This window comes from Nelumbo nucifera, chromosome 6, assembly GCF_055504915.1.
Source record: "Nelumbo nucifera cultivar China Antique chromosome 6, China Antique-T2T, whole genome shotgun sequence".
Taxonomy (NCBI): Eukaryota; Viridiplantae; Streptophyta; class Magnoliopsida; order Proteales; family Nelumbonaceae; genus Nelumbo; species Nelumbo nucifera.
In genome coordinates, this window is record NC_142654.1 from 34,467,901 (window position 1) to 34,530,661 (window position 62,761).

The 62,761-nt window shown below is 39.8% G+C and overlaps 2 protein-coding genes, 1 long non-coding RNA gene and 1 pseudogene across 4 annotated transcripts; 2 read left to right on the forward strand and 2 right to left on the reverse strand.

Annotated features, from left to right (window-relative positions):
• Positions 1-2,701: 2,701 nt before the first annotated feature.
• On the forward strand, positions 2,702-33,521 carry LOC104606454 (ubiquitin family protein). Of its 2 annotated transcripts, XM_010271672.3 has the most exons (8): positions 2,702-2,932; positions 12,647-12,779; positions 17,025-17,192; positions 17,703-17,785; positions 17,886-17,964; positions 18,049-18,158; positions 25,284-25,348; positions 33,186-33,521. In XM_010271672.3, exons 1-8 carry the CDS (start codon positions 2,825-2,827, stop codon positions 33,277-33,279), a joined length of 840 nt encoding a protein of 279 aa, XP_010269974.1. In that variant the 5' UTR covers positions 2,702-2,824; the 3' UTR covers positions 33,280-33,521. The 2 variants fall into 2 exon arrangements, with proteins under 2 accessions (XP_010269974.1, XP_010269975.1); XM_010271673.3 differs by lacking the exon at positions 17,025-17,192 and having other exon boundaries at positions 2,713-2,932.
• Positions 33,522-37,985: 4,464 nt separating this feature from the next.
• On the forward strand, positions 37,986-49,048 carry PLL1 (poltergeist like 1). Its single transcript, XM_010271674.3, has 4 exons — positions 37,986-40,191; positions 41,277-41,390; positions 41,983-42,247; positions 48,314-49,048. Exons 1-4 carry the CDS (start codon positions 38,224-38,226, stop codon positions 48,436-48,438), a joined length of 2,472 nt encoding a protein of 823 aa, XP_010269976.1. The 5' UTR covers positions 37,986-38,223; the 3' UTR covers positions 48,439-49,048.
• Positions 45,787-48,417, reverse strand: LOC148790756 (uncharacterized). The gene is made up of 2 exons (XR_016077848.1): positions 48,284-48,417; positions 45,787-47,765 (listed from the first exon to the last, which is right to left on the reverse strand). It is a non-coding gene; the product is annotated as an uncharacterized LOC148790756 (long non-coding RNA).
• A 129-nt stretch (positions 49,049-49,177) lies between the features above and the next one.
• Positions 49,178-49,311, reverse strand: LOC148790757 (U6atac minor spliceosomal RNA; annotated as a pseudogene).
• Positions 49,312-62,761: the final 13,450 nt, after the last annotated feature.

Below are 62,761 nucleotides of genomic sequence, written 5' to 3' on the forward strand. Positions count from 1 at the left end.
TTTTTGAATATTAAAGACAATTCAGTGTACTTTTAGAAAATTGCCATGTGGTTGATACTCAATATATCCTTTTGATCATTTCTATCATCAAATTGAATATTGGGTTGGCGGGGATAGTGTTCTCAAAACTGGACCAAACCAGATGGTTAGAATGAAAAATTGGGAACTGGACACCGTTTCTCCTCAAAACCTCTTTTTGTCCAAAAACCGTTTATTTGGTTAGCGAACCGCTGACCTGGGCGGTCAAACCGTAAACCCGGACAACAATTTTTGGCCTTTTTTTGTTTTTCTAATTTTTAATTTTTTTGTTAGAGCGGGTCATCCGTTTGACAAATAGACCGTTTGACCCCAGAACGGTTCCCTATCCGGTCCAATTTTAAAAACCTTGGATGGGGAGTGGGGGCCTTGCCTTGAGATTGGCTTGGTGTGTGGCATGGCCTGGCCCATGGACTAGCCCGACCCATGGCATGGCATGGGCCTGTGCAGGCTCGAGCCATGGGCATGCCAAACCGACCCCCAAATTATCCTAGAGGAGGGAGGCACGGCCCGGGATGCCTTGTGGGCTAGCACGACACGACTCGCACTTTGTGCGAGCCACATGTGGGTCATGTCTACGGACCTAGCACGACCCAATACTGGGGACGGGGCAGGGAAATTCAAAGATTCTCCATCCTTGATGAGGATTGCGGTGCCTTGCCCCTGAACTCGCTTGACATTGAGGAGTGGTTACCTTGCCCTGAACTCGCTCAACATTGGGGTGCCCTACCCTGAATCCACCCCATTGTCATTCCTATATAACTGTTAATTATTAGTGGAATTAATAAAAATGTTAGATTTTCTAATTATTTTTATTTATTTTGAAAGTAATCAAAATTTCATTTAAAAATAATAAAAAGAATAAAATTATTAAAATTACTACAAATTATTAATAAAACTAACTTTATTGAAAAATATTTATTCATATTCAATTAACAATTATTATTTTTTATAAATCAACATTAAATAAAAAATAAAAAAATTAAATCTTTTTAGATTTTTCTCGTGCATTGCACGGGTCCCTACTAGTTAACGTTTTAAAAACCGACCCAATGACTAGGTTGCATGGATCAATGGTTGAACTGTAATAGTTTCTAACTAAACAAAAGGATTTCAAAAAACTAGATTCGTAATTACATTGAGTCAACACGGGTTGAAAACACTGTTATTTATGGTCCGTAGACCTGTTCATGGGCCGGACCGGGCTTTCACTCTGCATTAACAGATTTTTCTAAGGCCCGAGCTTGGGCTCGGCCCGACCATCGTGCTTACAACTTGGGCCCAAGCTCGAAATCTAGCTCATGTCGCTGCTATTGCTGAAGCAGCTGAAGAGAGAGAGAGAGAGAGAGATTATAAAGAAAAAAAATAAAAAAGGTATATATATTAAATTATTAATATATATATTCTAATAAATATTATATAAAATACATATTATATATTTTATAAAATATATAATGCTAAGTCAGGCCGGGTTTTTTTGACAAATTCCGAGCCCGGCCCAAAACACAGTCAGTCTTACTGTTTTGGGCCCGAGATCAGGCCCGCGGGCCTAATTACATGTCCAAGCCCGACCGGGGTGCGGGCCGGGCTGTCGGACTACCCGGCCCATGAACATGAACAGGTCTAATCGTCCGTAAGAAAACGACTGTGACATGTTTGAATGGAAGTGAAAAAAATTCTACAGATCCGGAGATCCCAATAGTGTTGGGGTGCCATGTGTACAGAATACAGACGTGTTTATTCACGATTGGTTACGTAGCCGGTTAAACACGTTTCTGTTAACAGTCAGTCTTACTGTTTTGGGCCCGAGATCAGGCCCGCGGGCCTAATTACATGTCCAAGCCCGACCGGGGTGCGGGCCGGGCTGTCGGACTACCCGGCCCATGAACATGAACAGGTCTAATCGTCCGTAAGAAAACGACTGTGACATGTTTGAATGGAAGTGAAAAAAATTCTGCAGATCCGGAGATCCCAATAGTGTTGGGGTGCCATGTGTACAGAATACAGACGTGTTTATTCACGATTGGTTACGTAGCCGGTTAAACACGTTTCTGTTAACAGTCAGTCTTACTGTTTTGGGCCCGAGATCAGGCCTGCGGGCCTAATTACATGTCCAAGCCCGACCGGGGTGCGGGCCGGGCTGTCGGACTACCCGGCCCATGAACATGAACAGGTCTAATCGTCCGTAAGAAAACGACTGTGACATGTTTGAATGGAAGTGAAAAAAATTCTGCAGATCCGGAGATCCCAATAGTGTTGGGGTGCCATGTGTACAGAATACAGACGTGTTTATTCACGATTGGTTACGTAGCCGGTTAAACACGTTTCTGTTAACAGTCAGTCTTACTGTTTTGGGCCCGAGATCAGGCCCGCGGGCCTAATTACATGTCCAAGCCCGACCGGGGTGCGGGCCGGGCTGTCGGACTACCCGGCCCATGAACATGAACAGGTCTAATCGTCCGTAAGAAAACGACTGTGACATGTTTGAATGGAAGTGAAAAAAATTCTGCAGATCCGGAGATCCCAATAGTGTTGGGGTGCCATGTGTACAGAATACAGACGTGTTTATTCACGATTGGTTACGTAGCCGGTTAAACACGTTTCTGTTAACAGTAGATTCGGAGACAGCTAAAAGATTAGAAAGCTGCACCAACGTTGTTAATAGCAATCTTCCATTCTTTTCTTAGTTCTTTTACCAAGGGCGAACGGGCAGCGGCAGCTGTGGCCGCGGTGGAGAAAGATACAGAAATCCCAGGCGAATAGGCGATGGTGAATTAAGTAAAGTGGCATGGCAGAGAATTCTGAGAAAACTGATAGTAGAGACGAGGTTGAGATCGTTCTTAAAACCGTTGGACCCGCCCGTCCCTCTCGCATCAAAGTCCCGTCTTCCATAAAAGTAAGCATTCACTCTCATCTTCTTAATTTGTTCTGTCATTAGATTAGTAAATCATAATTTCAGATTGGTAGTGAATGAGGAATCTACTTTTATGTAAGATGGGTATTTAGGTTGAGTCCTGTGAATGTCACTACCTGATGCAATTTCCGTCTAATGATCTAATCCAACGTTTCAATTGTTGAATTTGGTCTCGCGAAAATTTGAAAGACTCGAAGCCAGACATTCCTGTAACTTCTAATTCATTAAAAAAAAAGTAGAGTACATGAGATATGTTTAACAGAACCAACCAGAAAACACCAAAATAACTACATATATAGAAGGAGATCTGTTACCATACAAGTCTCTGTGGACACCAGCTTTAGCTAAATCATCAGCCACTGAGTTTAACTCCCTAGGGATCTAGCTAATAACTACACTCATCGAAGCCGTAATGTCTCCTGCTTCAGCCAAATAGTGAGCCAACCTCCACGCCACCATCTTTTCTCCTAGCCATTTTATAGTATTTGCTGAATCGCCTTCAGTGGCTAGGCGAATTATACCCAGAGCTCTTGCTATTCTAAGCCTTTGTTCAGTCATTAGACCCAATTGGGCCAGTAAAGGTCCAACAAATGTTTCCATCTCTTTCTTGGATTACACTTCCAATCCCCCCATTCACCCAGATTACCTGTAGAACTTCCTTTGAAGCTTAACTTCTCCACCTCTTCCCGTGTGGTAAGGACCTGGAGGGAGATTGGTGTCAAAGGAGAGGAATACAGAAACTCAGACACATTCCTTTGCAAATCACTCACCAAAACTCCTTTGATGTCCATAGAGTTCGTCACCCATAAGTTACACAAGTAAGTTAAATGAGAAAGCAAGTATTCAAAGGATCTGGATTTGTTTTCAAATATTTGATTATTTCTTTCTTCGCACACCCCCACATCACAACATGTACAATAGTACAGCAATAAGTTTTTCCTCTTCTTCCAAGGCCTCTACCCTGCCACTGTCAAAGAATGTACACCCTGTGCTTGGGATGTACCCAGCTGTATCTCACAAGACTCATAAAAAATGCCAAATTTTCCTTGTTTCTGGATAGTGAAGAAGGATGTGCCTAGTTGATTCACTGTCCCAAAGGCACAAAATGCACACATGAGGGAATTATGCCTCTGTTCTTCCTTTGAATGAGGTCACAAGTGTTAATTCTCGTCAAGCTCACTTCCCACACACACAAAAAAAAAAAAAAGAAATTATGGAAGAAAAATGAGAACACCAAATCTGTTTGAAAGGGAACTTGGAGTCATCCTGACCTGGAACAAAAGCCCTGAAAAAGGATTTGGTTGAGAACTTACCGGCAGGGTGTGAAATCCAAACACAAAGGTTAATGGCCCGAAGGAAGATATAAACCTCACGTTTGGAATTCTATCCCAACAGTTTAATTTATGGCCAAGGCTTTCACTAAATTTCATGGTCATCTACCAAATGCAATTCAACTTAACAAGACCATATGAGGTTGGTTACATCCTTTTCACCATTCCACTCTATGTAGGGCCATTTCCATGGTTAAATCGTGGTCTCTTATATCATTTTTTACAACCTCAACCCATGCTGTGTTTTTTTGCCTGTCCCTATCTCTTGATAAGATACCAAGTGAAAAATTATTTTTAGTGCTCATGTTTGTACAATACAAAAGTAATCAAAGAAGGATTAAGGTAGGGGTGTACAATTGGTCAGTTCAGTTAGAACTAAGACCTAATCGACTATTCAGGTTAACCATTATCATCAACCGAACTAGATCTCAAAATTGAACTGAACCAAACCAAACTGAATCCTGTTTGGTTTTCAGTTGGGTTGGGCCTATTAATGAGTTGCCAAAGCAATGGAATACCAATTACCAAGGCAAAAGATAACTGTTCCTATACTAAAGCAGTCAGCTTTTCCTCTGTAGTGTTTACTCTTCAGTCTTCAACGTGAGTATGCGATAGTGTCTTTGTCTCCTCCACTTCCAATTTCCAACTTCCTAATTGATTAGATTTTCTTTTTGAGAATTTGAATGGGACACGACATGCACATAGGGTGGGGTGAGGTGGTGGGGATATGGGAATGGGGATTTAAAATTTAGTTGGGGGTATTTAGGGGTTATGAACTTAGGTTTAAGATATAAATATATATATTTATATAACATATTAGTATGTATATTATATTAATTCAGTTTCCGGTTTGGCTTGGTTGAAAATTTTCACCAAACCGAACTGAAACCAAAAACCGAAATTTTAGGAAAATGTAAACCGACTTGACCAATATCCAAATTAACCGAACCCAACTATCTTATTCACTTCGGTTTAGTTTGGTTTTTGGTTAATCATCCAAATTTGAACACCCCTAGATTAAGGTGTAAATTGAGTAAATGGGGGGGGGGGGAGGGAATGCAAGGACTCATTGGTCCATAGTCAGTATTGAGGATCGACAAATGCTGGATTTAGTCCTAGGACATTGGTTTCATTCTTCACCCACACTTTACCAACTAAGCTAACCAGCACATAATGATATCCCGCTTATAATTAATTTAGAGAATTAAGAGGTAACAGTCTTTAGGAGCTCCTTTATGGTGAATGATGTGGAGGTGATAGGGAATAGAAATAAAAGATCAACTATCTCATGCAAGGAAGATAAATGGTTGTGAATTGGAGATAGTGGCACTGTTATTTGCTTGTTTTAAGGATGTTATTTTTCATAAATGGGATAAAAGGACAATTATGTTCCAAACATGTGGAGCTTTTGAATTATTCCACTCTGTTAGACTTCACAGAACAAGGGTATTTTGGTCATTTGGGTGTATCTGTGTGAGAGTGAAAGGTCTGTTTTATTCAGGTCTAAGTTGTGTGTCCCATCACTTATGAGGGCAATATAGTCTTTCTTGTAACCAAACTTGTTTTGAGATAAATACAAGTGGGTTGACTAGAGAGGACTGATTTTCCTCATCTGGCCGAACCCTTCTTCTTCTTCTCCTTCTTCTTCTTCGTCTTCTTCTTCTCTTCTTCTTCTCTTCTTCTTCTTTACTTTAACCTAGAATCAAATAGGGATTTTACATGGTATTAGAGCGATAAAACCTAGTTCTCTTTTCCCTTTTTCTCTTCTTTCCTCATTATTTGTCTTCTTCCTGGGTTCACCGCCAACCATTTCAGCTTTCTTCGATTTTCTTCTAGCCTGAGTGGAAGCTCGACAAAAGGCCAAAAAGGAGTGGTCATTTTGTGGTTTTGGAGGTGAGTATGCTTCCAGTTACTATGGTGGTGGTTGTTGAGGTGGTGTACTAGATGCCCTCTATTCTGTGATACGAAGAGGGTTGTTTGTGGACAGGTATGAACAGTTTTGTTTTTCACCCAAGTAGTGGACTGTAAATGCTGTGTTTTGGTTCAAAATATTTTGTTGTGGTGGTGTGAAGTGATTAATATGCATATCAGCCTTGTTCTCCTTTGTTTTTACCTCGTATGTGTGCTGAAAGTAGGGTTTTTCGGCTGCTGAAGTTCATGACAGTAGTGGTGTGGTGGTGGTTGTATTGTGTTGAATGGTGTGTGGATGATTCTGAATAGTTGAAAGTAAAACCTTGTGTCGTGTGGTGGTGTTCATACTGATTTCTGTGGTGGTGTTCATACTTCCTTGTGAGGTGAGCAGATTTAGTTGAAAATGTCGTCAACCGGAGATGGTAGTGACAACAAAACTGGGGTTATGATCTCTCTAGATTATCTGAATGTTCAAATGACATCCATTAAGCTGAATGGTGGAAACTATGTGCCTTGGGCCAAGTCGGTGGAGGTGTTCTTAAAGGCCAAGAAGAAGGTGAAGCATGTGAGAGAGGAAAAACCTTCCTCTGACTCTCTAGGGTTTAGTGATTGGGAGCAGGAGGATGCTCAAATTATGACATGGTTGTGGAATAGCATGGAGCCAAAAATCAGTATGAACTTTATGTTCCTAGATACAACTAAAGAGATCTAGGGTCATGCTAAGAAACTGTATTCTGGGCAAGACAATACAACTAGGGTGTATCAGTTGTACCAAGAGTACTTCAATCTGAAGCAAGGCAGCCAGAGCTTGGAAGAATACTATGCAAGTTTGAGGAATATCCGAAATGAGCTTAACGTGTATCATCCTCTGACACCGGATGTTCAGGTTAAGCTACAACAACGTGAGCAACTTGATGTGACGAGGTTTCTGGTGGGTTTGAAGGCTGAATATGAACCTGTCCGTGCACAAATACTGGGGGGGGACTACCCTTCCCTCACTTGAAGAAGTGTTTGCCCGTCTTAGGAGGACATCTATTGAGTCTACAGAGTATTATTCTCTCTCAGACAGATCTGGTTTAGTGGTGGCTAGGGGTGGAGGCCGTGGAAATAGAGGTGGTGGTGGTGGTGGTGGTTGTGGACTTCCAAGAAACCGAGATGGTCCCATGTTTAACCGTGCTGGTGGCCGGAGTGGAAGTCGTAGTAAAGGAAGAAGTAATGGTCATAGGAAGTGTACATACTGTGGATTAGAGGGGCACACTGTTAATTTTTGCTATGATTTACATGGTCCACCCAACACTTGGGCTAACCATGCTGTGACTAAGGGCAGTGGTACAGTTAGTGAAAATCAGCAAACGGATTAGATTCCCTCCACATCTATTGGTGCTTCTGGGTAGGAGATGGTTAGTGTACCTCGTGCAGTTTATGAGCAGTTCCTTCAGACATCTTCTCAGCAGAACACAACTACCCTTGCCCATTCAGGTATGACTTGCTTGGCTTCCAAACCTTCACACTGGATCATTGACTCCGGAGCCTTGAACCATATGTTTGGGAATCTAAATGTATTCTCTTCTCTTTCTCAGTCCTCCACTTCTCAAACAGTTACTCTTGCTAATGGTTCTACATCTCCCATTTGTGGTGTTGGTGATGTTGATCTCTCATTATCCTTATCATCTGTTTTATATGTTCCCTATTTCCCTTTTAACCTTGTGTCTGTTAGTAGATTAACAAAGTCACTTAATTGTTCCATAACCTTTTATCCCTCTTCTTGTGTGTTTTAGGATCTCAAGACGGGGATGAAGATTGGTGGAGGGCATGAGGCAGGTGGATTGTATTACCTTGATGGTGGTGGCCCTCTAGTTGCCTTTCAGTTGTCTCTTACTCCTCTTCAATGGCACTGCAGACTTGGTCATCCTTTTCTCAAAACTTTGAAGTTGCTGGTTCCTTATTTGAGTCATCTTTCATCGTTGGATTGTGAATCGTGTCAACTTGGGAAACATCATAGAGTCTCTTTCAGTCAAAGAGTTGATAGTCGTGTTTTAGTCATTTTTCTTTAGTTCATTCTGATGTTTGGGGTCCAATCAAAGTGATTTCACACAATGGCTATAAGTATTTTGTAATTTTTGTTGATGACTTTTCAAGAATGACATGGATTTATCTTATGAAAGAGTGAATTGTTCTCCATTTTTCAGACATTTTATGCTAAAATACGTACACAGTTTGGTGTTCATATTAAAATTCTTCGCTCTAGTAATGCAAAAGAGTACATCTCAACACCATTTCAGCAATACTTAGAGCATCATGGGATAATTCATCAAACCTCATGTTCCTACACCCCACAACAGAACAGTGTAGTTGAATGCAAAAATCAACATCTCTTTGAAACTGCTCGGTCTATGATGCTTAATATGAATGTTCCAAAGCGTTTTTGGAGTGATGCTGTCCTCACATCATGTTTTCTCATCAATCGGATGCCCATGTCCATCTTTGGAAGTCAATCCCCCTTCTCCGTGTTGTTTCCCACCTTGTCCCCGTTTCCTCTTACCCCGAGAGTCTTTGGGTGTGTTTGCTTTGTTCAAAATTTGGGTCTTGGTTTAGACAAATTAGATGCACGAGCTATTAAGTGTATCTTCCTTGGATACTCCAGGACTCAGAAAGGGTATAAGTGCTATAACCCTAACTCCCATAAGTCATTTGTGTGCTCCGATGTCACCTTCTTTGAATTGTTTTTTTTTTCTCGGACATTGTGGTTCCTTCTCCTTCCCCCGTAGTTCCTCTTCCTGTCCCTGTTGAGGATCCTCTTCCCGTGGTTCCCATTCTAGTTGCAGTTCCCCTTGTAGTTCCTCCTCCCATGCCAGTTACTACTGAGAGGCCACCAATTAGACAAGTGTATACACACGGAAGCGCACCGGCTCCTCCTCCAATCCAGCCCTCGTTGACAGATCCTGTGGTTGCTTCTTCTCCCTCGGACCTTGATCTTCCCATTGCCTTGCGGAAAAGTAAACGCACTTGTACTTCTCATCCTATTTCCCACTATGTTTCCGTTGCTCACCTTTCTGCTTCTCATCGCAACTTTATATCATTGCTATCATCTGTTTCCATTCCCAAGACTGTCTAGGAAGCCCTTACCTCCCCAGGGTGGCGGCAAGCAATAGAAGAGGAATTATCTGCTCTACAACACAACCACACGTGGGAACTCACTGCTCTTCCTCCTGGTAAGCATGTTGTTGGGTGTAAGTGGGTCTACACAGTGAAGTATCTCCTAAATGGCAGTGTGGAACAATTGAAGGCCAGGTTAGTGGCCAAGGGCTATTCTCAGTTGTATAGTGTGGACTATATGGAGATATTTTCTCTTGTGGCTAAAATTGGTTTAGTTTGGGTGCTGATTTCCTTAGCTACTATGTATGGTTGGCCTCTTTTGCAACTAGATAGTAAAAATGCCTTTCTGCATGGTGATCTCATTGAGGAGGTGTATATGGAGCAACCACCAAGTTTGTTTCTCAGGGGGAGGATGGTAAGGTTTGTAGACTCAAAAAGGCAATTTATGGATTGAAACAATCTCCACAAGCGTGGTTTGGCCGGTTTAGTGAAGTAGTGAAAAACTTTGGGATGAAATAGTGTCTGGTAGAAAATTGTGTTTAGCCATGACTCAAAAGATGGGAAAATCTTTCTAGTGGTGTATGTGGATGATGTTGTCACAACCGGGAGTGACAGTAATGGGATTGACAGGTTGAAGAAATTTCTACAAGACCACTTCAATATGAAAATCTTGTTAGGTGCTAAACCAGTAGAGACTTCTATGGAACTGAATGTCAAGTTGAGTGTTGATGCAGGTGAGGAGTTTGATGATCCTAGAAGATACAGGAGGTTGGTGGGAAAGTTGAATTATCTGACCATTATTCGTCCAAATATATCATTTGTTGTGAGTATGGTGAGTCAGTTTATGCAACATCCTCGGATTCCTCATTGGGAAGCAGTTCTAAGGATTGTTAGGTACTTGAAGGGTGCTCTAGGCCGTGGTTTGCTATATAAAAGTGGAGGGCCCCTTGAGATAGTAGGGTATACAGACGCTGATTGGGCTAGTTTTGTATCAGACAGGAGATCAACTACAAGGTATTGTACCTTCCTTGGTGGCAATCTTGTAACTTGGAAGAGCAAGAAACAAGCAGTGGTGGCAAGAAGTAGTGTAGAAGCTGAGTACAGAGCTATGGCTCATACCACATGTGAACTGGTATGGTTGAAGAACTTGCTACAAGAGATGGGGTTCTCAGTTGACAAACCCATGAGACTATACTGTGATAACCAAGCAGCTGTTCACATCTTTTCCAATCCAGTATTCCATGAGAGAACCAAGCATATTGAGGTTGATTGTCACTTTGTAAGAGAGAAAGTGATCAGTAAAGTGATAACCACATCTCATGTGAGCTCGGGATATCAGAGGGCAGATCTCTTTACAAAGGGATTGTTTTGAGGCAAAGTAGATTATATTTGCGACAAGCCGAGACTATATGACATATACTCTCCAGATTGAGGGGGAGTGTTAGAGTTCACAAAACAGGGGTATTTTGGTCATTTGAGTGTATCTGTGTGAGAGTGAAAGGTCTATTTTATTCAGGTCTAAGTTGTGTGTCCCATCACTTATGAGGGGCAATATAGTCTTTCTTGTAACCAAACTTATTTTGAGATAAATACAAGTGGGTCGACTAGAGAGGACTGATTTTCCTCATTTGACCGAACCCTTCTCCTCCTTCTTCTTCTTCTTCTTCTTCTTCTTCTTCTTCTCTTCTTCTTTCTCTTCTTTTTCTCTACTTTAACCTAGAATCAAATAGAAATTTTACACACTCCAACATTCAGTTCAGTCTTATGTTTCTCCTCTGCTCTATAATATGGCCATTATGGTTCTCTATGATAGCTAGGGGTGCAACCGAACCGTGAGCATATTTTTGAAACTGGATTGTTCGTATCAGTTTCTTAAGAATTCAAATTGTAACTGAACCGAATCAATTGGTTAGCTGGCTGACCAGTTTGGTTTTTATTTTTGTGATATATATTCTATATGTATACTGGTTATTTTTATTAGCTGCAGTTTTTTTTAATAAGTTAACCAACCAAACTGATTGGTTCAGTTAACTGGATTTTTCAGTTCAGATTTTCCAGTTTCTGTTCAGTTTTCCGATTTTTCATGAGCACCCCTATTAATAGCCATAGCTTTCAGGACTGAATTAATCAAGGTTTATGGTATCAGTAGTGTCTCATCATAATCAAGTCCCAGTTCTGTGTCATGTGAGCAATGCTTTGTTCTTTTATGCAACTATACACTGAACAGAGATTAGGCTTCTTGCTTCCCTTTAAGCAAAGGCTCTGCCCTTAGGTTATATTAATTGTGTTATGCCACTCTGTCTTGTTCAATGCCATATTGTTTAAGACTTGTCCGAACAATATGTAGTCGTCTGCATGAATCTTGTTTTGCCATTCCATCTAAGCCTTATCCCATATGGGGTTGGCTACATTAATTCTCTTTCACCATTCAGTGTGTTCAGTATCATATCCATTGTTAAATTATGAGCACTTAAATAATTTAGTTCTTTCTACTTTCTAGTCAATACTTTCTATAATTAAGAATAATAACATATGAGGGCCTGATAGGTAGATGAAAGAGATAAGAGGGGGAAGAAAGAAAGAGAGAATCAGCTATGTCATTGACTAATCTATGCATCCATGTAAATCTTGCATTCATCTCCCTTGCCAGAGTTCTTATCTCGCTCATGTTTTGTTCCTTATCCAATGGAAGTTCTTTGTGAAGTTATTACACCTGTTCTTTGCACTTTATTACATGCATAGAAAATTTAAGTATCTTAGCATATGGTTAAATTGCGCACATAAATATCATGCAATTGCTTCAAGTAACTTTTTGGTGTGGGTAGAATCTTTCAGCTACTTTGGCATGCTTGTTAAATTAGAACATGGAAAGTTCATGTTAAATGTGCACTGAAAATTTATTGGCTGTTGAAACAAATAAATTGAAATGTTTTCTGATGTTTTGTGCACCTCCTTAATTTGGAAAAGAATCTAAATACCTTGTAGTTTACTTAGGCTGTTTTTGTTGAGAGATTCACTTATGGTTTTTCTTTTTTTATCTTTTCTTTTGAACATGTCTATAAGTGTTTTGAATGACATAAATGCAATCCTAAAACCTTTTTAATTAACTAGCAATATTTTTGTAACTTGATTAAGGTATTTCCCTATAAACTTTATTGAATTTGTCTTGTGTAAAATGTTTAATGCAAAAGTACAGGATCCAATAAATAAGTTATCCACAACCATCTTTAGTTAGTTTTGTAGGACATTAAATTTTTCTGAGAACTGTCAAGAAACTTCTATCTAGTTCTTGTGTTTGATTAGATGATATTCACGATATTTAACATTGCAAAACCATGTTCATTTGTACCATGATCAGGTCCAGGATTTAAGAAATTTGATTGCAAAAGATGGCCATTTACCGGTTGATCATTTGAAGCTTATTTTGCGTGGTGAGACATTGCATGACAAGAAAAATGGAGATGATGTGCAACTTCAGCTTAAAGATGGAGGTTTCGTTCAATTCCATGATCTTACCAAATTTTTAGTCACTTAATTCAGTCTTCTATGTTAGTTTCTACGCTTGTGAGATTGTTAACTATTATGTCAATACAAAGCTTCAAGGAATATAAATTATGCATAAGTCGAAAACTTGAAATTACCGTTTAATGGTTAATGGAAGTCATACAATTAACAATACTTGTTAAGAGTCGGCTGTAGAGGGGTGTTTTGGTCATTTTGTTTTATGTTAAGAGTTTGGTGTAATATTTATTATATCTTAGGTTAAGTGGTGCCCCACACTTAAGCAGGGGCACAACAGTCTTTATGTTTTAATTAGAAACTCTATAAATAACAATTTGGCCGACTAGAGAAATCTATCTTTTGTCTTATGGTATTAATCTGTGTCAAAGGAAGTATATTCTTGATCTGTTAGAGGAGACAGGATTGTTGGGTGACAAACCAGCTAAAACACCCATGGAACCAAATGTCAAGTTGAGTAGTGATGTAGATGAGGAGTTTGAAGACCTTGGAAGGTACACAAGGTTGGTGGGTAAGTTGAACTACCTAACCATTACTCAGCCAAATATCTCATTTGCAGTTAGTGTGGTGAGTCGGTTTATGCAAAATGCTTGGATTCCACATTGGGATGCAGTTCTAAGGATTGTATGGCACTTGAAGGGAGCTGCTCCAAGTCGTGGCTTGTTATATAAGAGTGGAGGAAGCCTTGAGATAAAGGGATCCATTAATGTTGATTGGTCTGTTCAATATCTGACAGGGGGCTAGTTCAATATTGTACTTTTCTTGGGGGCAATTTGGTGACATGGAAGAGCAAGAAGTAGATGGTGGTAGCAAGAAGCAATGCAGAAGCATATTGTGAACTAGTGTAGTTGAGGAACCTCTTACAGGAGATGGGGTATTCGATTGATACCTCTATGAAGCTATATTGTGACAACCAAGCTATAGTTCACATTTCTTGCAATCTAGTTTTCCATGAGAGAACAAAATATATAGAAGTTGATTGTCAAGACTGCTGGAACAAACCAATAGAAGGCAGTTAATCAGTTTTACAAGAGGAACAGAAGGCAGTTAATCAGTTTTACAAGAGGAACAAAAGGCAGTTAATCAGTTTTACAAGAGGAGGCCACATCAGCACAACTAACCAACCACTTGTAACAACTGCCATCCACTTGTAACAACTGTAACAATCAAGATTGTAAAACTATAAGTAGTAGAGCAGAAAAGGAATAAGGGAATGACTCTTTCAACATTAAACTCTCTCTCTCTCTCTCTCTCTCTCCTTCCAAGAATTCAGGAGGTTGGCCCCTCAAAGAGCCCTGAGTTAGGTAGGTTCCTAACAATTTGGTATCAGAGCCAGCATGACCAACACAAGAAACATGTCAGTAGACACCCGAATGGGTCAGATGGAGGTAGAGATCCATCGAATGTCTTCAGATCTCAAAGAAATGAAGGAAGGCTTCATGCTCTCCTCCTTCGACTGGAGCAGGGGGCAACGAACACTGATAGAGGAAGCCAAGAAGAGCACAACAATGAAAACAACCGCAAAACAGGGGCGGCAACAAGAATAGCCAAAATCGACTTCCCCATCTTCTCAGGCGGTGACCCAACTCCCTGGATTCTCAGAGCTGAAAGGTATTTCGATTACCATGAAACACTGGGGCAAGATAGGGTAGCTCTGGCTTCTGCGCATCTTGAAGGGGAAGCTATCCTCTGGTTTCAATGGTACAAAAGGGGGCACCCTCGTCAAACCTGGGCAGACTTCACGGATGCCATGACTGTCCGTTTTGGATCATCTGGGTTCGAAGATCTTGATGAAAATTTGGCAAAGTTGCGGTAGGTGGGATCAGTAAAGGAATACCAAATGGAGTTCGAAAGGCTGGCCGTGAGAGTCCAAGGGTGGACGGAGAAGGCATTGGTGGGAAGCTTCGTCGGCGGCCTAAAAGAAGAACTGCGATTGGAATTGAAAGCGATGTAGCCCACTTCGGTCATCAATGCGGCAACACTAGCGAAATTGTATGAGGACAAGTTCAGTCGAGCAAGAAAGGTGCAGCGACCATGGGGTCCAGAAGCAAGAAGGGAGCAAGAAAGGACGACAGCACCAGACAAGGAGGAAGGAGTACTGGGCCCAGGCCCACTGGTTCCTTTCAAACGGCTGACTTGGGCAGAGATGCAAGCCCATAGAGACAAAGGTCTCTGTTACAACTGCGAAGAGAAATTTGAGCCGGGCCATCGCTGCAGGAAACAACAAACGTTTCTCCTCCAAATAGATGCCGAAGAGGAAGACGACATCACTGGTTGCGGAGAATCTAACCCAGGGTGGGAAATACAATCCAATGGCACGCCTGAAATATCCTTACAAGCCCTTACGGGACTTGCGTCCCCTTAAACAATGAGAGTTGCAGGGCTGATTCTAGGATGCCAAGTGTCAATCCTCATAGATAGTGGCAGCTCCCTTAACTTCATAACTCAAGTCTTGTTGGATAAAATGGGACTTCCGATTCAACCAACAACGGCCTTTACGGTTCATGTGGCCAACGGTAACAACCTATCTTGCAATAGCATTTGCATGGGCCTACCACTAAAGATTCAGGGTCATCAGTTTGCGGTGGACCTATATCCTCTTCATCTCAGTGGAGCAGACGTGGTGCTAGGCATTCAATGGTTAAGACAGCTAGGACCCGTGGTCTGTGATTGGGCCCGTCTCACCATGGACTTCACATCAGGAAACTCTACAGTCCATCTACAAGGGCAAACATGCAAGGGCCCCAAGGCCCATCAGTCTTGCAACACTGACAAAGCAAAGAGGAGATCCAGATCAGCCCATATTCATGCACATGGACTCAAATTTTCCTACTTAGATCTGCAATCAAATTTTCCTACATTAGACCTTGAGGGCAAGGTCACTCTAAAGGAAGGGGGGATTGTCAAGACTGCTGGAACAGACCAACAGAAGGCAGTTAATCAGTTTTACAAGAGGAGTTCACATCAGCACAACTAACCATCCACTTGTAACAACTGCCATCCACTTGTAACAACAACTTCCATCCACTTGTAACAACTGTAACAATCAAGATTGTAAAACTATAAGTAGTAGAGCAGAAAAGGAATAAGGGAATGATTCTTTCAGCATTAAACTCTCTCTCTCTCTCCTTCCAAGAATTCAGGAGGTTGGCCCCTCGAAGAGCCCTGAGTTAGGCAGGTTCCTAACATTGATTGTCACTTTGTGAGAGAGAAGGTGCTCAGTGGAGTGATAAGTACTACATATTTAAATACAAGAAGTCAATGGGCAGGCTTGTTCACCCAAGGGTTGAGTCGAGGAATAGTGGATTACATATGTAACAAACAACTAACAAGCTGGGACTATATAACATATGCTCACTAGCTTGAGGGGGAGTGTTAGAGTCAGCTGTAGAGGGTTAATTTGGTCATTTTGTAGGGAAGTCTATCTTCTCTAGTTCGAACCAATCTTTCACTTCTATTTCTTCTCTTTTCTTCTCTTCCATCTATTCGTTCTCTCTTCTCTCTTTTTCTCTGTTATTCTGGAATTAAAACCAGCACTGATCTGAGTTTTTATCTTATTCTTCAAAAAAGCCAGTACAGATCTGAATTTTATCAATACTTATGGAAGCTTTGATAAGCCATGCAGTTAACTGCTTGCAGAACTAATAAGATCTAACAAAGAACTCTATGCTAAAACGGATTTTTGTTTTTTAAATTTGTATTTCATTAATTGTTAAGAAGAGAACTTCTCAAATATATGCTTGGAAGAAATACAAAGTCTTACTATCTTACTACCAATATGCATTATTTGAAGTTTCAGACGATGCCAAATTGAGTACTTTGCTTGCTAGTGACCCTGAGAAGAAAGTCATTCTCTAAAAAGGTAGTGGCTTACTGACACAGGCATTTCTTGAATCGTAAGGTGCCATGTGATAAGCATTTGGGTCATTTTGATTAACTTTTCAGGTCACTTCCCATAGTAAATGTGGGATTTGATGACCTCCTGAGGTGTGTATTCTTGTTGATCATTTTCTCTTTTGCGGTTATATGAATCCACTTCACGTTTGACTTGTTGGTATAGTGTCACAAACTGGCTTCATTGATAAGTTGTCCCTAGAGATATGAACTCTATTATGGATGTTCGTGATAGGATTAGGACATGGAAGGGCCATTTCATATAGCTTCAGATCTATGCCTATCTGGTTTTATTGAAGGCTATCATTTGCATGTCTTTGTAGGTTGTGCACACCTGCCATACAGCATGGAACTAGGGCACTTAGTAATGTGGACTAGATGGTCTTTTTATAAAGAAACGTCACACTACTGGTGCATGCAAAGGCAGATCAAAGCAATGACAAGAGAAGCAGGAATTAGACTTTTTAATGGGTTCACAGATCAGTTAACAGGTTTGCTGATTCCTTTGAAAAGAATGGGGTTTATAGAAATTGGCTTTTTCTTTCGGGGGAGGGGGGTGGTTTCCAATGTTGTACAGATAAGGAAGGGATAAATACAATTATGCCTTTTTGTAAAGAGGAATTAAAATTGGGTTCTTCACAGCCACTTATCCGGGCTGTTCTGGGCAGCTGTACATATTTAATACTAATTTCAATTAATGGAATTTTAGTTATCAATGACAAAAAGATGGTCCTTGTATAATTAATAGTATTTTATGCATGTAAGATGAGTTTGTGCAATTTGCATCAGATGCCTAAGTAGGCAGGATACAAACAAGGCATCACCTCTGCATTAACTTGGTTGCACTAATGCTAAGTTAGATGGGTTTTAATTCCCACTCAATTATTGATTTTCTACTATTTCCAATTTGACAATTTGCAGAGCATGGTCCATGCTACAAGAGATTTTGTTTCATCTGTTTGTTTGAGTTTTCAATTTATTGACTTTTGTTACATTTTCAGATTCCCTGATAGTAGCTGTGAAACCAAAATCTCCTGTTAAACGGAATGATGGGTTTGATGACGATGACGACGATGATGATCTGGTTAGTAACTCAACAACTTTGTACTTTCATTGAACTAATTACACATACCAGTTTAAATGTTTTAATAAATATCTCCCTCTTATATTTTGTGAATTTTCAGAAGTTTCAGATTCCAGAATCATCAAGTTGGTGGAAGAAGAGGCTTTTCTCTTTTCTTCATGACAAATTGAAGTTACCTTGTGAGCATTCACTTAAAATATAGTTTTTGTACTTGAATGTGCTTACCAGATTGCATAACCTTTTCTTTTCATTGATATTTATAGGTATCCTGTTGATGGCAATTTTCTCAATGAGTCAAAAGGCGTGGGTCTTCATCATTCTATGGTTTATTTTGGCACCTATTGCGTATAGATTAGACATAGGACCCCTATATGTGAGTCTATGTATCTTCTCAAAATTTTTCTTTGTTAATAACATGATAAATTTCCTAGTAAATGTTTCTATTTGATACCTAGTTTAGGGTCTTTTGATAGGTTTAAATCCTAATTCTGGACTTCCTTATACATAAACAAGAGATGAAATCATAGGCATGAAAAATTGCATTATCAAAAACCAATTCTGTTTGCAGAAACTTACTTTTAAGTTTACCATATACCTTCAAAGGATTTCTTTTATATGTTTAAAAATACCTCACTTGACAAAGTACTGATGGTTAACCAACTTGTCAGCTTGGTGATAATATTACTGTAGAAATACAGTAGATCAACACTTAATGGTGGTCCCCACAATATTTTTATTGTTTTTATCTATGTTATAACTTTGTTATTTACTGTTATGTAGTGTTTTGTTCTCTGCTATAGGTGGCAGGGGCATTTCTGTCATTGTACTCATTTTTATTCTTTCTCATATAAATAGCATTGAGTGGGGTGGCAGGACTATTCTATTCTGCTCCCTTTTTTTTAATCTTTTTCTTTGTATTCTCTCTTCTCTCTATATTCTGCACTTTTCTTCTCTTTTCTGTCTTCTTTTCAGTGCTGAAATCTAACCTAAACTAGGTTCGGCCATCACTAGGGGTGCTCATGGTTCGGTTAACCGAACTGTGGGCCTATTTTTGGAACTGAACTGGTCCTACTGGCTTCTGGAAAACCGGTAACCAAAACCGAACCAAAGCCGATCAGTTAACTGGTTGACCGGTTTGGTTCGTCGGTTTTTCAGCTTTTTTATATTTATGATATATTATAAAAAATATATAAATATATAATAAATAAATAAATAAATATAATATTATATTTTAAATAATAAACAATATATTATATATTATAAATATATATTTATATATAATGCATATTTATTAATTTATAATATATAGAAAATATAAAATATATATTCTTGGCAATAAATCCGATTGAAAAATGAGGAAGAAGAGAAGAGAAGGGAAGAAGAGAGAAGAGAAGAAGGAAGAAGGAAGAAGAAAAGGTTTGGAGCAATGGAACAGTACTGGCGGCGCCAACTTCTATTATATTATATAGGGCGATAGAAATAAGAAGGGAAAAGACACCTATGCCCCTGTTGTAAGTGAAGTACAATAACAGAAAATAAAAAAGGCTTTAACTAGCCAAATAGACCCTAACATAAATAACTAAATTATTTCAACACTCCCCCTCAAGTTGGAGCATAGATATCAATCATGCCCAACTTGTCACACAAATCATTGTGCCGCACATGATGAAGACCTTTGGTGAAGATATCTGCAAGTTGCTCTTTTGAGTTGACATATGGAGTACACACTTCTCCATTTACAAGTTTCTCTCTAACAAAATGCTTGTCCACTTCAATGTGTTTCGTCCTATCATGCAGGACTGGATTAGCAGCAATATTGATGGCAGCTTTATTGTCACAGTAGAGTGACATATGGTTGCTCTGCAAAACCCAGTTCACCTAACAGATTTCTTATCCACATGATTTCAGCAACCCCATGAGACACCGCTCTATATTCTGCTTCAGCACTAGATCTAGCCACCACACTTTGTTTTTTACTTCTCCATGTGACCAGGTTTCCTCCTACAAAGGTACAATACCCATTGGTAGACTTTCGGTCATCAACTGCCCCTGCCCAATCAACATCAGTATATACTTCCACCTTTAAGTGTCCATGTTTTTGGAACAACAAACCAGCTCTTGGAAACTTCTTGAGGCATCTAAGGATCCTCTCTATAGCTTCAAAGTGAGTTGTCCTAGGATTGTGCATGAACTGACTAAGGACACCCACTGCATAAGCAATATCAGGCCTGGTCATAAACAAATACAAGAGTCTCCCTACAAGTCTTTGGAACTTCTTCACATCTTTCAAAAACTCTCCCTGACTGTCTCCCAGCTGATGATTAGATTCAATTGGTGAATCAATTGGTTTTACCCCCAACTTGCTTGTATCTTCTAGTAGATCTAGTACATATTTCCGTTGGGAAATAAAGATGCCCTTGTGAGAGCGGGCAACTTTAATTCCAAGGAAATAACATAAGGGGCCTAGATCTTTCACCTCAAATTGAGTGGCTAAGAATTTTTTGTCTTTGTATTTCAGCCTCCCAATTTCCTATGATCACTATGTCATCCACGTACACAATTAGAGCTACAATTTTCCCTTCACCTTTTTTCACAAATAGAGTGTGATTTGACTGGCATTGTTTGAACCCCATATGTTGAACTGCTAAGTGGAACTTACTAAACCAGGCCTGAGGTGATTGTTTCAACCCATATAAAGATTTTTTTAACTTGCGCACTTTTTGTTCACTGCCTTTGGCACAAAAACTGGAGGTTGGGTCATGTACAATTCCTCTTCCAAGTCACCATTCAAGAAAGCATTTTTGATGTCCAATTGGTGAAGTTCCCAGTCAAGATTTGCTGCCAATGAAAGAAGAATCCTGATAGAATTCATCTTGGCTACTGGACCAAAAGTCTCTGCATAGTCCACTCCATATACTTGTATAAAACCTCTTGCTACCAGTCTAGCCTTGTACCTTTCAACAGTTCCATCAGCCTTGTGTTTCACTGTGAACACTCACTTGCAACCCACTGGTTCTTTCCCTTCAAGAAGATCCACCAACTCCCAAGTGCCATTTTTGTGTAATGCATCAATTTCTTCCTACATTGCATCTGTCCATTCAGGTTTGGATAAAGCTTTTGCCACATTCTTAGGAACGGGGACATTGTCCACAAAAGAGAGGAATGCACGGAATAAAGGTGAAATGTGATTATAGGACACAAAATTAGAGATAGGATGATTAGTGGTACAAGATCTAACACCCTTTCTCTTAGCAATAGGAACATCAAGATCATTAATGACAGGGGAATCAACATTGAGAGGAACAAGCATATCAATAGGAGCAAGTGTACCTGGCTGATGAGAAGGATCTGCCTCTGGCAAATCCGACGATGTTGGTTGCATAGTATTAGGTTCCACAGCTCTTGAACTTTGCTGGCTTTTATGGCGGCAATGAAAGACACGGAATGGAGGAGGGTCAGGTAGAGGAGGTAGTTGAGTTTGAGCCGCCTATTTCTCCTCAACCCTATTCTCCCCCTGAGGAGAAACCGAGAAGAAAGGTTGATTCTCAAAGAAGGATACATCGATGGAGACATAGTACTTGTGAGAGGTAGGATCATAGCAACGATACCCCTTTTGAGATAAGGGTAACCAAGGAAAACACAAGGTAGGGGACAAGTTATGGACAAAGCAACGACACCCAAAAACACGCATTGGAATGGTGGACAACGGAGCTGTAGGAAACATAAGCTAATGTGGGGCCTTATACTCTAGTAACCGAGATGGCATATTGTTGATGATGTATGTAGCACACAAAACTGTATCCATTCAAAAACGTTTTGGCATATTCATATGAATTAATAAGCCACGAGCTACTTCGAGAAGGTGACGGTTCTTTCGTTCAGCAACACCGTTTTGTTGGGGTGTCCTGGCACAAGAGCTTCGTTGAAGTGACCCACTCGAAGCAAAAAACCCCGTGAGATCACTATGGAAGTATTCCTTCGCATTGTTTGACTGGAAGATATGGATTTTAGTTTGGAACTGAGTGAACACCATGCGTTGAAAGTCTTTCACAATTTTTGGTACTTCATCTCTAGATCGCATAGGGTAAACCCAAGTGTATCTAGAGTAATCATCAATCAAGGTAATGAAGTACTTATATCCAACCTCAGTAGGTAGAGTAACAGGGCCCCAAACATTAGAATAAACAATATGAAATGAAAATTTAGATCTTTTATTTCTCAAAGGAAAAGAACTTCTACAATGTTTACTCAATTGACATGTCTGACACTGTAACTGACTCACTGACAAGGACTCAAACAACTTTGGGAACATAACTTTTAATGACTCAAAAGAAAGATGACCAAGACGACTGTGCCATAAATAGGCTTGACTCTCACTGGACGAACTCATGGACTTTGTAGCCACAAGACTAGCTTTATTCTCTAACACGTAGAGACCATCCACCATGCTTCCTCTACCAATCGTCTTCCTCGAGGCCAAATCCTGAAACACACATGAAGACGGAAAGAAAGTGACTGAACAGTTCAAGGAGTGAGTAATACTATTAATGGACAACAAATTTATAGGTAATTTCGGAACATGCAGTACATTAGAAAGGGTAAGGCCGAGTGGAAGAGGTATGGTGCCTTGGCCAGTTATGGTAGAGAAAGAACCATCAGCTAGTCTCACCTTATCTCTCCCAGAGAGAAGGTTATATGTCTGAAATAAATTTGACTTTCCAGTCATGTGGTTTGAGGCTCCGGAGTCAATAACCCAAGGAGAATCAGTAGTATGAGATGACATATGGAAGGCAGTGGCAGCGTTACCTGATGTAGACGTAAAAGAGGTAGAGGGAGTAGGACCAGAATCCATTTGGCAGAGAGTCCTACCATACAATTTTAAATGGTCACGAAAGGAGTTGATAATTTCTTCCTTAGGGTCAGAACTGAGATGCCTCTCCTGAGTTACCAATGGACCAGTCTCTTGAGATGCCATATTAGTTGAGTTATACTTTTTCTGATTCTACTGAATTGATTTCTTGCTCTGATCAGGTGTTGACTTCTTACCCAAATTCTATGCCCATTTAGGTTTTCTATGGAGATCCCAACATGTATTTCTGGTGTGTTTTGTCTTTTGGCAGTGAGTGCACCAAAGTTTACTCTTATCATCTGTTCTCTTCTGAGAGTCACCTTTCTTAAAAGCACCTCCGACATTTGTATCTGAATTTCCCTGGACAGCTAGGGCAATTGACTCCCCCTCTGCACAATTCATCACACTTCTTCTACTCTCTTCTGACTGCACTAAGGCACACACCTCCTGAACTGATGGCAAGTCTTTACTACCCAAGATCTGCACCCTGATAGACTCATATGAAGGATTCAGCCCTAGGAGGAAGGCAAAGACCTGTTGCTGAGATACAAGTGACTTATATGCCTTTGCATCTTCATCACACTTCCAATTCACATTCTGGTAGTGATCAAGTTCTTTCCGTATCGATGCCAAATCAGAATAGTACATCGAGAGAGTCCTCTCCCCCTGTTTGCAAGTAGAGGATTCAGCTTGCAGTTGGTATATCTTGGCATAGTGTCTCTGCTCTGAATAGGTGGACTTTGCTTGTTCCCATATCTCACAAGCAGTTTCAGCCCACATAAATGTCTTCCTTACTTGTGGCAGCATGGAAACCAAGAGCCCTGACATCACCATACTACTCTTGGTTCCACCTATCATATTCAGCACTTCCGTTCTTCGGTTTCTTCACTCTCCCATTGATGTATCCTATTTTCCCCCTAGCAGTGGTGTAGAGTTTTATTCCCCTAGATCACTCAAGGTAGTTCAGACCATCAAAGGGAATAACAGCCATGGGGAAATTCATATCCATTCCCCCATCCACTCCATTGTGGCTCCCTGAAATCTCTAAAGTAGCAGAATTCTCAGATGACATGGTAAACACAGAGTTTTTTTGATCTAAACTCTCAACTTAGGATCCCTCCTTTTATTGACAAAAAACTCCAAACACAACAATTCAGTTCTGGACTTAAATCTGAGCACAGAAAACAACAACAATTTCCAAAGAAGAACTATGGCAAGACTGATTTTCAGATCTGCATGAAGAACAGTCCCAACCTACTGGTTTTCTAGTAAGTTCCACAGCATTAATCAATAAGAGAGATCCTAACACATGAAATCAGACTAACGAGCAGAGAAAACAGGTCATCTGTGACCTACAGTCACCTTTTCACAGGTACAGGATCACACGATCCAACAAATAAAAGAGGTATAACCCTCACAAAAGTCTGCCGACATTTAGTGGTTTGGATTCATTTGTTCTCCACTTGGTACACGACCAAGGAAAGAAATAAAAGAAAAAAAAAGCTTTAGGGTTGTACCAGTTGCAGATCTGATTTGATCAGCCCAGATTCAATCCTCTGTTTCGCTCAGATTCAGCAACTTGAAGAGAAAAATTGATCGCCTAGATTCAACAGCCTTACTCTGATACCATCTTGGCAATAAATCCGATTGAAAAATGAGGAAGAAGAGAAGAGAAGGGAAGAAGAGAGAAGAGAAGGAAGAAAGGAAGAAGAAAAGGTTTGGAGCAATGGAACAGTACTGGCGGCGCCAGCTTCTATTATATTATATTAGGGCAACAAAAATAAGAAGGGAAAAGACACCTGTGCCCCTGCTGTAAGTGAAGTACAATAACAGAAAATAAAATAAAGGCTTTAATTAACCAAACAGACCCTAACATAAATAACTAAATTATTTGAACATATATAATATACATAAATATATATAAAATATATAGAAATATATGTATACCGGTTGGTTCGGTTAACCGCTGGTTTTCTATATGGGTTAACCAAAATCGAACCGGTACCTTCGGTTTTTTAAAATACTGAACTGAAACCGAACCGACCGGTTTGGTTAACTGGATTTTTGGTTCTGTTTCGGTCAGTTTTTCGGTTTGGTTCGGTTTTTCGGTTTTTCTTGCTCACCCCTAGCCATCACTCTTGCTGTTAACTATTATACTTCACTCTTCTTTCTCTAGTGGATGGAAAGTCGTTCAACCACCTGCATTTTGTGTGTGTTAATCTCTCCTTTCCTGATGTGCCTTGGGTTTAGCCTAATATCCTCTTATAGCTCCTGTCTGGAGTAGCAAAAGTTGTACTAAGCAGGTTTTATTTGTAAGATTTGTCCATTTTGTGAGTTGGAATACTTCTTGCTTTCTATGGCAGTCATGACTGGCTTTGATGTATTAGTTAAAAAATACAGAAAGAAAAAGGCATTTTGTAGAATTGGTAGGAAGATTATCTTGAGGACATTTTGGGGAATAAAATTGTTGCACATATGAAGCTGATAATAGTAACATAAACCCATAGGTAGCCCAATACATTGTCATTTGCATTTTATAGTACTTAAATCATAGAGGCCCATTCAATTCTTAAATACTGTCACATCATGCAAGAAGAGTAATTTGTAAAAGTGGAATTAATTACTTATTATTTGTGGTATTTTATACAGATACTTGGCACGGGATTTTCTATTGTTTTCCTAAATCTTGGACAGCGGCAACACGGAGAACTCAGGTATAAATTTTGATTTAGGACCTTGTAGTCATAACATTTTTTTTTTCAAGTTTAGAGTCTTTAGACATGGGCTCATAGGCTCTTGACGGAACAGTGAATATCACCTTCTTCATAAAGCTACCAACATGTTTGCAACACCACACTTCAATTTGCTCATTTTGTTACAATTTCATGTCAACATGTCACTAGATATTCTTACCTGTCAAAATGAAAAAGGTCATCTCCATTTCAGTTTAATGCAAAATAAGGTCATCTCCATTTTTTTGATGGAGATAGGCAGAAAAGGAGGTAGTGATATTCAAAATAAGGTCTTCTCCATTTTTTTTTATGTCAAAAGATGATCCAGGGCATTCAACCGGGGACTACAACAGTTGACAGTAGAGTCTAGATTTGGGAAAAGTCTCCATTTTTTTTGTAACATGATCCAGGGCATCTCCATTTTACTGCAAAATGGATATGGATAGAAAAGGAGGTACTGATATTCAAAATAAGTTCATCTCCATTTTTTTATGTTAAAATATGGTCCAGGGAATTCAGCTGGGGACTACAGCAGTTGACAGTAGAGTCTGGATTAGGGAAAAGTCTGTTGAATGCATCCTCTCCAAGGTAGCTTTTTATAGGTTTTTATCCCATCAGCAGCAGGTGGCTGATTTCCCTTGGTCAAAAATCTGGAGTAAATACATCCCATCCAAGATAGCTTTTCTGATCTGGACTGCTACCCTTGGGAAATACTTAACCACTGATAAACTGATCAGAAGGGGTATGGATTGGATTGAAAATACCTGCAGTCTGTGGCTCTGAGGTTGAATCTTCAGATCACTTCTTCATCCATTTCAGTTTCACATGTCAGCTTTTGTTATGGATGCATTCGTGGGAAAGACATACTGCCGCCGGCAGCAGCAATGAGGAGGGGCCCACACGACAGCTTATCCTGCCAGCTCTCCACCAGCTTACCTTATCCCATCTATTCTTACTTTATCTATTAGACATAGGAGTTAAGTTCTGTTCTTAGTAGGAGTTTGTTTACCTATTAGAAGTAGGAGTTTGATTTAAAGTTGGATTATCCTAGCCTAGTCGAATTCAATAAGGAGTTACCTCTTGTAATCTCCTATTTAAGGAGCTGTGAATTGGGAATAAAGGCATTCAGTTTTTCAGTCAAGGGAAGAGTGAGGAGAGTTCGGGTGATCTCTTGGACAAATCACCCATTAGGTTGCCACAATAGGGTCTGCACGCAAAGGGAGGGGTAAGGGGAAGCTAGAGGTTCTCCCCGTGGACCGACCCGTGACAAGATCCTACGCCCGGGCCCATAACATCTTGGTATCAGAGCCTACCGTCATGGGAGATCTGGAGCCGCTATCATCCAGGGTCCACGAATGGGAGCATAGGCTCGTAGAAACTAGCATGGAGGTTCGTGAGGTCAAAGACGATGTTCGGGAGCTGCAACGCTTGTTGGAAACATTTTTCTCTAACAAAGAAAGGAACTCCGAGGGAACCGCCACCACCAACAGTCGCCGACCAGACTGGGTAGAGACGTCCGATGAACATCAGATCGCCGCCCCGACAGCCGCAGTTATTCCCAAGTATAGTCGACTAGAATTTTTGTCTTACAACGGCACTGGAGACCCATTAGGATGGCTATATCGCTGCGAACAGTTCTTCCGTAACCAGCGCACTGATGACAAAGACAAGGTCAGTCTGGCCGCCTTCCACCTAACGGAAGAGGCACAACTCTGGTTCTACCGTCTGGAGCAGGAAGAACCCGGGCTCAGTTGGGAACAATTTAAATCCTATTGCCTCCTCAGGTTTGGACCCCCATTGACAAGCAACCCGCTGGGTGAGTTAATTAACCTCAAGCAAACTGGAACCGTGGCAGAATATCAACGCCAGTTCCAAACCCTTCTCGCCAGGGCAGCCTCGGTACGCCCAGATCAAAAAGTAGATATGTTCACCGCGGGGTTAGCAGAACCCATAAGGGTGGACGTGGAGATGCAACACCCTCTCAACCTAGTCACAGCAATGAACCTCGCACGTGCCTTCGAACGGAAACTGCAGCTCACCCACGGAACCCTCAGTATAAGTCGGCTAGCAACGACCTGAGCACCTTTGAAGACAGCAGGAGTGTCTCCTTCTTCGACCGCCAGCAGGGAACAAAGGCCTCCTACCAGTAACCCTTCCAGATCAGCATCAAGTATAGGGAGTAGCAGGACAACGCCCCCCATTAGACGACTGTCCCGAGCCGAGATGGTAGAACGGCGTGCAAGAGGGCAGTGCTTCAACTGCGATGATCTATACTCCTCGGGGCACAGGTGCAAGAAGCTATTCTGTCTTTTGGTAGACGAACCCGAAGAGGACGAGGATGAACCTACAGCATCAGACCCCGAGATCTCCCTCCACGCAATCACGGGGATCAAAACCTCACAAACCATGCAACTAAGGGCTCTAGTAGCAAGGAAACCAGTACGTATTCTTGTAGACTCCGGAAGCACCCACAACTTTGTCAGTGAACAGGCTGCCTGCCAGTTAGAATTACCGATGGAAATCAGGCCACAATTACAGGTAGCCGTGGCAAACGGGGAAAGAGTTCACAACCCCGGTATCTGCAAGGACACCAAAATTTAGGTCAGATCAGAATCTTTCCTTGCTGATTTGTTCATACTCTCCTTGGATGAATTCGACATCGTCCTGGGAGTCAAGTGGCTGATCACTCTAGGGCCAATCCTATGGGATTTCAGCGCCTTGACAATGACATTCCACCTGGATGGAAAACTGGTTACATGGCAGGGAACCAGGATAAGAACAAAGACGTAGTTGCATTCACTTCAAGGTGAGAACTTGCGCGCAACAGATATGGAGAGGCTTCTCACGGATTTCTCTGCAGTATTCCAAGAACCCAAGGGGCTCCCACCGTCCAGAGCCTGCGTTCATCGGATCCCTCTGATAGCCGGATCAGATCTCGTCGTTGTCCGACCCTATCGCTACCAACACTGACAAAAGGATGAAATAGAAGGGCAGTGTGCGGATATGTTACAGCAAGGGATCATCCGTCCCAGCCGCTCCCCCTTCTTCTCTCCGGTTCTGTTGGTACCCAAGCAAGATGGGACTTGGAGATTTTGTGTGGACTACAAAGAGCTTAACAGCCGAACGGTCAAGGATAAATTTCCTATCCCCATCGTAGATGAGCTATTGGACGAACTCCATGGCGCCCAATATTTCTCAAAATTAGACTTCCGGTCGGGTTACTTCCAGGTCCGGATGACTCCCGAAGATATAGAGAAGACGGCCTTCAGAACACATCATGGCCATTTTGAATTCCTAGTTATGCCATTCGGCCTCAGCAACGCACCTTCCACATTCCAGTCCCTGATGAATGAGGTATTTCACTCCCACCTCCGCAGATTTGTCTTGGTATTCTTTGACGACATCCTAGTCTATAGCAAGTCGTGGGTAGAACACGTGCAGCATCTACGGACTGTTTTTGAACTCCTGCGACAACACCAACTCTTCCTTAAGCGATCCAAATGCTCCTTTGGAGTCACTGTGGATGACTCCAAGATTCATGCGATCAAGGAATGGCCCAGACCGCAATCCGCCAAGGCTCTCCGCGGGTTCCTAGGGTTGACGGGTTACTACCGCAAGTTCGTACAAAATTACGGACTTCTGGCGGCCCCACTAACCAATCTGCTCAAGAAAAATGCCTTCCACTGGGATAATACAGCCGATGCAGCCTCTGCGAGTTTAAGAGAAGCCCTCTCCTCCACGTTGGTTTTACAGCTGCCAAACTTTGAGCTCGAGTTCACAGTCGAATGCGATGCATCCGGCACCGGCGTCGGCGCCATACTACAGCAGCAAGGGCATCCAGTCGCCTTCTTCAGCCACAAACTGGTTGACCGCCACCTTAAATTACCCGCCTACGAACGTGAACTGATTGGGTTGGCTAAGGCAGTGCAGCACTGGAGGCCATACTTATGGGGAAGGTCCTTCGTCGTCAAGACGGACCACTACAACCTCAAATACTTGTTGGAACAACGACTTACCACTTCGCCGCAACAACATTGGGTCAGCAAACTACTTGGTTTCGATTTTCGGGTGGAATACAAGGCGAGAACCTTGAACCGTGCAGCAAATGCCTTGTCTCGCTGAGAAGAAGACAATATGCTCCTCCATGCGATCTCCCAACCCCGAGCCACCCTGCTGGAATACATCCGGAACACACTGCCGCAATCACCGGAGTGGAACGATCTTGTCCAGAAAATACAGTCCGGAACGACCAACCCAAACTGGTCCATGCACGACGGGTTGGCACTATACAAGGGACGGATATATCTCCCAGCCGACTGTCCCTTAATCCCCTCCGTCATCTCCAACATACACAACTCCACGCATGAAGGTGTCCAGAAAACATTGCACCGCATCCACACTGATTTCCATTGGCAGGGTATGAAGGCTTCGATGCGGGACTTCATTCAGAATTGCTCTATGTGCCAACAACAAAAGTGGGAAAACTTGCACCCAACAGGCCTTCTCCAACCACTTTCACTCCCAACTCAGATCTGGGCCGATATTTCCATGGACTTCATTGAGGGTCTACCCAAGGTTGGCGGGAAATCGGTCTTATTCGTGGTGGTGGATCGTTTTTCCAAGTATGCTCATTTCCTTCCCTTATCCCACCCATATAGCGCGGTTTCAGTTGCCCACGCCTTCTTCACCCATATTTTCTGATTGCATGGGCTACTCGAATCAATCGTCAGTGACAGGGACCCGATTTTTACTAGCACCTTCTGGAAGGAGCTATTTCGACTGCAGGGAACAGCCCTAGCCTTCTCCTCCGCCTACCATCCGTAGACTGACGGCCAAACGGAGGTAGTAAACCGGACAATAGAGATGTACCTCCGCTGTTTTGTGGGAGACCAGCCACGGCGTTGGGTGGAGTACCTTCCGTGGGCCGAATACTGTTACAACACGTCTTATCACTCCTCTTGGCATGACTCCCTTCCGGGTTGTTTATGGTTGGGACCCTCCCCGTCTATTGTCTTACAAACCCGGTTCAACACGGTTGGAAGAAGTGGACCGAAGCCTACAGGACCGCGATACCCTCCTAGCCGAAGTCTCCCTACGCTTACAGCAGGCTCAGGCACGCATGAAGAACGCCTACGATCAGCGCCACAGAGAATTAACCTTTGAACCCGGACAGTTCGTATGGCTGAAGCTCCAACCCTATCGGCAACACTCCCTCAGACGCAGAGCTTTCCCTAAACTGGCTCCCAAATTCTACGGGCCCTTCAAGATTTTACGGCAGATCGGGAAGGTTGCATATCAACTCGAGCTACCAGAAGATAGCAGACTCCATGATACCTTCCACATGTCCTTACTCAAGCCATTTACAGGGACTCCTCCTGATAAGGCACCTCCCCTACCACCCTTAAAGGACGACAGACCCATTCTCCAACCTCGGGCTCTTGTCCGGTCCCACGTCAATCGGGGTACCTTAGAATTCCTAGTGGAGTGGGATGAACTACCATCAGCTGAGGCCACCTGGATCCCCTGGTCTGATCTTCACAACGCCTATCCAGATCTCGAGCTTGAGGACAAGCTCGTTGCTCAGGAGGGGTGTGATGTTATGGATGCATTCGTGGGAAAGACATACCGCTGCCGGCAGCAGCAATGAGGAGGGGCCCACACGACAGCTTATCCTGCCAGCTCTCCACCAGCTTACCTTATCCCATCTATTCTTACTTTATCTATTAGACATAGGAGTTAAGTTCTGTTCTTAGTAGGAGTTTGTTTACCTATTAGAAGTAGGAGTTTGATTTAAAGTTGGATTATCCTAGCCTAGTCGAATTCAATAAGGAGTCACCTCTTGTAATCTCCTATTTAAGGAGCAGTGAATTGGGAATAAAGGCATTCAGTTTTTCAGTCAAGGGAAGAGTGAGGAGAGTTCAGGTGATCTTTTGGACAAATCACCCATCAGGTTGCCACAATAGGGTCTGCACGCAAAGGGAGGGGCAAGGGGAAGCTAGAGGTTCTCCCCGTGGACCGACCCGTGACGAGATCCTACGCTCGGGCCCATAACAGCTTTGGTCCTTGGCTTTCTCCTGCTTCAGCCTGTAATCTTGTCATCCCAGTTCCTTAATTCAGTTTTTGCAAGGGTGGAGACTTCAGGGGCTAAGCAGAAAAGGGAACATTCTTTGGTGTATTATCCATGATGTACATCTGAGTGGTTTGTAAAGAAAGGAGCCAAAGAAATTTTGAAAACAGGCAAAACAATATGGATGTGGTGAGCAAGAATTTCAAAGGAACTTTACACCCATGGCTTTCTATCCAGAAACAGTTTATTGGAGTCCATTCTCAGATTTTTTTTTTTATGCGGAGACTCTAAACATTTTGTCTTCTTTTTGTATAGCCCTATGTAGTCACTCAATGTACTCGGGTGGATGTATCCTTTCTTAGTTCAAATTAAGAATATATTTAAACTAAGTTTCAATTTTGATTAACATTTCATAGAGCTTCCGGGAGATGGTGTCGGATTTTTAGCCTCAGAGAGAACTAATTTGAGCATATACTAATATGCTTGTGAAGAACTTCTCCTGTAGCCAAAGCTCCATATAATGAAAAGAAGCTTTCTTATTATTTTATTTCTGACAGGATGTTGTTCTGTGATTGATTTTGTAGGCATCTGAAAATAAGAACATGGTCATAAGTTTGTAACTTTAGAGTTCCTTATGCATATGCCTCTCTAGTTTCCCCTTCAATAAAATTTCCAAACAACCTAAATGTTCCTATTTTTTATTAAACTTAAATGGTTCTTGAATTTAAAAATAAGGGGTATTTCTTTCTATCCGGCATTTCTCACCAGAAGTATTTCAGCCACCTCCTAGAGGTAGAAAATAAAGATTATAATGCTTCAATATTTTTCCCTTAAGAAATACTACAAGATGTATTAATTGTACTTTAAATTGTTCTTGTAATGATGGAGTGATCCTTGTTATGTGCATTAACCTAGGCTGCAGAAGTCAAGCTAAAAAGTATAAATTTTTAGCTCGATTTTTTGCATTATTATTATATAAACAAACCAAATGGGGTGGGGATACCTGTCCAGTCAGAAATAGAAGCTAAGGTTTTCTAGTTGTAAACTTGTAATCAGACCAAGTCAAATTCTTGCTATATGATTATGCCATGATTGAAAGTAAAGAAATAATATACAATTACACGTATTTGGGTATTTATTTCTGGATTTACAAGCTGGATCTTGTTAGGACTAGCTTAACACATGAAACAAGTTACAGAACTATAGTCCTTGGATGATATCAGATCTCTGTTTAACACATATTCTCTGTTCTGTTCATTTCATTCCCTGTAAAATATTATGCACCATGTCTGACCACATGCTTTCCCATTGGCAAACTATTATCATTGTTGTTCTTTGTAGCTTCCATGAAAAATAGGCTATACTTTGTTGGAGAAATTGTGCTTAATGTAAAAGATACAAATGATATTAGAATTGGGAAAATGTTAGATGATTACTCAACCCATCTTGTAATTTACTGGTTATTTTCTTGCTTGTGCTTGTTTCTCACTTATTTTCTGGTCTTATCAAAGTCAACATTGATTACCTTACTGGAAGACTTGTAACCAATCAACTGGTATCATAAAGGTGGTAAACAATCAGGTTGTGTTTATCAAAATTCCTGGTGGGGTTGATTGGACAAAGCTCTTCCAGTATCATGTCCTTCTGACAGCATAGTTTTTCTTTGTCAAAAAATGGGTATTCCATTTTTTTCTTTCTCCTTGTTTGTGATCCCAAGAACCATTCATCAGTTAATGTAATTTTTATCTGCAGTGCATATTCCATCTTCAACGAAGACTTCAGAGAGCTTCCAGGGACACTTAATGCAGATCGTCTTGACAGAGACATACGGACAGGTCAGTTATAGGCCTCCTACATTGTTGCTTGCCATCATCCAAGTTGCTTTAGAACCCTGTATCTATCCAAAAGTAGAATGAAATGGTAGTTGAACGATGTTTGCAATGATGTAGCATGATGCTCCAAAAGGAATATATTTTCTCAACTGGTATTTCTTTGTTCAACGCCATAACTTTATCCAAATGTTGCATACTGAAAATGTACTGAAGATTGGAGGAAAAGATTGACTAATGCACCAGAAAAATCATGCTCATGATATGATGAAGGTCTCCCCAGCTGAAAACCTTGGCCTTGGTTTATGTTTTAGCATGAACAGTTATTTATTTTCTTCCAGGGTTTTGGAAAACAATGATTTTGGGATAAAAGGGCAAGAGGGGCAGTATCCATTGAGAAATCCAACTTGGTTATGCTTTCTTGTATATGGTCGCTGATGATAATAAAGAGATAGTTGCAATAAATGGAACAAAATAACATCCAATCAAATTCTGCTTCATACCCTCCATATTTAATAAACAGGCAAGTCAAGAAGGTAACTATCAGTTTCTGCTTGTGGGATATTGACTCGCCATTCCAGCTCAACTGTTCAAGTCCGGGTAGATATTTTATCTACCAATGCCAGAGAACTGTGATATCCAGTCTTCAGTTTACAGCCACTTCCATATTAAATCATCTTCCTTAAGGCTATGTTTGGTTTGATATAAGAAACAGAAAGTTAAGGGAAAGTTCTCAAGGCTCAGTTTAGAAAGAGTAAAAATACAAATATGTACAGTACAATTACATACAAAATAATGCAAAATACAAGGTTTTGCACTCTCAAATTTGTATTTTCCTGAGGTGTTTCACAAAATTTGACAAAAATCTTTCCCCTTGCCTTCTCTTACTCTCTTATTTTCTATCAAACCAAAACAGAGCCTAAAGGGATCTCAGCTTGAATTGCAATGATGGGATGAATCAACTCAGAGTGGCTTGTGATTGTTGGGTTAGATGATCTAGACCATCTTTGTGAGTTAATGGGTAGGTCCATGGGAGGACCAAATCCTATTTCCTCTCTGCCCTGTGTCCAACTTTTTACTGGATAATATGATGTATTTGTGTGGCAAGTGACATGATTGGACTTGTTTATTGCAACCTTACATGCCATGTGTAGCTTGTGTTATCTAATCCACCATAAATATATATGTTTCTTTTGGATTTATTGGTGATGATGGCTTGTTGTCACGGTTGACCTCGTCAGATGTCACGAGCATTTTTATATTATTCAAGTCAATACTCAGGGCCACAATTATGAGTTTTGGTTTTTCTCCCAAACCAGATTTGACCAGTAGCTAGAGCTTCAAAACTTTAACTGGATTAGGTGATTAGCTCAGCTGAATCCTAGAAAAAATGGGTGGTGTGCTTGTTTGCTTGCAAAGAAATCAATCTGAGTTGGATTCACATTTGCTGGGTTGGCTAATTGAGTGAGTTCATCGGTTCAAGTTCAAACAAATGCTTGTTTTGTCCCCCACCTTGAAACCCAAAAGTAATAAAATAAATAAGCCCCACATATGGCCAATAGGGTCAATTCTATTGAAAGTGTCCAAGTCTTCTTAAAAAATCAAAATCTAATTTATTCATGTGTTTTTTCCTTGAAAATAGTACCCATCTCTCTTTAATATTCGAGCTTGGGATACAGCATTTGTGGTGTGGCATTCTTTCAATTTCAGCCCATCGTTGAAGGCACGTAATATGTGCCACGTGGCAACTACAGGGATCCTTCTAGGTTCTATTCATAAGTGTTTTTATCTTTCTCATGCTTATCTACTTTCAATACTTTGAATTCTTATAAATCCAAATATAAGTACAATTGAAAATAGTATATCTTAATCTCTGGTTAATTAATGCCCCCAAAATCTTGCTGTTGCCACGTGGCAACTACACGAATTCTTCTAGGTTCTGTTCATTATTAGTGTTTGCTTTCTCATGCTTTATCTACTTTCAATTCTTCTCGAATTTATATAAATGCAGTCGACACTCCTCAGGATGACCCAAAATAGCATCTCTGGTTAACTAACCCCCCCCCCCCCCCCCCCCTCCCTCCCAAAATCTTGCTGTTGCCACGTGGCAACTTATTCAAAACGTTTACTACATGCAGCGAGAAGCTTTGAGAATATGTTGTATGAGAAGTGTTGGGGTCTTTATCAGTAGGGGTGTGAATGGACCGGTTTTGGGTTGGACGGACCAATAAGACATTGAATTTGGACGGACTGGACGGACCAATATGACATTTTGGATTGGACCCGGTCTGTCCATAATGAATTTATATCGGATTGAGCTAATATCTGGTCCATTGATAGAAGATTAGAACATAGGTGTCAATGGACCAGGTTTGAGTTGAAACCATTCTAAATTAACAGGAATTTGAACAGATTAAACAGTCTCTAGATCGGTCCAAAATATTCATTGGACTGGATTGGATCAGGCCCATTTGTAGTGGACTCACATTGGAGTGGAACGGATTGGACCAAATCCAGTCCAATTGACACCCATATTTATCGGTAGGTGAAATTAGATTTAGATGATGTCAATTATATAATTAACTACGGAAAAGAGAAAGATAACCTACTCAATTTGACTTGGAAAACCTCCTGTCGTCCACTTGCCCTAATTTCTCTGTCAGACTCCGACTAAATCTTGTTATCCCTTCATTTTTGTCAAACCTCTTCCCTTCATTTTCTTCCCAATTAATCTAACAACTGTGGGCTGGATTTTGACAAATTTTGTTAGCCCACATGATCATCATTTTTCTCCTTTTTTGGGCTAACATGATCATCAATCAGGAAATCCACCAAAAGCACCTTCTTGTTTGGAAAATCAAGGTTAGAGAGCATGGACTTCGGATTGATGGAGTAGATGTTTTATTGTTTTAACCGTCAGATTGGTGTCAAACTAGGAGTGGGCTCCATGTGTGATGTGACAGCCGTGTTCCCCGCATCAACAATTGTCAAAAGCAAAAGCTGCAAATAAGAAGAAGAAAATGTCAACTGATCACATGGCTAGGATTTCATCGGCGCGTTTTTAGTAGGAATAGATCAATACAAGGGTTAGGTTTAGGTTAACATATCCCGCCACTTTAGCAGCGGAGACAGCATATCATCATGTATTATGTATAATTTATTCACGTCTGACGACTGATAAAATTGGTTGTGCGGTCAACATCAACAGCGCCTTGACCACTCATCCGTAAAATAAAATTTCCCGGAAACCACCTGAATCAGCAACAAGTTTGGTGGGCCATATGTCTTTGCAACAACGGAGATCGGCTCACGCAAAAATCCAAAAAACAGTAATATACATGCCGCAGCACCCTATCATGACTCCTTACGTAATGAGAGCAAATTCCTGGCGGATGTCGACCGACGTCCGTCAATTACAAAAAACAAGGGCCCCACACAGCAGCAGAACCCGTCAAGTGTCATCCATCCGTTGACCAACAGATGCAACCCGGTCCCACTAACAAAAGTAGAGACACCTCAAATCAAACGGTGGATTCTTCCATGATTTACCGTGTCTCTTCCCCACAGGCCACACCATAAATTGTCGTCGCATCGCCTTTGTATGGGGCGGAAACACCGAAACAAGAAAAAAAAGGGTTAAAGAAAAAAAACTATCAATTTTTCGAAAAACTGATTGATTGATTAGTGATTACTGATTAGGGTTAGAGAGAGAGAAGGAAGGGAGACACTCACACTACACACACGTATTGCATGTGACATTACATGCTTTTGTCGTTTTGCTGCGAGAATTCGCGCCACCAACCAACTCTTTGACTTGCATCGCTTCGTAGTCCCGAAATTCTTTTTCTTTCTCCTCTTGTCTCTCTCTTCTACTTTTTTTTTTTTAATTAAATAAATAAATAAATAATTTTTTTTCTTAATAATTTAAGGTGGTTTTGACTAAGTGGGAAAGCGTTCAATGCGACCTCTCTCAAACCAAAAATCATCTCTCCCAAAAATATTATTTTTTAAATTTTTGGAAGAAATAAATTTCGTAATTGGTTGTGAGTTGTGTGACAGAGGATCTCGTGCCCCACACCTCACCCTTTGACTCATCAGATGCAGATCTCTCTCCCACCCTTTTTCGTATTCGCTTATCATCAGCCGTCCGATCTTCCCAGCTATTCGATCTTGTCGGCACACGTCGCATCCCGACCACGGAACCGTGATCCTTGATAGGCACTAGACATCTACAGAAATGTCCCCTACGCAGTGACCATGCTGGGAGCTTCAGCTTCTCACATGACGGAAATGCCCAACGGAATTCTTCCTTCTTAGGGTTTACGAACGAGGTCAAATATGTCAAAATGAGGAAAATAAAGCTGGGCTTGGGCTTTCAAATTTCGAATTCGGTTTTTTAAAAAGGAGGGAATATTTCAATCGTACAACGTAAAACAATGTCCTATCCCATCCTCCACGTTGACCTTGTTTCTTTAAAAAAAGTATTTATAAAATCAGGGCATATTCGTCAATTTTGTGTAAGTTCGGGGTTAAAAGAATAAAGAAAACACGTGGATTCGCTGACTTGGACAGTTAGGTGTCAGAAATTCCCTAATTAGCCAATGACGTGGATACATGATACAAAATTGCCGCTGAATAGTAGCGCCAGATGTAACCGCGAAAATGGTGCCAACGAAGACAATCGAGGAAAAATAAGTAAGAAAATCTCTCTCCCCTCTCTCTCTCTCTCTCTCTCTCTCTCTCTCTTTCTCTCGAAAATACAGTCTACTCTTGTACAGTGACAAGTCTTCTATCACTTTTCTCACCGCACCGGAAAAAAAGAAATTTCTAATAAAAATTAAGAAAAAAAAAACCAGAGAAATCTCTCTCTCGCTCGCTCGTGTTCTTATTTGTTTTCTTGCCGCGAAACCGCTCGGAGATCTCTGCAATAAGCTCCAAAACCACTAATACTATCAAATGTGATGGGAGGAGGTTTCTCGCGTTTCTTCCCATGCTTGAATCCGGCCAGCCAAAACCATCACCCGGATTTGATATTTACAGCTACTGAGCCTCTGGATGAAACCCTAGGCCATTCCTTCTGCTACGTCCGTTCGTCTGCCCGATTCCTCTCTCCGTCTCAGTCTGACCGTATCTCCCCTTCTCAGTCTCTCCGGCTCTCCCCCTCTCACGAGCCCGCTCTAAAAACCAGGTCCGGTTTGCCAGAAACCGCTTTCAAGGCCATCTCGGGCGCTTCTGTGAGTGCTAATACTTCGACTCCCAGGACTGTCCTCCAGCATGACGTTATTTACGACGACGCCACTGAATGTGCTGGTGCTCCAAAGTCCAGTGTCGTCAATGGCTTCGAGAGCACCTCGTCTTTCAGTGCTCTGCCGCTGCAGCCTATCCCACGCGGCGGCGATGCGTCGGGTACAATTGAGCGAGGGTTCTTCATGTCGGGGCCTATTGAGCGAGGCGCACTATCCGGGCCGCTCGATGTGACCAGTGCTTCTGATGGGGGAAGAGTCCCTTTCTCGGCTCCACTTGGTGGTTTTTACGTGAAAAAGAAGAGGAAGAAGGGGATTTCTGGGATCCGGAAGGCGTTTTACCGGAACTTCTCGGAGAAAAAACGACCCTGGGTGGTGCCGGTTCTTAATTTCGTCGGCCGGAAAGATGGTCCAGCGTCGGGGTATGGAGGTGAACCGGAGGGAAAGAATGATAGCAACGTTCAGTGGGCCCATGGGAAGGCCGGAGAGGATCGGGTTCACGTCGTCGTGTCTGAAGAACATGGATGGCTCTTCGTTGGCATTTATGATGGTTTCAATGGCCCTGATGCGCCGGAATTCTTGATGGGTAATCTATATCGTGCTGTGTTTAATGAACTCGAGGGATTGTTTTGGGATGCTGAGAAAGATTCTTCAGTGCTTACAGGGCAAGAAAATGGGAATAGCGACTTAGAAAATGAAGTTGGTGTGGAAGGAAATGAACCGGGCCAGGAGAACACTGCCGGAGAGGCGGCAGAGGATGAGGAAGTAGTTCAGAAGAACTGTGCCGAAAGGATGGAAAACGAAGAAGTGTGTCAGAAAAACTGCGGTGAAGGGATAGCAAAGGATGAGGAAGTGGGTCAGGAGAAATGTGGCGATGAGGGGGCCAAGGATGAAGAAGTTTTAGAGGGTGGCAAAGATTTGAATCCACCTTCTTTAAATAGTGGGTCAGTCAAGAGAGTGACTTTCCAATCAGAGCAGACGGTCTCAAGAAGGAAACTTCTTTGGGAATTTCTTGCCGAAGCTGAGGCAGATGATGGACTCGATCTTTCAGGTTCGGACAGGTTTGCCTTTTCTGTTGACGATGCACTTCGCATTAGTAACTCCGGTTCTTCCGTGAGGAAACGATCTCTGTTGTTGTCCAAACTCAAATATGGGTTTTCCAGGAACAAGGAGGGTCATACCAGGAAGTTGTTCCCATGGAAATACGATTGGGAGGATAAAGAGAAAAACGAAACTGAGAACAAAGTCGAGGATAAATCTTCTCGGAGCTTTAGGAAGCGCAGGGTGGGCCCAATTGATCACGAATCAGTTTTAAGGGCTCTATCACGCGCTCTCGAAATTACTGAGTTGGCATACTTGGAAATGACAGACAAGGTTCTTGATCGGAATCCCGAACTGGCACTTATGGGTTCCTGTTTGTTGGTTGTGCTGATGAGAGATGAAGATGTATATGTTATGAATGTGGGTGATAGTCGTGCCATTGTTGCTCAATATCAATCCCAAGCATTCAATTCTAGTATGGAGCCAAAGGTACAGAGGATTAATGGGGCAGAAATGGAGGGTATTGTTGAAGAGTCAAGTGCCACTGGTAGTGCAGAAAATGCAGGGGGGAATGAGGCTCCTGCTCAAGTAATGAGGTTGACTGCATTGCAGCTGTCCACTGATCACAGCACAAGCATAGAAGAAGTAAGATTTAATTTGAAAGAACTTAAAGTTCAATGCCAATTCTTACTTTTGTTGTAGGACATTGTGGACTCACTAACAAATTTCGTTTTACATTGAAATGTCATCAACCTATTACTGTTATGTTCTGGGTCCAAACATTTTTCATATAAACACTGTTCTTAACATTGATGCCGTATACCCAATACTTGATATTAAGTTGATTTTATGTATTGTATAGCCAATTTTTCCAAAGGAGTGAATCGGGTGCTCTTTGTCTCACAGGCAAGGTTCATTTTGTTGGGTGTGCCTCACCTGCACCTAGGTGCATGCCACCTGGCTTTAGATATGTTCTGATGAATTAACCTTGAATCTTATGTTGAATAGGTAATTTACTATAGTTTAGGTAGCAGCAATGATGTTTAGAATTTAAAATGTTCAGCTTATGTAGGAGTTGGTCATACAAGGCTACACTTTCTGTTAATAACACGACAGTCTAACCAATTAAGCTAATAGGCTTTTTAAAATATTTTATTTTCTTTCTTTTTTTCAGAATTTTGATTTGCATATTATTATATATTATTATTTTTAATTAATGTGTTATATAGGAACCTGTTGCGCTTTGTGCTTCTCACTTCTAAAATGCTATGTGGAACAAGATCAACCATTTAAAATTTCACTTCACTCTGATAAATTGGATTTTTGTATAACTTAACACACAAGTAACTTAGTCCAGTCTTTCAGGGATTTTCTTTTTTGATCAGCTATCTTTCAAGGCTGCCTAAGCAACAAATTGTTCCCCAGGAATAGGGGTGATCAACCACTAGGCTCTCCCTTGTTGAAACCCCTGCAATTTGAACTTTTGTTGAAATGCCATATCTTTTCTTACTGATTTATCACATGGTCTATCCGCATTCACCTTAGCAATCTGATGTGGTAATCTTGTATTTGTTATTTTCCACTAAGATTTCTTACCTGTGTTAATTTAACAATGATAGTTTTTGCTGATAAATACAATATTTCTTTCATGGGTTTTCCCTGTTTGTTTATGCACATCATCTGAGAGATTTGTTTGCAAGACTTTGCTTGAAATATGCCAACTTCTGCAGGAAGTCTTACGGATCAAGGCAGAACATCCAGATGACAACCAATGTATTGTTAATGACAGAGTGAAAGGTCGTCTTAAGGTCACTCGAGCATTTGGGGCCGGATTTCTTAAACAGGTTTGTTCATTTATTCTTTTCCCTTATTCACCGTATTTTTTTCACCTTTTCAAGATTCAGGCAATATATCACAAAGGAAGCAAAGGGTGAAATGATTACAGCATCTATACAAGTGCAATCTTAAGAGTATATTAGTCCCTGTGAACATAAAGTCATGGTCTGCCGGTATCTTGCTTGTTGTCAATGACATCAATTTTCTTTGAAAGAAATCTAATGCATGGGCCAGATGGATTTATGTTCTGTTAGCTGAGTTACTATGTAAGTATCATTGCATGCAGAACCTTAGGCCCCTTGTGTCGTACATTGGATATCTTGATGGGTCAAACTTGCCTGATTAAATGGTTCTAAATATCCTTTCCTTTTTCCCCCATCCTTCCATGTTTTGCTAAAAATCAGGAAAAATATTGTAGACGTTTGGTTAGTTGGGATAAATCTCGTGAGTGTATCATATGTGAACCTAAAATAATATGCATAGATTATCTTTAAAGAATATTGGACAAGTATCATTAATATTGTCAAGTTATTCTCATATTTATCATAAAATATTCTTTTGTATATTTAAATGATGCACCCTATCTGTACGTTGCTGCAGCCAAAGTGGAATAATGCATTGCTGGAAATGTTCCGGAATGATTATATTGGTACTGAACCATACATATCCTGTTCTCCTTCTCTTTGTCACCGTAAGCTTGGTCCCACTGATCAGTTCTTAGTCCTCTCATCCGATGGTCTATATCAATATTTAACCAATCAGGAAGTGGTTTCTCATGTTGAGAATTTTATGGAGAAGTTTCCAGATGGAGATCCTGCACAACACTTAATTGAGGAGCTCCTATACCGTGCAGCCAAGAAAGCCGGTAAGACAAACTCTCAACCTAAAAGATACTTACCTGCTATTTTCTTTTATCTTTTATTGTTTTAGTTCTTTATTTCTTAATATAGTAAATTCGAGAAATAAATTCCTGATAAAATAATTAAGAAAGAAATTTGGCTATGAATTGATATTGAGATAAAAAAAAGCAGCCTCATTAATGAAATGAGAACATGGAAAAGACAGAGTACAAGGAACCTTCCTACTTAAACCTGAGAAAACTTGTTAACTATTGCTGCAAAGCATATTAAAATCTTTCGACACCAGAAGAAGAAGGCCATTACCTAATGCTAAACCTGGCATCTGTCAGTAGTCACTAATAGCGACTAGATAGACAATAGGTTGATATTTGTTAGACATGAAAATGCTTGTATACGTGTGCTGTAGAGATGTGCCTTTCGACAAACTAGTGTTTTAAAAAATGCCAAAAAATTCAAAAAGATGCAAAAATTAAAAATATAAACTAAAATGTTAAAATAGATGTTTTTAAAAAACCTATTATCTCAAATTAAAATACATAAACATAACATGTAAAACATATTAAAATGAAAAGTTAAAAATAAAATCAAGCATAGCATATAAAACATATTCAAGCATGTAAAACTCTCAATCTCTTTAATTTTTTCCCAATTGCATTACTTTAAATAGTTAATGTGACGTTAAATATTATGCATTCCTGATTCTACGAGCCAGCTTTGTACCAAGCCCCTCGAGGCAAGCCAAAACAAGTCCATATTAAGGCCTTAAGTTCTTAATCCTTTAAAAAAAGATTTTATAATTTTATTTGTCTTTTAAAAATATCTTTTATTATGATGAACGAGTGAACAAAATTAGCAAATAGGGGGATCAAAAGGGGACAATGGGGATATTAATAGTTGAAAATTGTAGAAACTGAGTAGATTTTCCAGTCAAGATCATCCTAAGAGAGGAAATTGTGGAGAATTAATTTATCCCAATTATATGCCATTCTTATATTTGACCAACTTAAAGGAATTTCAGTGCTTTCCCTTTAATGATGAGAACAAAGCCCCAGGCTTGGAGTTATTATTATTTGCCTTTTTATCTGGTCATATGACTTAATCAAGGGTGATGTAGTGAAGGTTCCTATTTTGTGGCAATAGGATTATCAATGAAAGAAGTCTGTTTTTATCTTGAAAAACCTGCACTTAAGCCACTGATGAGTTAATCATTGAAAGGAAACATTTTGCTTACCAGATGAAGATGTGAAGGTTAGAGTCAATGCACCACTTCATTCCTAACAACATGGTTTCCAAAAGTAACTCCAATATTCTAGAAGACATGAATGTTCCAAAACTATTGACCTTATAAATGTATAAGGTGAATAAGTTAGATGGTCCTTGTTAGAGAGTTTAAAGGTTTATTTGTTATTTAGATTCTTTAAAAAAGTGATAAATATTTATTTGAGACCTCTTATGTTCACTGTTGGGAGAATAAGTATGAAAAGATGGTGGCAACAGTATGGCAGTAGTAGTCTTCTGAAATTAGAACAACAACAAATCTGTGATGATCAAAGTGAATCTGCAGAATAAAGAGACAGAAAACTTATTGGTAATAGCTGAGGTGTGGAAAATTTCCTCAGCCCTTAAAAAACTGACTTTCTGGCTTTTGGGAATGTGTCTGTTGGTGAAGGTTTCTGGTGGTTAGTCTCTAGGATACAACAGCTCTCAGCCTTGGAGTTGTGTGCACTCATAGCCCAAAGCAATGAACCAGTTTATTACGTATGCCCTATCCACAGGAAGAGAAAGCAAAGGTGGAAAATGTGAAAAAGTTACAACAGCCTTCTCAATGCACAAAGAGATAAGAAGTCACCCTGTAATGTCTTCTCCTTCCTCTCTATAACTCCTTTCAAGTCTACGATAGTCAAGGCTTCATTGAAGTCGACCAGAAGAGATGGTTACAAGACATACTTGTGAAAAGCTCTAAAATGGTCACAAAATTAGCAAGAAATGGGACACAAAAATTAAGAGAAAAACTAAGGGAGCCAGAGACCTTGTGCATGGAATGGCATTGCGTGGTGCACAGGCATGCTCATGAGCTTAGCCCATCACATGTCCCATACAGCATATATCAAGAGAACAAAACTATATATAAGCTTTAGTAAGAATCAGTGTTTTAAAAGGCGTGGGAGGCGTACACCTGGAGGCACGCCTCCAGGCAAGGCGCTCCCAAAACACCTTGAGATGTATGCCAGAAGTGCTGACACCTCTGAGGCGTATGCCTCAGGTGCAAGAATGCGCTTTTTTTCATGAGGCATGCTAGAGGCGTACGCCTCATGCACATCTTATATAAAACGACAGAAAAAAAAAGGAAAGGAAAGGAAAAGAAAGGGAAGGGAAGGGAAAGAAAAAGAAAGAGAAGAAAAAAAGAGAAAAGGAAAGAAAAGAAAAAGAAAGGGAAGGGAAGAAAAGATAAGGGGAAAGAGAGTGGTTTGCACATCTTATATAAAACAACAGAAAAAAAAAGGAAAGGAAAGGAAAAGAAAGGGAAGGGAAAGAAAAAGAAAGAGAAGAAAAAAAGAGAAAAGGAAAGAAAAGAAAAAGAAAGGGAAGGGAAGAAAAGATAAGGGGAAAGAAAGTGGTTTACCCCCCCCCCCCTTCCTTCATCTAATGTTATGCATCTTTATTCTTCTTAATATAAAAGATTTTTATTAAAGATAAAGAAAAAATGAGATCCCCCCTTACTCTTCATCCTCCTCCTAACCCCCCTCCTCTTAAGGAGGCTTACGCCTCATTGTGTTCAGGATGCTTATGCCTCTTGCATTCTGAACTACGCCTCATGCCTCTAGGTAGTGGAACGCCTCGCTTCACGCCTCCGCGTTTTAAAACATTGGTAAGAATTCCTTTATTAGTTCATGTGGGACTCCAGTCACACCACAAACCAAAAGGGAAGAAAGGAAACCAAAGAAAACAACCTTGTCACCAAAAATACATTGTATTTCACAAAAGCAATGTATTTTAAAAGATAAAAATACTCTGTATTTTGCAGAAACTGAGTATTTTGAGAGAAAACAAAATTCCTGACAGAAAAATGAAGTATTCCAAGTGAAAACCAGGCAAAGCTCAACAAACACACACAATCACACAAACAAAACTATATATAAGCTCTAGTTGAGTTCCTTTCCTAGTCCATGTGGGACTCAAGTCACTCTACAAACCAAAAGGGAAGAAGGCAAACCAAAGAGGACAACTTTTTCAACAAAAATAAATTGATTACATCTGTTCCTCCCCAGACCCTGCATTGGCGGGAGCCTCGTGCACTGGGTTGCCCTTTTTAGTGTATTTTTGAAGACAAAAATACTTTGTATTTTGCGGAAACAGAGTATTTTGAGGGAAAGCAAAGTACCTAACTATTCTAAGTGAAAGCTAGGCAAGCCTCAACAAAATTTAACACTTTTAATTTGAATCACACACTGAAACACCAATGTGCACTATTTTAAATTTCACAAAAAATAGAAAAAGAAAAAATAAGGGAAAAACTATGTCGAGGGTGGAGAGCCTCTAGGGCAAAGCCATAGTTCTTTTTTTTTTTCAAGCATCTTTTCTACTCTTCAAACCAGTTGTCATCAATAATTTATAAGGGGAGAGCAATCTGAAAGACCCAAAGTTTCCTTATCTAATAATAATTCCACAACCAACTGAAATAGATAACTCTAATAAATAAAAAAATCACTACCTAGAAAATAATTGTTGCATCTGATGTCATACGCATGTGGCTAATCTCTCCCCATAAAAAATAATTGTTGCATCTGACACATGTGCCCAAGTTTAAACTTTTTTTTCTTTTGTAGGAAACAGTAACTTTCATTATGCTTAAAGGAAAATTAGTACAACCATCACCTTCATAGGCAAGGTGACCCCTCAAATGAAAACAACCTGCAAACATGCCCAGAATAGAGTTTCCCTGCCAACTCCTTGCTTTGCTAAGGTGTCAGCCATTGCATTTGGTGACCTTCTAGTCCATTTAAAATGTGCTTCAAGCTCCCTTGTTAGGTTCAATATTTCCCTTACAGGCTCTCTAAGGGACCAAGTGCCCAAACTGTTTATATGCATCCAACCTACTACCAATTTTGAATCTCTCTCCACTTCTGACTGTTGAAAACCCAATTGTTTAGCCAATCTGAGCCCCCAGAGGAACATCAAAACTTCTGCTCTAAGTGAGTCACTCAAACCTATCATTCCAGAGAAAAGGGCCAGCACTCTTTCTTCCACATCTCTAAAAGCACTCCCAATTCCAAAGGGGGCAGGACTACCTACAGAGCTGCCATCAAAATTCAGTTTCACACTAAAATGTAAAGGAGGGGACGAATCCTCTTGAATGATAATAGATGAACAGGAAGAGTGCGCTACTGTGCTCCAACCTCTAAACAAATCATATATGGAGAAGTCCTTGAAAAGATCCAGTGGTTTCAGCCAACGTATAGCCTTGATGGTGATCTCTTTTATTATCACCCTTTCTCTTTTCTTTGGTTGTCACTTGTCGGATAAAGCTAGAGTCAAAAAGATCCATCACACTTGTGGGAGGATTCTACTTGCAACCAAAGAGAGAGGAGAACCAATCCCAAATATGAGTAACAAAAGGACAAGAGATTAAAAAATGATTTAACCACTCTTCAAGCAAAGGCTACAGACATGTGCCCAAGTTTAAACTTTTTGTCACAATTGTGACAATTTCTTCTCATGTTGAACCTTCATCTCTGCATGTGTTAACCCATTTGATGGAAGTAAGGCACTCATTGTTTCATTCCTTAAACTTGGGATGGTTTCATCATCATATGACACCTCATCTTGTTTTTGCAACAACAATTTCTCACATTGCAAACATACCAGTTCTATGGTCTTTGTTAACATTGAAGGCTTAAACATCTAAATATCATATTGTATGCCATCTTTCAATCCAGAGACAAAAACAAACCAGAAATAATTAGGGCAATCTTGTTGTTTGATTGCTGACTTCTCGAACTAAATTTGGTATTGTCTCACAATAGTCTTCTCCATTTTACCAAAACCTCAGTAGGTCTTCAAACTTAGCTGGACTGAATCAAGTGTTTAAACTAAGTAAGAGTTGCTCATGACATCATACCTGTTGACTTGACCACCAATTGATACCGTTGAAGTGCTTCTTTGTCCAAGTAAAAAAGACTGGTAATTCTCTTCTTTTGTGGTTTGATGATTAGAAAAGATATACTTATCCATCAAAAAAAGAAGAGATCTACTTTGCTTTATAATCCATCCATCCAGATCCTCTCCATCAAAATGGGGGATGTTAATTTGATCAATCGGGTGTTTGATTCCTCTTTCCAATTTAAGATGGCAGGATTTTGCCCCATTCCCAATTCTTTGAGGCCTTTCAACTGGTTCTTTTACCGTGCTCCATGCATCCATGGCAGAAATCTTTTTAAGGATTTCAGTGAGAACATGCCTTATTGTCTTCTTGTTAGATAAATCTTTGAGCTGCTTGATGTTTCCATCCTTAGCCTGCGTCATCTGCCATTCCCAAGTTAAGGGCTCTAAATCTCTAATACTAATTGATACATGCACTTTCACAGATTTTGGGAAAATAAGGTCGAAACCACTTGTGGGTGGCACTATCCTAAGAAGAAAGCTGTAATTTTTTTCCAACTTCTCTATTCTTGAAGCCACACAACATCTATGCCTATCAATATATATATATATATATATATAAACGCTATAAGAGGGGAGAAATAAAAAGTATCTAAAGTTTCTTTATCTGATTATAATTGCATAACCAACCAACCGAAACAGATTGTTCCAATAAACCAAAAAGGATTTTTTTTTTTGACAAAAAAGGTATTATACTGAAAACAAGGGTGAGAAACCCTCAACATTTACAAGAGGTACATGCTATAAATTAAAAATTGATGCATATCAAGACCCACACTCTATAGTTGTTAATTTAGTTTCCTCTAAAACAATCAGCGAATTATGTAGATGGGTACATGGATGATGTCTCATTTTCTTTTAGAATCTGAGTATACATTTACCTATTTTCGAGACTGACGTCTTGCTGACAGGAATGGATTTTCATGAGCTGTTGGACATCCCACAAGGAGACCGCAGAAAATATCACGACGATGTTACTGTTATGGTGATATCACTTGAGGGAAGAATTTGGAAGTCATCAGGAAAATACCTGTGAAACGCGTTTGCAAATGGCTACACCTGTATTAGTGACTTGATACGAGTGATTTCAGCAAGTAAATCAATTTACCTCTCAAGCCCAATGTAAGTCTTACCAAGGGGCGACTGTCATTCAATTTAGCAAGTTCCATTAGTGGCCCACTTTTCATGGGTCGAAAGAGGATTCTTTGCTTCACACTTACTCGGCATAAGCTCACAGGAAGGAACCCCACGAAGATGGTCGGGGTTGATATTTGATATTCCTGAAAGCTGCTGCTTCTTCAAAGTTCAAACAGATGCAACGATAGGTTTGGGAATGAACCAATTGGAGTCTGCAAGTGGAATTGTTGGGAAGAGTCTTTTTGGGGATAGAGTTGGTTTTCCTGTTATGGGATTTTGCACAGCGGTGGGGGCTCTTTGTGAATCATTCGTCTTTCCTCTTCTTTCTTCATATATTTTTCCTCTGTATTTTTTCTCTTCCAAGGAAAATGTTGGGGGAACCGTCCGGGGGTTGTGGAGGAATTACTGATCCTGAACATTTTCATGTGAGAAATGAACAGAACATATGTAATCTCTCTCTTAGGTGGTCCTCCACCAAAGCGGTTTATAAAAGGAAAGAAAATTTTCCATGATTATTCTGTATACATCTTCTAATACAAAAAGCCTAACCAGTGAGGGTTAAAACAGCACAAGTCAAGATAAACTTCTGTTGGAGGCTTGGACGTTGGGCTAACGAGGTTGTCTAGTCGAGCTTCAAGAAAAAAACGTCAAGAGTATTTGAGGTGCTTTACCCAGTGTAGGCATTTGATGCTTAAGTGGTAACAGGTAAGCTCGAGGGTTGATCCCGTCCCTGTCAGGGAAGATGCCAACCGTCTCTCCTTTCAACGAACACACCCCTCTGTTTGCATGCTGGGTTTATAAATTGTCGAATATTTTTCCAAGTTGACAATGTGGGACAGAGAGTCGCCCACTCCACAACCCATTGTTTGATCGCTTTCACCTCTCATATGACCACTTTCGGGTTGCCTTTCATTGAACAGGATTAATTTTTTGCTATATCATCAAATGGAGTAAAACTGTGGATTTATTTCATATGAAATTAATAAGATATTATTATATAGCTGAAGGCACAAATCTGTTGTTGGATTCCTACTTCGTATAGAGGAGATGCATAAACAAATCTATAAGAAGAAATATTAATTTCTCTGAATTTCTATTTTTAAGAAACAACATATTCATTTAACAAAACTATCTCAAGAATCATATTTCTGATCTCCATAAGATGAAATTATGAAACATTGGTGGGTGGGGTGGGGTGATTTTGATCATGTTGACAGTTTTCAACTAAACGATTGATGCTTTCTTTGGATGCTAAAAGATCAATCGTCGGAATCCCAGATGAATCCTTTGGTCTGATGGATGGTATAGATTATCCACATGATATTTGCAGACGCACCTAAATCCTGACAATAGGAAGGGAGTTTTACGACATGAGATGAGTGACACCCATGGACGAGTCCATTCATCTTTGATCTCTCCTCCTGCATTGACTGTAAAGCGTAAATATACCAAGTTACATCCACGAATATCTCGCTCAGCTGGGGTTGGAGTTCAAAAATCTATGGTTTTTGCCATTGATTCAGCTGGGGTTGCAGGAGCAAGGCCGAGATACCGGAGGAAACCATCAGGGTAGTAGCTGATACAAGCAAATTCTTGATCTGGCTTATGTGTTTGGATTGCAGACAAAAAGAGATTAATTAAATTTGCTAAATATGTTTTTCAAGAACATTTCATGTCATGTGCATATTTTGTAACATTCTTATTACTATTTTTTCTTTTTTTTTTTTTGCTTATTTTTCTGCAGTTTAATATCTTGATTGGAGTACCCTTGTTTGGATGCTCTGAATTCAGTATTTTTCTGCACTGATCAGGATCATAGCTGATCCATCAACAATGCTATTGATATTTATAGAATATGATGCTAACAAGAGATTTGACAAACAGAAATAATTTCCTGTATCAGCACTTTCACTATTATTTATGAGATTAAAAGGTTGATACTTGGGATAATATTTCACCTTTTAACTTGTCATTTTATAATCCTGTGATGATTGCATAGTCAAGCATTCTATGTAGTTCTTCTTCTTCAGTAATTCTCAAGGTGTAAATCTCCAAATTAAAATTGTTATAAACAGGCATCTCAGCAGCAACCCAAAGCTCATTAGGATCTTATCCCGCATTGTTGTACTCTAAATAAACATTGGATTGATTATTCTTTGTTTTGTGGAAACAGGTGGTAGTTGCAAGAAGCCCTTCTCCATACATGAATTCCATTCAACATCCACACAAACAATTGCTCTGTTCCTCTTTCTTTTCTTCATTGTTCTCTCTCTTTTGCTTCCATCTCTCATTGATTTTACCAAGCTTTTAGAAAGATCCTATATTATACAGTGTTACGAGCCGCTGTAACTGAACGTGTGACAAGTCTCTGCAAAAGAGCAGACTATCCGGAATAGGTTATCGGAGAGTCTACAAGAGGATGCTCTTGGTTCGTCTTCCCTATCTTGGCAAGAAGATGACCAATATTTTCTGGGTTAGTTCGAGGCAACTCAGAAAAACCTCCCAAATTAAGATAAGTTAAATGCTGGATAATGATGATGTTCATTCAAAGAAAATAAGGGTATTTAACGAGTTACACCCCCACAATCGAAAATAGCTCTACAGATAAAAACTAGCTCCTACTAACAAGAGATAATGGTGAGAAAGTCTCCTTAGGCATCTACAATTTGAAAGTTAACGTAAAAAAGATAAGAATGAGCCTAACAACTTTGACTGGCCTTCCCTTGGAACCGTTAGAATGTTCGTGGGCCCATGCAAAGCTTGCATGTTATCCACGTTCATAGTAGGCTCGTAACAACTCTCCCCTCCTAAGGATTTCTCTTGTCCTCAAGGGAAAATTCAGGAAATTGCTGCTTCATGTGATCAACTGGTTCCCAAGTAGCCTCAGCCGGTGATAATCCACGCCAATGAATAAGAACTTCTTGATGGCCTTGCCTGACCCTTCGATCAATCACTGTTTGAGGGTATGCATGATATTCCTCTTCCAGGTGTAGATTATGGGGTAATTCCGACTAGGGAGAACTATGGGGCCCTAGATGCTTTTTGAGTAGGGACACATGAAATATATTATGGATTCTTGACCCTTCAGGCAGTAGTAATTTGTATAAGATTGGGCCCACTCGGCCTATGATTTGAAAGAGCCCATAGAATTTTGGTGCCAATTTCATATTCCTTCTTGTAGCCACTGATTTTTGTCTGTATGGTTGTAACTTCAAGTACACCCATTCTCCCACCTCAAATTGTATATCTCTATGTTTACTATCATAGGCTTTCTTGCTCCTCCTCTGTAAGCCCATGGCCCAACAACTTCATCTTGCTCACATAGTCGTATTAGGTGTTGTGTTTGAGCATGCTCATGCTGGTCAGATTTGATAGCTTCAATCCAATGGGGGATGGGCGGTGTTAGTGCCATTAGAGCAGGCCCATTTAGATTTTTTTGACTGTCGCCTTCATCTCTTCTGGATAATGCATCTGCCACCTTGTTCTCAGCTCAATACAAAAATCAAACCCTATAAGCTTATATAACCAACGTTGCTGGGCAGGTGTGGTTATACGTTGGTTCCATAGGTATTTGATACTCTTCTAATCTATACGGACAATGAAGCAGTGCCCCAACAAATAATGTCGCCACTTTTGTACAGCTAGTACTAGGGCCAATACCTCCTTTTCATAAGTAGAGAGCAAGAGGTTCTTTCCTTGGAGAGCTTGACTGATGTAAGAGATTGGTCGTCCATGTTGCATCAGAACCGCTCCTATGCCTACTCCTGAGGCGTCACACTCCACCACAAAGGGTTGAGAAAAATCTGGGAGGGCCAATACCGGAGAGTGTGTCATTGCTTATTTGAGTTGACAAAATGCATCTTCAGCTACTATAGTCCATGTAAAGGAGTTCTTTTTAAGCATCTGAGTAAATGGTCTTGCAATTTTCCCATAGCCTTCCACAAACTTACGGTAGTATCCTATAAGTCCTAGAAATCCACGAAGGGCTTTTGTAGATTTGGGCTTGGGCCAGTTTAACATAGCATTCACCTTTTCGGGGTCAACCTCCACTCCTTTACCACTGATAATGTGCCCCAAATACTTCACCTGCGTCTGTCCAAACAAACACTTTTCTTTTCTGACAAATAGATGGTGAGCTCTTAATATAGAGAATACATGCTTCAGATGTCTCATATGTTCGCCCCAATTAGAGCTATAAACCAAAATATCATCAAAAAATACAAGAACAAATTTCTGTAAACAATTCTGGAATATTTCATTCATAAGGGACTGAAATGTGGAGGGTGCGTTAGTCAGTCCAAAGGGCATGACTAAAAATTCATAGTGCCCCTGATGTGTTTTGAAGGCAATCTTAGCCACATCAACGGGGTGCATTGTAATTTGATGATATCCGGAGCAAAGGTCTAGCTTAGAAAAATAACATGCACCATGTAACTCATCTAGTAATTCATCAACAATAGGAATAGGGAATTTATCTTTAATGGTGATCTGATTGAGCGCCCGATAATCTACACACATCCTCCAAGACCCATCATGCTTCTTGATGAGAAGTACAGGAGATGAATATGGGCTGTTGCTAGGCCGAATCATGCCTATAGCTAGCAGTTCAGCTACTATTTTTTCAATTTCAGATTTTTGACAGTGGGGGTAGCGGTAGGGTCTCACGCAGACTGGCCTCATGCCTGGAAGAAGGCTGATTTTGTGATCGTGGGCTCTAAGTGGGGGCAAGCTTTTGGGCTCTTCAAATAAGTCTGAAAAGCTAGCTAGTAGCTCTTGTATCTGAGGAGAGTCGGGCTTAGCTGAAAGGCCTAATGGGCCGGGCCTTCTAAGGAATGCAGCAAGATGCCTTGATGATTTTTCTTGATAACCCAATTATGTGTGGCATTTCTAACAAGGGGTGGTATCCCTTGTAACAACAGTTCACGTCCATTAACCCAGAATTTCATGCGAAGGTGAAAGAAATCCCACATGATGAGACCAAGAGTAGAGATCCATTGGGTCCCTAAAATCACTTCATATTCATCGATGGGTAACAAATAAAAATCAATCTGTAAGGGAACATCTTGTAACCTTAAAGAAATAGCAAAACATTTACCCGGGCTGACCAAGGTTTGGCTATTCGCTACTACAACCTTGAATTGACCATCCTTAGTGGGTTTTAGGCCCACTCGTTGTGCTAATTTGGTGCTGAGAAAATTATGGGTGCTCCCCGAGTCCACCAACGCAGTTACTTCTTCACCTCCCACCTTCCCTTTGACCTTCATGATGCGCCCTGGTGTGTGGCCCATAATAGCCTGGAGCGAGACTTCCAGCTCATCATGGGTAGATTCTCTCTCCTCCCCTTCAATTTCCATCTCAATATGACCATCTCCTTCTTGCCAGCAACCCTCTATCACAAACAACTTCTTGCATCTATGACCGGGACTGAATTTCTCATTGCAGTTGAAACAAAGTCCCTTGTCATGCCGCTCCTTTAACTCAGCAGGGGTCAATCTTCGAACAGGGAATGTAAAGGGGGTTGATGCTGAACTTTTGGAGGAAGGAGATGACCTGGACTCTGGAATCATGGGTCGCCTCCATGAGTTATTTCTAGCTTCATAGAGACGAGCCAAACCAATTGCTTCTGACAAGGTAGTGGGCCTAGCTACAAGAACATCAGATCTAATAGAGTCTTTCAATCCACTAATGAAACAACTTTCTTGTTGCTCCGATGTCACTCTCCCCACATGAGTGAGAGGCCTTTCAAATTGTTTCTGGTAATCTCGTACTGAACCCATTTGTCGTGGCTTTGTGAGGTCTCCCAAGAAATCCTGAAATTTGGTTGGACCATATCGTAGATGGAGTTGTTCCTTGAACTGGGGCCATCCCATATCGGCATGATCTTGTTGTAGTAACTAAAACCACAACTGGGCATCACCTTCAAGATGGATTGATGCAGTAAGTACCTTCTCCACTTCGGGTACCCTTTGCAATAAGAAGATTTGTTCAGCTCTGCAAAGCCAACTAGTTGGGTCTTCACTACTATTGAACCTCGGGAATTCAAGCTTCAAGTTTCGAGCAAGAGGGGTGGGGTTAACTCCCACTCCTTTATTCCTATAAGCAACAGATCGGCATGGAGAATTGGAAGCCTCACCAACTTTTGGCGCCTTTGAGTTCTCTAGCTAGTCAAATCTTGTGGCGATTGAAGCAAACATTCCCCGTACCTCCTCCATCATCCGTTCTTGGGTAGCCATCAGGGACCCTAACTCACCTTCAATCTGTGAGAGGCGTCGCTCATGATTAAGATCCATCGCCGGCTCTGATACCACCTTGTTACGAGCCGTTGTAACTGAACGTGTGACTGGTCTCTGCAGGAGAGCAGACTGTCTGGAATAGGTTACCGGAGAGTCTACAAGAGGATGTTCTTGGTTCGTCTTCCCTATCTTGGCAAGAAGATAACCAATATTTTCTGGGTTATTTCGAGGCAACTCAGAAAAGCCTCCCAAATTAAGATAAGTTAAATGCTGGGTAATGATGGTGTTCATTCAAAGAAAATAAGGGTATTTAACGAGTTACACACCCACAATCGAAAACAACTCCACAGATAAAAACTAGCTCCTACTAACAAGAGATAATGGCGAGAAAGTCGCCTTAGGCATCTACAATTTGAAAGTTAACATAAAAAAGATAACAATGGGCCTAATAGCTTTGACTGGCCCTCCCTTGGAGCCGTTAGAATGTTCGTGGGCCCATGCAAGGCTTGCATGTTATCCACGTTCATAGTAGGCTCGTAACATATAGAGAGTCCTCTTTCCTTCCTTTCCCGTAACTTTTCTCCAATTCTGATTCAGAAGCTTTAAAAACCTTAGCCCTTGCAACAATATTGAAGAGTAGACAAGTTCTCGACTATTGTCAGGTTCTATCAGGCTTTTCTCTAATGGTACCAACATCTGGGTTCAAATCATGATGAATGTATTCATGTTATCTATCCCTCCCTTTTTCTTTAGAAAACAAGTTTTAGATTAGAAAATTATATTTTTTTTGTTTGCCTTCATGCCAGGATATGTCTGAGAACGGAATTCTTGCAGTATAGACACTGAGAAATAACGTAATGGCATAACATTGTTGGTATCAATGGCAATCATGTCGAGCTCCCTCACTACAGTGTTAATGAGAAACAGTAATACCCGGCCATCTGAGTTTCTGTAGTGTGAAAACAGTGAACTTCTGTTTTCAATCAAATTCTTCTCAATCTTGGTTTGTTTCTTTGTGGCTTTCTTCCCCATTCGTTTTTCGGTAAGTTACTTACCCGGGTAAATGCAGTTATCTGGGTAAGTTTTTCTTAGGAAACACTTACCCAGGTAAGTGCATTTACCCATGTTCTTTTATTTCTCGTGTAAATAAGGCAATGACCAATTTAGCCATAAAAATCCATTATTAAAAATGGCATTTTTGTCCCATTCAAGTGTTGGTAACTTCCCCCCACCTAGGAGACGGGTAAGTGATACCCAAGAAAATAAACTTTATCTAGTCCCCACATAAATCTAAAAAAAGAACATGGGATTCTTGGTCAATGGAAACCAAAATCCCATTGGCCAACTTTCCCCCTCTCAAAATCAGAAAAAAGAATGACCCCTAAATGTGCAGTCCATTCGATACTACAACAATGCAAGTATCTTCATCATTGTGCCCATCAGAAACATATCTTCATCATCCAAGGCAATGCCAGAGTACATGGGGAGAACTATAAACAAGGGTAGATACTTTTGGTCTCCTGGTTACATGCCTTTACTTTTCTTTCCCTCCATTTTTTGTTGATCTTTGGACTCGTACCCTTGTTCTTGTGTTGCCTCTCTTTGGTTTTCATGCTCTACTTTCTTGATTTAGCAATTGGGAGTGCTGATGACAATTATGAGGAAGAAGGGAGGTAATTGTGAGACTTCTGATTTTGTGACATCTCATTGTACACCCTTTATACTACAAACTTGCAAATAGACAGAGAAGGAATACTTTACTCCACCCTGTCTTTTAGCACAAAGGAAGATTTGAAAAAGAGCCCTGAAAGCCAATCATTTTTCTATTTACATGATTTGTCACGGGAAGCTTAGAGAGGTCTCTAAGATACAAGTAATTTCCTCAATCCTTAGGGTATGTACGAGTAATTGACCCAAAATAAAATCTTCAACTATACAAATACTATTTCTTCAATAAGAAAAGGTCCAAATTGGCTTTTACATTTCTAGGTTAGGAATGGACATTCTCCACCTACAAACCAAGCCTTATTGGATTAATTTGTTGAGGTCAGAATTTGTTAGCGATGTCTTTAGGCTGTGTTTGGTTTGGTAGAAAATAAGAGAGAATGTTCTTTAGGAATAATTTTACAAAATTTATTAAAAACTTTCCCTTCAACTTTCTATTTCTCTCTTTTTCAATCAAACCAAACACAACCTTAAGCATTTACATTATTGTTTAATGCCACATTCTCCATGGGGATGTCATATAAAATCAGTGAACACATTATCTAAATCATGCATTCATGTTTTAAGTACCAACTATATAACAACTTAGGCCATTCAAAATCAATGAACACATTTATCTATACTAGTAAACATGTAGGTGCATTTGCACGTAGCAGTATCTCTAAGACAAAACTATTTATAATTCAAGGGCAGTTTCTAAAAGGTTATAAGTGAGCAATTTTTGAAGTGAGAGTAAATGACATATACACCTGCTGTATGCTTAGACAAGGGGTAGAAAACATCCAATGAAAATTCCAAAAAGAATGGGTATTTTCTCTTTTATAGATAGTATAGATAAAGAATCACAATTATTTCTTCCCAATGATTGAAATATTGCAATATTGGTATCAGTGCATATGGGTACAAGATATATTCCTAGCATTTAGCATCTCTCTATTAAAAACACTCTTAGCATTATTTGAATTCTAGTCACTTTTACACCTAAATCTGAAAAGGACCTTTAAACCACCCAACAAGTTGCTTTTCATGTATGTTAAATGAAACATAATAACTTTTATTAGCTTTTATTTGCATGAAATCCTAACATATAACATATGATTATGTTCAGAAACTTCAACTAAAAATTAAAAAATAATATTCAAAATTGGTATTTGATAAACTAATGGAATAAATAGTCTATCAAATCCACATTTTATACCAAAAACTAAATTTAAATATCAAGAAATTTATATAAAAGTGTTAATAATAGAATAATTATTTTAATACTTAAACTTTATAAATTTGTACATGATAAATATGTTAAAATTTTTATAAATTATAAAATATTAAATGAATCTATCAAATCCACTAACATCAAAAAAGATTTTAATTTCAGAAAAATTTATAAAAATAAAAATATTAATAATAGAATAATTATTTCAGTAATTAAAAATTATGAATTTGCATATGATATGTATCTTAGAAATTTTAAAAGATCTGATAACATATTTATTGTTTACAAAAATAAAATATTGTTAACTAAACATTTGACAATTTAATATTTAGTTGAAATTTTTTAATGTTAAAAAGTAAAAGTAATATAATAAAAATTGATTTAATAATTAAAATATTATGTTTTGTGGCTTGGACTTAAATAGAAAATAACAAAATAATGGCTTTGTGCATGTATTTAACTTGTAAAAATTTATATAATATGTGTCTTGGACTCTTAATTGGTGCATTATTACAAAATTGTATGACACCGATGCATCCCACTATATAATGTGTTTCCATATTTTCATCCGTGTTCATGTGTTTCTCACCAATGCATCCCACTATATTACAGAATTGTATGACACCGATGCATCCCACTTGTATGTGTTTCCCTAATGTATCCATGTTTTTCCATATTTTCATCCGTGTTCATGTGTTTCCAAAGTGTATTTGAATCCATTTCTAAATTGTTTGATACAATTCTTGATACCAATACATTAATCTTTGCTTCTTCCTATAACTCTTGAAGGGTTGTCTAATGTATTTGGACCAGGGTCCAAGTGTCTAGCATCACAGATCCCCAAATCCTATCCTAGCCCAATAATTAATTGGGCCATGAAATCTAATTTAGGATGTAAAGGGGGGTAACTCATCCCTTATCCCCTAAACCCTCTCCAACCCTGGTGGTGATGGGATTTGATCCTAGGTTGAGATCCTACCAAGTGGACCACCAAGATGGGGTTAGTGGTTAAACAATGATGCACTTGGTTTTTTGTCTCAATCATTATATATTTGAACTCTAGAACAAAAAATGGCCCCTAAAGATGTTCATATTTTCTTAACAAGAAAGATGAATATATATTTCTCTTAATAACTAATGGTGGCTCAGTTAGTAGGATCCCTGACTTGTAGCAGAAATTTGGGATCAAATCCTTAAAAAAATAATTTTGGTATGAATGTGTTAATATCTGCCAATTGTTATTGAATTCTATAAATATGGGTATCTTGATATGGGATCTTGGGGTGAGTCTGAATTTCCTTTTAAAATATTGGTCTTCACACCCACCTCACAGCTTAATTGTATAGTAGTCTAGGACCTTCTAATTAACTTGCCATGTGTTTCCTTTCTCTAGAATCAAACTTGACCATCTGATTTGTTATAAAATTATTTGTAATAAGACCAAATTTAATTTGCACACATCCATCCACACCAGTCTTCCTCTCCTTTCTCCCTTCTCCCTTCCCCCTTTCCTACTTCCTCCTTAAGTCTCTCTCCTTCCTCCCTTACCTCTTCCCAACCATCCCATTAAGCCATGAGCCAAGTTAGCATGCTCTCCCTCTCTATTCCCAACCTAATTATCTAAAAATATTCCTAGAATCTCTCTCTCTCTCTCTCTCAAGATATCTCCTCTAAACCATTAGCCATGTATCATATTACCCCATTACCCATTCACCTAAAAAGTATTCCTAAAATCTCTCTCTCCTAAAATATCTCCATATACTCTCTTCTTAAATACTCTCTTAATTTCAGCTGCACCTCCTTGCATTTATCATTTTCTCTTTATTTTTGCTTCAAGATATTTTTTTTCTACATTTTTTTTATTTTCTCCTTCCAAAATTGTTTGAAAAATGGGAGTTGTGTACGACAACTCAATAGAGATGTGTACAAATAAAGTTGGAACAGTTATGTTCCACTTCTATGTCTAATCTCCTAACTTCTCTCTTCTCTTAACCTTCTATATTCTCTCCATTTTCTTATGTCATGAACAAAACTGCAACCGTTATTTTCCACCTCCACCTCTTTTCTCTCTTCTCTTAACCATATTTGCTCTCTCCATTTTGCTCTATTTACCATTGCCCATCCATATCATCTAAGCTCTCTGCTTGTAGGGCCCATTACAAACCTATGCTAAGGAAAAATGTTTTATATACTAAGTAACCACATTTTGTAGGGATTTTTCAAACATTTTTTATTTTCTAAAACTTCGTCAAGAATAGAAACATAAGAGAACTTGAGAGAGTTGAGTTCATTGGAGGAATTGTCTTAGTGGTACTGAAAGGTTTCTATCTTATTTATTACTTTTTTATTTTTGAAGTCTTCCATCTCACTCTATTTTCTCAAAGGTTAATTGGCTTGATGTGTATTATCTCCAACATGAAGTAGAGATTCATATATAGCATGAAAAAACATGGAGAAGAAGTGCTTTGAAGCGTGTTTGGAGATACTATCTTTAGAACGTTATTTGCCCCCACTCAGTTTTATTGAGTTTGCTATTAGGTTATAGGAAAATTTGTTTCCAGGATACAACAGAGCCTTGTGCAAGAATTTGTAACCAACAAAGTTGAAGAGTTTTTGAAGAAACCTTTTGTGAGACAATAGCAGATTTAGAACGTGAACGTTATTTGCCCCCACTCAGTTTTATTGAGTTTTCTATTAGGTTAAAGGAAAATTTGTTCCCAGGATACAACAGAGCCTTGTGCAAGAATTTGCAACCTACAAAGTTGAAGAGTCTTTGAAGAAACCTTTTGTGAGACAATAGCATATTGAACTGAGAGAGACAAGAGTGATTTTCGAAAACTTGTGCTTAAGTGCTTGATTCACACTCTTTAAATATTTTCTGAAGAGTCATGGAGAAGAGGAAGGTGTTAATTCAGAAAATGCTCTTTTAAACAGTCACAAATTTAAATATTGTGACTATTAAAAAGGTAATTAATAGTTAGTGACTGTTAACTTTGAAAAATGCCTCTTTATTATACCCGATTGGATCGTGACCATTGAAATCAATGGTCAGCCTTGCACCAAGAGTCAAAGTTGCCTTACACGGATCACGTGGGTGCATGCAAAGCACCTCATAACTTTGAATAGTGCCTCTTGATAACACCCGATCGGATCGTGATCGTTGAAATCAACAGTCATCCTCACACCAAAAGTCTAAGTTGCCTTATATTTCTAAGGAGTGTAAATAATCTCCTATTTAAAAATTTAAAACAAGTTTAATATTTTTCTAATGTGGGGCAAGTTGAAAACTCGTTGTAATAAGAGAAAACACTATTTTCCAAGATATATGTGTAGGTGTGGTTCTTCATGTAATTGATCAATCAAACCTCATTGGATTTAATCTCTAATGAGATTAAAATCCAACATAGCATTCCTTAATATTATATAAGGCTACAACTTGGGCTGGGTTGGCCCGAACTCAACCCGAAAAAAGTTGGGTTGGATTTGGTCAGGTTGATGGTCGGGTTAGGGTTAGGGTTGAAATTCATGAATCCGACTTTAGGCAACTCGACCCAACCCGAACTTGACTCTATAGTACATGTCATATATAAATATATGCTATATGTAATATATAACATACATTGATTTGTTTAGATGCATGATATTTGTATAGCCTCCACCACAGAGTATCATGTATTTCTTTTAAGATAATCACTTCACTTAATCCTAATCGGAAAGGCTAAAACCTTAACAACATTATTTTATGTTTTTTGAAAATGTTATTCTTCATCTCATCTTTATTGTTTACTGCCCATAAAAGATCTATCATAAGCCATTTTTAACACTTGTTCTTTTGAATTTTGTACCAAAGGAACAAAAAAAAATGCCAACAAACAAATACTAATGAAACATATGATTAATATATGCAATGAAAGTTGAGTTAAGATCTAAAATTGGGAAATTGTATAAGATTTTAAGGGATGGGAAGAAGGTTGGATTGGGCCTAACCCAAGCCCAGCCTAACCCGAAGTCAACTTCGGGTTGGGTTAGGGTTGAAGGAATTTAGTTAGGGTTAAGGTTAGGGTTGGGTAGGTTGGGTTGGGTTAGAGCTAGGGTTGGAGGTTTAGAACTTAGGGTTGGGGTAGGGTTGACCTAAACCCAACCTAACCCAGCCCAACTTGCAGCCCTAGAATTATAAGATTGATACTTAAAGTTGCATTCTACAGATCTCTGATGATGAATCGAATGTTTATTTCCCCTTGATGCAAAAATTGAGCAGTAATACATTAGAGAAAATTCGACCATAAAGCCTACATTTCTGCAATACCAACATAACCTCATGTACCTTCACAAGAGGTTTACTAATGGTCGTTGGTAACACTTCGGTAGAAGATGATAAATTCTTATTTCATCGATCTTGCCTCTCTCTCTCTCTCTCTCTCCACATTTCCCTCTTTAAATTTCTCTCAAACTTCGTTCCCTCCATGAGTTATAAAAGCCAGTGATAGCCTGAGGAAAAATAAACAAAAGACCAACTTTGTATTTCAGATTCTCAATTTCAGGGTATGGGTTTATGTTTGTGTTAGTTACTTTTATGTTTTCCTTAATGAAGAAAATGGCGGGTCTTGCCCTAGATTCTGTAATGCTTTTTCTGATCTAATGATGTCCTTGTTGTTCTTACCCTCCATTTTTGGTTCTTGCTATAGCCACTTTTGCATTTCATGATCGAAAATTTTGGCATTATTAATGGTGGAATATACATGCTAAGCACATATTTTATAGTTTATTTTATTGGTAATTTTTTATAGTTTCTTTGGCATGGTTTTCAAAACTAGACTGGACCAGACAGTCGGATAAGAAACTACACATTAGAGCATTCACCGAAAATAAAAAGCTTTTAAGTAAATTACTAGTTTTTGTAAAAATTGTTTATTTTAGGATACTTTACAATTAGCATAGATGAATTTTAATGCCTATGGTATTTGTTATGAAAGAAATAAACTATTATAGTTCTAACAATAAAAGACATAATTAGTTCTGACAAAAAAGTCAATTTTCTAGGAAATATGCAT

Coding starts and splice junctions, on each gene's coding strand:
- LOC104606454 (XM_010271672.3), top strand. CDS start 2,825: ATGGCAGAGAATTCTGAGAAAACTGATAGTAGAGACGAGGTTGAGATC. Junction 12,780..17,024: donor ACTTCAGCTTAAAGATGGAG/GTTTCGTTCAAT, acceptor ATGTCTTTGTAG/GTTGTGCACACCTGCCATAC. Junction 17,193..17,702: donor GTTCACAGATCAGTTAACAG/GTTTGCTGATTC, acceptor TTACATTTTCAG/ATTCCCTGATAGTAGCTGTG.
- PLL1 (XM_010271674.3), top strand. CDS start 38,224: ATGGGAGGAGGTTTCTCGCGTTTCTTCCCATGCTTGAATCCGGCCAGC. Junction 41,391..41,982: donor GGGCCGGATTTCTTAAACAG/GTTTGTTCATTT, acceptor ACGTTGCTGCAG/CCAAAGTGGAATAATGCATT. Junction 42,248..48,313: donor CCGTGCAGCCAAGAAAGCCG/GTAAGACAAACT, acceptor TCTTGCTGACAG/GAATGGATTTTCATGAGCTG.